Source organism: Nicotiana sylvestris, chromosome 6 (assembly GCF_000393655.2).
Source record: "Nicotiana sylvestris chromosome 6, ASM39365v2, whole genome shotgun sequence".
Classification (NCBI taxonomy): domain Eukaryota; kingdom Viridiplantae; phylum Streptophyta; class Magnoliopsida; order Solanales; family Solanaceae; genus Nicotiana; species Nicotiana sylvestris.
Window position 1 is genome coordinate 69871484 of NC_091062.1, and position 72089 is coordinate 69943572.

General features: G+C 38.6%; 3 protein-coding genes and 1 long non-coding RNA gene across 5 annotated transcripts; 2 read left to right on the forward strand and 2 right to left on the reverse strand.

The window, feature by feature from the left end:
- Positions 1-6226: 6226 nt before the first annotated feature.
- LOC138872095 (uncharacterized) lies at positions 6227-7206 on the forward strand. Its single transcript, XR_011400525.1, has 2 exons — positions 6227-6701; positions 6860-7206. It is a non-coding gene; the product is annotated as an uncharacterized lncRNA (long non-coding RNA).
- Positions 7207-26746: 19540 nt separating this feature from the next.
- LOC138870752 (uncharacterized) lies at positions 26747-27679 on the reverse strand. Its single transcript, XM_070148587.1, has 2 exons — positions 27307-27679; positions 26747-26988 (listed from the first exon to the last, which is right to left on the reverse strand). Exons 1-2 carry the CDS (start codon positions 27677-27679, stop codon positions 26747-26749), a joined length of 615 nt encoding a protein of 204 aa, XP_070004688.1.
- A 12679-nt stretch (positions 27680-40358) lies between these two features.
- LOC104248348 (uncharacterized protein At3g49140-like) lies at positions 40359-45815 on the forward strand. 2 transcript variants are annotated; one of them, XM_009804596.2, is made up of 10 exons: positions 40359-40560; positions 40645-40873; positions 41635-41737; positions 41853-41920; positions 42642-42833; positions 42916-43038; positions 43207-43548; positions 44332-44484; positions 45074-45169; positions 45502-45815. In XM_009804596.2, the coding sequence occupies exons 1-10, from the start codon at positions 40457-40459 to the stop codon at positions 45601-45603; spliced, it is 1512 nt and encodes a 503-aa protein (XP_009802898.1). In that variant the 5' UTR covers positions 40359-40456; the 3' UTR covers positions 45604-45815. The 2 variants fall into 2 exon arrangements, with proteins under 2 accessions (XP_009802898.1, XP_009802899.1); XM_009804597.2 differs by lacking the exon at positions 42642-42833.
- A 177-nt stretch (positions 45816-45992) lies between these two features.
- LOC104248349 (protein SAR DEFICIENT 4) lies at positions 45993-47262 on the reverse strand. The gene has a single exon (XM_009804598.2). It carries the CDS (start codon positions 47164-47166, stop codon positions 46189-46191), a length of 978 nt encoding a protein of 325 aa, XP_009802900.1. The 5' UTR covers positions 47167-47262; the 3' UTR covers positions 45993-46188.
- Between the last annotated feature and the right edge of the window lie 24827 nt (positions 47263-72089).

Genomic DNA, 72089 nt, shown 5'->3' on the forward strand with positions numbered 1-72089 from the left:
ATTAGCAACATCAATCTATTTTAGCAATATAACAAAATTGAACCCAAAATTAGGAGAACGATCATAATTCTAGCTCACTTGAGCATTCTATCAAACACTTTGTGTATATTAAGGTTTCATGACCTTTTTATGAAAGACTACACCATCCCGTACCCCGTTCTTTTCTATCTTTAACTCACAACCTCCCCACATACCTTTGGAACACATGCATGCAAGGTAATCACTCCCATCTCCATGAATTACCTTACTAATGGCCCATTCTAGTTAAATTTTGAAATTAAGAGTTTGGGTGATAGAATCTTACCTCTTAGGAAGAAGACCTAGGTGCCTCTCTTGATAATCTTCAAGGTTTTAAGCAAGAATTGAAGAGAAAATTTGATGAAGATCACTTTATCCCTCTAATACTCTCTTTCTCTCTCTAAAGATATCAGAGAATTAGCTCAAAATGGCCCCTTACATCTATTTTAATGAAGTTGGGTTGGGTTTTAAAACCCTAAAAATGAATCTTCGGAATGGGTTCCGCGATCGCATATGTGACCGCATAATGGTTATGTGGTCCGCGAAATAACCGCAAAAAGCGGCCCTAGGAACTGGGCTGGTCTGTTTCACTCTGCGGCCATTTTGCGGCCCACAGAACCTCCCTCCGCAAAAGTCCAAGGATGATTATGCGACAAAAGTGGTCGCATAATTGGCCGCGAAACTTACCTTAAAATTGGCCAAAAAGACTGCTTCACTATGCGGCCATTCTACGATCCGCAAAGTGATTATGCGGCCACATAATAGGCCGCAGAAATGCCTACATCTGCAAAAATATTTCCTTCAACTCCCCAGCGTACTGTTCAATCCAAAAATTCCGAACTGTCCGGGTTTTTTTTTAGGAAAAATTTTATGGGGCCTTACAATTTGTTTTGGTGTACTTCAATGATATCTTGATCTTTTCTAACACTTTAGAAGAGTATGTAGAACACCTAAAACAAGTTTTTAAAGTTTTAGAAAGCAAATTTTATTTGCTAATCTTAAAAAGTGTACTTTTTGTGTGGACCATGTGATTTTCTTCGATTTTGTAATTAGTTCTAAAGGATTTGAGGTTAATAAAGAGAAAATCTAAGCAATAAAAGAATGGGCTAAACCTGAGAGTGTAACCGAAGTTAGGAGTTTTCATAGACTTACTAGTTTTTATAGGAGGTTTGTGAGAGACTTTAGCACCATTGCTTCTCCTTTAACTGAAGTTATTAAAAAGGATAAAAAATTTACATGGGGAAAAGAACAAGATGATGATTTTAACTTGTTGAAAAAGAGTTATGTTCTGCTCTATTATTACAATTGCCTGATATTTTGAAACTGAATGTGATGCTTATGGTAAAGGAATAGGTGATGTTTTGATGCAAGATTCTAAACCTTTTGCCTACTTTAGTGAGAATTTGAGTGGAGATACATTAAACTATTCTACTTATGACAATGAGATATATGCTTTGGTAAGGGCTTTAGCCAAATGGCAACATTACTTGTGGCCAAGAGAGTTTGTCATTAAAACTGACCATGAATCCTTGAAATACTTGATGAGTCCAGGTAAGCTTAGTAGGAGACATGCTAAGTGAGTTGAATTCATTAAAACTTTTTATTATGTGATTTCTTACAAACAAGGGAAAGAGAATGTTGTTGCTAATGCACTTTCAAGAAGGTATGTCTTAGTTTCTACTCTGGCTTCTAAATTGATGGGTTTTGATCAAATCAAGGGGATTTTTGCTAAAGATACTGATTTTGGCAAGATTTTTGCAGATTATAAGTTGGGTCCTTTTGAGAGGTTTAATCTCCAAGATGGGTTTCTCTTTAAGGAAAATAAGTTTGGTATCCCTAATTGCTCTTTACGTGAAGTATTTGTAAGTGAAGCACATTGTGGAGGGCTTATGGGTCACTTTGGAGTCTCAAAGACACTAGACATACTTGTTGAAAATTTCTTTTGGCCTGGAATTAGAGAAGATGTTGAAAAAATGTGTGCACAATGTTTGAAATGTAAACAAGCTAAATCTAAAGTGTTACCACATGGTCTTTACACGCCATTACCTATTCCTACTACACTTTGGATTGATATTTCTATGGATTTTGTGTAAGGTTTCCTAGAACAAGGTATGTAAGGATAGTATTGTGGTAGATAGGTTCTCCAAAATGGCTCGTTTTATTCCTTGATTAAAGACTAATAATGCTTCACATGTTGCAGTTCTTTTTGTAAAAGAAGTTGTTAAATTGCATGGTATACCTAGAACCATTGTTTTCGCGCCCCGTTTTCTCGTGAAAAGTGGGCTTAGACATGTGACAAATCTTTTGAGGAAGGAATTAAAAGAGAAGAGTCACCACCTAACGATTTTAAGGTGCGTTAGGGCACCTATTTCAAATAACTCTGTTTGACTAGTCCATGTCACCAAAGATCGAGTAAGATCGGGTAAGGGCTCAAGTTACTTCTAAGAGAAGGTGTTAGGCACTCTTCGAGGTCCATAACTGTGGGTCCTAGCGGAATTTTTAACTATATGGATTATGTAATTAGGTTAGGTGATCAAATAAACAAAGGGAAATATAGGAGTCGAAGAGTCTTATCATAACAAGGATACAACTACATTGGTCTATATTAAATGACTAAGTGTAAATAACCAGTATATAAAGAAAAGGGGGGGCTAAGTTTTTTAGCCTAAAGGATCACCCCGTGCAACATAAATAATACTTCGCAACTCTGTTAAGGTAGGGGTTGCTCATATTATTCAGCGAGCGCAAGCTATCATCTCCTGCTACCCCATTACTATGTTGAAGTTGTTACCTAAAGGCACTCGAATTCAATTATAAATTGTATCATATGCGTGCACTACCCGTCCCCATACCTATGGTCCAGGAGGCTTGGGACCTACTATTTGGATGGTTCTAGACTTTACCTAGGTTTCTCAAAATGATAAAACTAAGCGACATTCAAAACATATAGAACTTCACATAAATACAATTAAAGGCCTGAGTTAGCCTCCACACATAAACAACAAATGCACGCGGGTAATTTAGGCAGTGCATAGTTTCAGAATCAAGACTTAGAGTCTTATAGGTATGGTTTCTAGGTGATTCAAAATTCCAGTATCGTATATGCATCGTTATTATTCTAAATGGCTTGGGCAAGGAGGAAGTAAATGGTTTACGGACTCAAGATTATTAGCACTAATTTTATAAATAGGCGTCTTGGGTGGGTGACACTGTCCTATGGGCATGATTTCTATACGATTCTGATTTCAAATGTCATACAAGCAGTGGCGGTTCCAAGTTAACTAATTTGCAGATTATAGGTTTTATAAAACCTATATACATGATTTCTAAGTTGTTTGTGCAACGGGCAGTGAAAGCTATTAGAAAACTTGGAATTACCAGCATTTGATTCTATAGACATGCTTTCTAAGAGAATAACAGTATTCTATAGATAAGATTTCTAATAGTTGGTATTTGAACTCGCGTTTATCATACTTATTCCTATAGGCATGCTATCTAGGTGGAAGTGTAATAAAATAACAGAAACAAGCGATTAATTAATCAGTTAAAACCCTATATTCATGGTATCTGGATGAGCATTAACAAAGATATGTATTATTGCATCCTATAGGCATGTTGTCTAATAGTGCACAACGATAAGCATGGAAACAGGTACAACACTTACTCAAACCAACATGCTTTGAATAGTGTACAGGTATTAGACAAGTTAAGTGAAGCATGTAATCTCCTATAGGCATGGTTCTATGTGTGTACAGAAATAAAGCACGTCAAACAAAGTAGCAAACAAAGCAAGTAGGTCCTATAGGAATGCTCCCGTTTATGCAAGCATTAGGATACCCCAACCTATTTTTACTAATCTTCCCATAGTTTGTTTAAAAATTATTACAGGCCTAAAGATAAAAGAAGAAACAAACTCAAATATTACAGAATCGAGATGACTACAGGCTCTACGAATAGAGCATACCCAAGAACAGATAACCCAGTATTGCTTGGGCCTTCAATAGGCTCGTTCTTCACACAACTAGCAGACCTAGAACCAATCTCAGCTCAAACATTGGAATGTATGTCCATTTGCACAACCCAAAGCCACTCATGGACTCATATCAAGCCCAACAGTTACAATATTGACCACTTAACCAAATAAGTAAATGGACCACACATGAAAATCAACTAAACTGACCTAAGGCAATACCTCATAGAGACATGATTGTGTGACATTTAACAGGATTCATACATATTGGCATTTTAGAAGCGAGAGTGACAGGGTTGATTAAGCAAAGAATAGGAAACTAGGAGAACCCACAGACATGATCTCCAACATGGTAAATGAAATATAGATTAAACCATTTAGCAGGTAATAGCATGCTAAAGATAAACATAATACAGGGGAGTTAACGGGACATGCCATTTGGGATTAATGAGGTAATCATACTAGACACATACAAGATGAACATGCTAAGTTTTTCCAAAGTGAGCTCAATATAGAGCATGATCCATAGTTAAAAAAGGATTTTGAACCTTGGATTCTAAGTTATGAAGGTCAAAAGGAGTCAGAGTCGGGAAAGGACAATTATACATAACAAACAAACAGTCAAATATCAATAGGGAGCCTAATCATGTTGAGTACAACATAAAGATGCCCAAGTTCAATGGTATTATGACATCAACTCCAGATTAACATGTCAAACAGACATTAGGACAATCCCAGTTGACCATATAGGAAGAATAGGTTGAATATATTGAGATTCCTCCTAGCAGTTTTAAGCAATCAGTGAGTACATGGTGATAGCAATATTTAGAGTTTACAAATAGCAAGAGACCTAGTTGGGATAGTATTAGCATATAGATTCCTCATGAATTGACTCTAAGCAGATAGTAGATTGTACATGAAGGACTCGACAGAAAGTAGTTCATTTAGACAAATTCTAGGCATGACTAGTTCCTCACAAGAATCTACATCATAGAACCAAAACAAGCAACGAGTATAAGTAACCAACTATACATAAACGTAATGATTAGAAACAATTCAGGTTGGACACACATAGTGGGCATGCATTAAGGCTAGCATATTAAGCTAAGCACTTAGACAATATTGTCACATGACTTGCAAAGAAATAACAACTTATACATAAAGGATTTAACATGAAGAGAGAAATTTTGAGCAAAAACATAGTTTCCTAAGGGGTTTTAGTACAAGAAATCAAAACAAGGTTCAACAACCATCAATTAGATTTCAATTACGAATCAGGCAGACATCATGAATCAACTTAGCTATTCACATTTGAGTTAAAATCAGGACTTGCATAGAATTGAAGCTAGTGGAATTACAGAGTAGTATTAAAATAAGCAGAATTGTATATAAAATGGCATAATAGCGAAATTAACTCAGAGAAATCCAAGTAACGCTAATGCACATAACATAAACACAAACAGAGAGAAGTAGAATTACGAGGGTATAGGGCACTAACCAATTGCAAACAAAGCGAATAAAGATGAGAAACTTAAAATCTCAGAAATAGCAGCAATTGTAGGAGAGTAATAAAAACCCCAAATCTTTAGTGCTTCAGAGTTCACAAGAGCCTCGAAATGGACCCCGAGCAGTGTTTGCACTAAAGGAAGGTGAACATAATACAGTGGCTTGGCTTTCAACTAGCCAAGAGCCCAATTTCAGAATAGAATAGAATAAGTGAAAGTGAGAGGATAGTTCTTGTGAGCACCTAATTTTTGCCATACATGAAAATAACTCCTAAAAATAAATCAAAAATGATTCTCAAGGGATTTTAGAAATTTTTTCTTTATTTAGTTGCATTTCATGTATTTTTAATATTTTAAAACCATAGAAAAATTATAAAAATGTCACGTTTTAATTTTATGTCATCTTAGGTCCAATTTGCATATAGGAATTAATTTTATTAAGAAATATCACAAAAAATGGTCATTTTTACATATTTAGCTTTTAATCTTTAGAAAGTAGTGTTTAATTTAGTTGTAAGTTAATTAGTTGTTTTAATAGATAAACAATTTTAATTTTTACAAATTAGATTGATTTAGGATTAATTTAGGATTTTATTAGATTTTAAAATCAAAGAAAAAGAAGAAAAAAAGATTTTGATTTACTCTTCCTACCCCAAAATTAATTAGCCCAAATTCACGACCCAAATCCCTTCAAGCCCAAAACATTGAGCTCATACTCAATTCCCATTTGACCAAACATAATTCTTACCCCGTAAGGAATAGCGCATTTTGGAGTAAAAGTGCTTCTCCTCCATTTCCATCAAAAACCAAGACAGACCTCTACCCAATGAAGTTTCAAAATTGAAACATTCCCAAAAATGAGTTATCTTCCCCAAGTTAAAATCTAGTAAATGAATCTCTATTTTCCAATTCCATTACCCACTGTATTTTCCAAAATTCCTAACATATAAAGAGAACAAGATCCAGCGACCCTAACAAAGCTCATTGTTCATGAAATTCTTCAAGATAAGGGAACAATTAAAAAATTTGAGAAGTGTTTGGACAGAAATCAAAAAAGAAGTTGAAGGTTTTGAGAATTCGAGGTGAAATTCCTGGTTCCGGTTCCACCATTCGATTTTTGTTGTTGTTTGTCGGTGGATTTCTGGGACTGAAGAAGTGTACATTTGCTTATTTTTCCATTGTCAATTAGAAGAATTTCAGTTTAGCAGGTTCATTTCTTTTATCTTACTCTCTATTTCAAATGAATTAAAGTTTGAATGGTTATTTTATTCATGTTCCTCTATGTTAGTCTATGTCTAAAATTAATTTTAACTTAATTTATTATCTGATTCTTTTTGTTTTTGTGCTTGGTGTTCGTTGTTGGCAGTGGCATCTTCAGAGAGATTAGGGAAAACTGTTTCTGTCCGGAATGAGGAAGATGAGAGAAAACCATGTAATAATCCTCTAAGCTAGCTGCCAATTAATAATTAGTTACGAATATTTATCCAACACATGCATCAACATATAAAGAAATTAATTATGTATTCTTGAAATTAGAGAAATAACCAAATAAACATTTTAAATCAATTTTGTAAAGACTATTAAAAGATCATATAATGTCTTGTTTCTGTATTCATGTTAGTATAATCAAAAAACAATATGATATTAGATCAAAGACAATATTTGATAACAAAGTGAAATGGGATTTTTGGTTTGTTTAATCTATTTTATATATGTTCTGCTTTGTTGCTTATATGTTCACTGTTGTTGCTATTTTATGGGGAAAGTCTTTTAAATCTTCGGTGCCTGGTAATTATTAGTTGTTGTCTGGAAAGTAATTGATTTTAGGCCATGGTTTCGATTGGTTTACTGCACCATCGGAAGCACTGTGCCGGTGCTACTTTGAGTCTGTTTCTTGGAGTTGCTTACAACTATGGAACCTTTGCTATATTTCTTACCTATTTGTTATAGATTGTTGTTGATTTCACTTCTGTTAGCTGCATTGCTAGTCACGTGCTGGCTTTGGCTCCTTAAAAGAAATACTTATGTTTGGCCTCATTGCTACAAGAAAAGACACAAGGTATAAGTCAAAAAATCAGAAGTAAGATTTAGATTAATTTCGTTTAAGTAACAAAGTGGGTTTGGGTGCTAAAGTGAGCATGGATAGTATGTTTATTTATTTTCTTCCTTGTATTTAATTTTTTTTAATAATTTTTTTTTACTGCTAGTATTTTTTAGGCACGTATTAATAAATAAATCATCGTGATTACATACACGTACGCGTGACATAGTTACGATACCAAAAAAATATATAAATCGAGGTATGTGTTCGCGCAACTTCAGTCAAACTTTCTTAATAATTAATAAAGCGTGATTAATTGTGGACACGTACGCGTGACATGATTCTTGATGCACCAAACGAAATGGGTACACGTATGCGTGACTCGTTTTAGGATAATTTTTTTAATTAAAAGCGGGTAAAAGATAAATGCATATAGGTCCTAAAAATGAGTAGTTAAACAATTCAAGCCAAGTAATAATCACTAACCGACCGTGCTAGAACCACGGAACCCGGGAATGTCTAGCACCTTCTCCCGGGTTAACAGAATTCTTTATCTAGAATTTCTGATTTGCAGACTTTTAAAATAAAGTCGAAACTTCCTCGATTTGGGATTTAAAATAAACCGGTGACTTGGGACACCAATTAAACTATTCCAAGTGGCGACTCTGATAAATTAAATAATCTCATTTCGATTTATGTCACTTTAATTGAAAAAACTCCTTTATACCCTCGGGGGTAAAAAGGAGGTGTGACAGCTCTGGCGACTCTGCTGGAGAGAAGAACCCAGAAGTTCCGGTTCAGGGTTCAAGAATTCGAGCTTGTTAATGTGATTTTTATTTGGCTCCGCTTTGATATTACTTGAACTGTATTTAGATGTCTTCTTACGCCTCCCTTCTGAGTCTTCTAAAAAAACAGTGCTCACGTTTGCGTGGCCCACTTTTTTGTTAGAGTTATACCAAATAGAACGGGGCTGGGCAAGTAACAAGGCAGGGCAGACTTTAGTCCTATCGATACGTTGCCCCCTCCTCGACTCGAGTTTGTCCGCTCGGGTAAGCCAGGTCAAGAACATAAACCCCATGTTTTAAACCTAGAGTAACGCAATCTCATGCCGGATTCCTAGTAGGAACGATTATTTGCATCGCGTGCATTTGACCTTGGGGACTCAACACAGGGGTTGAGTCTGTCTAGGACAGGTGTACCCGAAAATAAAGACCATCCTGATGCATCCAATGTGCTATGTGAATATTTATTTGTTTCGGCTTCCATGTTGACTGGCTAGGGAAAGGAAATAAAGAGAAAAACCAAGAGTGAGCTAGGATAGAGAATTTACCCGATTTTTTAAAATTCCGGTATTTGAAAAATGCCTCGAAACTCTGCCAAAATGTTTGAAAAAAAGAAGGAAAAAGTGTTTAAAAAAAAAAGAGTGAGTCAAATATCATGTTTTTTCCAATTATTGACCAAACTATGCAGGTCTGATTCTCACCGGATGTGGGATATGTAGGTAACCCACATAAGGTTCGGCCTCATTTTTTTCAAAATAATAAAATTGAATAAAGTGTAGTTTAGGTCTTTGGTCAAAAGAATAAGCCGACCCAGCTTCGGTTGTATTTTAAGTCGTTCTTGCCGGAATAGCCTTAAATTACTATTCAATTTTCGGAAGGCTATTGTCGGAAAGAACGGGCAAGTCTATCTAAAAGGTATCTTTTCCAATAAAATACTTACCCCCAGCCTCAAATTTTGTTTGGAATTGCGAAGGGGCCACATTTGCAAAAACGACCATTTTTGCTAAAATAGAAATAAAAGGGGTCTTTTTCCGTTGATTTTCTTAGAAATTGAAAAACTTGTTTTGCAAAAAGAGTCCACCAGAGTCAAACCTAACTTCAACCCTCCGCAGTTACAAATGGATACTGTCCAGAACCCGTCACAAATGAATAATGTCAAGGACCCCTCACAAATGAATACTGTCTAGGACCCATTATAGAACCAGTCACAATCTGTCATAGAATGGGCTCAGTTGCAGCTTCGCATGTGGTGGAATGATTTAGATAAATATAGCCAGGATTGGGTGCAAAAGTAGTTGGGTTCCCTTATAGACATCATGAGCATCAAACCCCGGGAAGATTTGATCAAAGCCTTGGTAACCTTTTGGGATCCTACCCATAACGTGTTCCGTTTCTCCGATTTCGAGCTCACCCCTACTCTGGAGGAAATGGTCGGATGCATTAACTTTGGCCAAGACTTGAGGAAGCAACAACTCATATTCCCAAGGGCTCCCTCTGTGCACAAATTCTTTGATCTTGTGAATATTAGTAAACAAATGAAGAAGGCCCATGTAAGCAAAGGATGTTGTTCTTTCTACTTCTTATACTTCAGGTTCGGGCATTTAGCTGGTTTTGAAACTCATGAAAAAGGGTTAAACAACAAACAACATAAGAGCACCTGGCAAATTCATCGTCGGTTCGATTTTATCGTGGCATTTTTGGGGATCATGATCTTTCCAAATGCATAAGGGACAAAAGACACTCGCGTGGCCAGAATTGCACAACTCCTTACTACCAAGGAAGATCACACACTTGTTCTGTTAGTGCTAGCAGACATTTATCGAACATTGACATTGTGTAAAACCGGGGCTCAATTCTTCGAGGGTTGCAACATTCTTCTTTAAATATGGTTGATCGAGCATCTCCGCCATCACCCCAAGTTCATGAGTCACGAAGCGGACGGGAACAACTTCATAAAGAGTCATGAGGAGAGGCTAAACAAAACTCCAGAAGGTTTTGATGCTTGGGTTTCCCACTTACGGACTTTAAAGGCAAGTCAAATTGAATGGACTCTAGGGTGGCTTCCGGTAACAGAAGTCATATACATGACAGCTTCAAAAGGCTACTTGATGATGATGGGCCTGAGGAGTATCCAACCATATGCACCGCAGAGAGTTCTAAGGCAACTGGGAAGGTATCAGGTGGTACCCGAGGATGTAGATTTGAGGACCCAAGTCATTGAGCTTCACCCAGAGGAAACACTGCCTGAGGCTTTAGTCCAACGGGATTGGAATGGTTGCCGATATCTGAAAAGTGACACCCAGGTGTCGGATCTTGCGAGAGGGGAAGTGGATCCGAATTATGCTATGTAGTTTGAAAAAAGGTTTTGTGCAAATGATGAGCCAGAGCCCGAGCTCGAGCCGGAAAGGCCCGCCAAGAGACCTCATGTTCAAGCTTTTGATGATAAAATTCAGGAAAGGTTGGCTTGGGGAGAGAAGGAGAAAAAATATCAAGCCACCATTCACGTTTTGCAAGAAGAATTGAGAAACGTCGTATTCAATAACGATCTATAGGCACAAGAAGATGAAGGTGAAAGAAGAAGGTTGGTCCAAGAAAATGAAGCTCTCCGGGCCCATGTTCGAAAAATGAGAATAGCAGCTGAGGAACCATGCAGAAGCAGAAAAGATGAAAGGCTTATTTACAACTTTACGCAGAAAGTACGTGACTTTGAGGATGATTTGCAAAAGAGTGAGTCTGAGCTAGTAAAAGTACGAACAAAGTTGGCCAAAAATGCAGAAGATCAAGCAACTTTCGTTCGACAATTAAAGGAAAGATATGATAGAGGGGTCATGGGTTGGAAAAAGAAGCTTAATAGCCTTGAGGGCGAAATGACTAAACAAGCCAAGAGCTTCAAGGCTGAGAGGGAACATTGCTATGCTTTAATGGCACAGCTAGAGAGGGACTTACAACATTTGCAAGAACAGAATCATATGATCACCCGAGTTTTGGAGGCTAGATCTCAGTAGATTGGGAAAGGGCATCATCAGGGAAAGGGTTAGAAGAAGCGTCGACTACATTGTAATGAAGTGCAACGAGTACGAGGACATGACCAGGTTCATGTTCTTCGCCACGGTCATGATCTTTGTTCTCCAGATAATGGATGATCTCTATCACATCCAGGATGACATGGGGCACAGGCCCGCAACAAGACCAGTTGGTGTTCCTAGAGCAGGATTAGAGGCATTGATGTATTCCTGATTGTTTTCTCTTTTTTCGAGTCTGTATTTTCAATCCTAAAGTCTATTTCGAGTCTGTTTTAGTTTCCAATTCTCAAGTATGTAGGATCGAGTCTTTGTAATAGAGGAAAATTAGAAGTCTTGTTTTAATGAAATTTGAAAAAAAAGCCAAAAATATTTTATTTATTTTGCATTTATTCCTTGAACTATGTGATGATTTGATTCACGCAGTGTCGTGATACATAGGTAATCCTCATCGAATCCGGTCATGATTTTTAAAATAAAAGAGAAAATGTGGAAAAGAGAAAACGAAAAGAAAAAACAAACAGAAAAGAGAGAAAACGAGGAAAAGAGAATGAGAACGAAAAGGGAAATAAGAATGCAAAAGAAAGCAAGAGAGAAGATCGGGGAGATAAACAAAAGTCGGGATGAGGCATGCAATCGTTGCAAAACATGTAGAAACACATTTAACTGTATAGGTGCATCACACCCCCAATGTGAAATTCTCTATGTGTTAATTGCTTCAAACTAACCGGTTTGTTGTCTACTATTGAGTATCCGGTTCTGTTTTTAAGGTGGTTGGTTTGTGGTAACCTGGCTTCATACCCATACTTTACAAGATCTAAGGGCAGTGTAGAAATGTCGTCAGAAGGTCATCCACCAACAATTCCCATCCCAGAAGATAGCCCACTATCGGTTATCCCAACCTCAGAGTCAGCGGCAGCTGATGAGAATAGGGCACTATGTCTCCGCGTGCTTGGAATGTGGTATGCCTAGTCCAATGGTAGAGAGCCGCCAAGTGCCATACCCAGTTTCACCGAGTTACTTCCCAGAGCAAGTGGAAAATACCCGAATACCCCACTTGGATACCCCACCATCTCAGCTCACTTCACCGGAACACCTTCTGAGGTTCGCACCAGGTGGTTTCGGGAGTGGCCTCCAATATATTTACCACACCACCAACCTCGGCTATGGTACAACCCACTTTGCCCAGGCCAAGCTTTGATCCATCATCCTTCACTTTCCAAGTACCATCTTTTCCACCAGAACCTACTCATTTCACCACCAATTTTGTACCCTCAACAACCCCGGTACGAGTTTATCGCGGGACAGGAGAAGACTACAAAGAACCCCGAGCAAGAGGAAATTACTCGGAAAATGAGGAGTATGGAATAGAGCCTTAAGAATATACAAGGCTTAAGCGGACAAAAGAGTGTATCCTACGCTGATCTATGTATGTTCCCACATGTGCATTTGCCCCTGGGTTTCAAGACCCTAAAGTTTGAAAAGTATGACGGGCACGGGGATCTAGTAACCTACCTCAAGAGATATTGCAATCAATTAAGAGGGGTAGGCGGAAAAGAAGAGCTCCTAATGGCTTATTTCAGAGAGAGTCTAGTTGGCATTACATTTGAGTGGTACATGGATCAGGACATGTATCGTTGGCACATTTGGGATGATCTGGCTTGAGATTTTGTCAAGCCGTTTTAGTATAACATAGACATAGCTCCTGACAGGAATTCTCTGTCGAATCTCAAGAAGAAGTCATCAAAAAGTTTTCGAGAATATGTTAAATGGCGCGAACAAGCGGCCAGGGTCAAGCCCCCGATGGATGAAACAGAAATGGCTAGTGTTTTTTTACAAGCCCGAGAGGCTGACTACTTTTAGAATATGATGACCGCAATGGGAAAACCATTTGCTGAGGCCATCAAGATTGGTGAGATGGTCGAGAATGGTGTGAAACAGGGCGCATATTGAGCCAATATGCTATAAGAGCTACATCCCAAGCAATTCAAAGCGGGTCCGGAGGTGTAGCGAACAGAAAAAAGAAAGAAAAGGTGGCAATGACAGTCTCAAGTCTGATAAACGCTCGTCCACCCAGAGGTTACTTCCCTCCAAGCACCCTACAACATTATTATCCTCATCAGGATGTGGCCTATGCTATGGCTTCTCAGCCGTATGTAGTAATTAACGCTCAGCCATACGTTCGGACACAACAACAGTTTAACCAAAACCGAGCTCAATTTCCTAGAAATAGCCCTCCTCACCAAGCTTATAATAATCCTCTACCTCCACAAAATAACTTCTCCTACAATGCCCGTTCCCGGGAGCCACCCAGGAGAACAAAATTCACGCCTATTGGTGAATCATACTCTAGCCTTTTCCCTAAACTGGTCCAAATGGGTTTGTTGAAACCCGTACCCCAAACCAGGCAAAACCTAGAGTCGCCCTCCTATCGAGCCGGTACTCTATGTGCTTACCATTCGGGAGCAGAAGGGCATGACACTAAAGACTGTTGGACTCTCAAAAGGGCAATCAAAAACTTAATAGAGCAAAAAAGGTAGTGCTGAAAGATGAAGAAATCCCCAACGTGACAAATAACCCATTGTCGGCCCACAACAACGGGCCAGTTATCGGGATCATTTGTGAAGATAAAGAGTTTGACCCAGCTCTAAAAGCCATCATTGCCATAGCCGATGTGGAAAAGAAGCCAAAGGCCGCCACAACAAAAGATAAGGGGGATAAGAAGAGTAACTCCACTCCTCGAAGTGAAGAAAAGACTGTGGAAAACAAAACAAGGGCAGTACCCCCTAAAGACGCCATTCTTTATGTTCCCTGAGCTCACAGGAAAAAACAATTGGTGTTAAGTCCTCCTAATAGGTTCGAGTTGAACAAGGGACCGAAGATGTATATGCCCAAAGGGACCTATGTGGCATGAGGACCAGTAATTCCACCCAGTTTGAGCGAGCCCGTGATCATTAGCCATGCACCACAAAAGCCTATGAAAGACCCCACTGCAGTCCCCTGGAACTACAACAGAGCAATTGTGACATACAAGGGGAAGGAAATCATAGGGGAAGTAAATAAAACCAACTCATCTAGGAAATACCTCATTCTGGAGGAAGTGAACAATGCCATGCACAAGCACTTCCCGCTCAAAAAGCCAGTTAGTGCCGAAGAAGCAGAGGAGTTCTTCCGAAAAATGAAAACTGTGGACTACGAGATAATTGACCAACTCCGAAAGTCTCCTGCTCATGTCTCACTTTTGTCTCTGCTGATAAGCTCAACTGAGCATCAGAAAGTGTTGATAAAGACCCTCAATGAGGCTTATGTTCCGATTGAAACCACTATCGAACAACTGGAAAGGATGGCAGAAAAAAATTTCGCAGTCAATCAGATTTCCTTTAGCAAGAATGATTTGCCCCCGGAAGGGGTCGCCCACAACAAAGCCCTCCACTTGATAGTTAAATGTGAGGGATATTATGTGAAAAAAGTCATGGTGCATGGTGGATCGGGGGTTGAAATATGCCCTCTCTCAACTTTGCAAAGAATGGAGAATGGGACTGAGAGAATCAGGCCCAACAATGTCTGTGTGCGTGCCTTTGATGTCATCAAGAGAGACACCATAGGTGAGATCGATTTGATTTTGACTATTGGTCATGTGGATTTTGAGGTGACCTTTCAGGTCCTAAATATGGACAATTCTTATAATTTCCTCTTGGGAAGGCCTTGGATTCATATGGCAGGGGTCGTACCTTCCACTCTCCACCAGATGGTGAAATTTGAATATGAAGATCAGGAGATTGTAATCCACGGAGAGGACGAGCAGTATATTTACCGAGACTTGTAAGTCCCTTGTCTCGAAGCTATGGAAGGTAGCGAACATATAGTCTATCAAGCTTTCGAGGTTCTGGTCGTAGATCAATGTAAGGAGGGAAGCCCGTGTCCTCAGCCCTCTCTGTCAAATGTGTCCATCATGGTCGCTACTAAAATGATCAAGCATGGTTATAAGCCTGGGAAGGGACTCAAGGCATCATTGCAAGGTATCACAGAACCTATCACTTTACCTGCCGGCGAGAAGTTCTTCGGTGCGGGTTTTCACGCCACAAAAACTGATGTGACATGGGCAAATGAACAAAAGAGCAATGGTTGGGTTCTACCTCAGCCAGTCCCACATTTATACAAAACATTCGTCAAGCCCAAGTACGCAGAAGAAGAAGATGATGATGAAGCCTTCACGACCGAGGAAATTGAGGAAATATGTGGAGCTATGAGGCAGAGTTGTATGAAACACACATGGTCCAGCCGGGAGAAGGCTCGAGCACTGCTGAGGTGCAATTCATGGGGCCCGATGCCAAGCTGCAAAATTGGAAGGCTACTTCATTCCCCGTCAGGCGGGAATCCCGGTAGTCCAGTCTTGCCACCTTTTCTACATCACGAGTTATTCCAGGGTGTAACTCAGATGTTTCTTTTAGTTTACTGTCTTTAAATTCCAATTTAAACCCTATTATATTCAAAATTCAATGAAATGAAATCAATATTTCATCGTTCATAAATCTCTCTTTATTCTTTCTGATTTTTATTACTTTTCTTATTTCTTCTTTCAGTTCTAATAATACAGCTTTAAATAACATGACATGCTTGTGGGCTTCATGCCTAGATCCTAAAACGTTGTCAGACTTTGAAATAATGAATCAAGAATTAGATTGCAGCTGAAGAAAATTGGTTATAGATAGTCTATACATTGCAAAAAGAGTACTGCCAAAAGAGTGCGTTGTACTTGGGACACATCGAAGGAAATATCCCTCAAATAATTGTCAATGCTTATGCAGCCAAAAGGTGCTATGTTGATCCTCTATATAATATTAATATTCTCTGGTTGGGATGACGAAGGCTTTCATTCTCACTAAACAAACACCATTAACCCTTTTGTAAACCATTTGAGCCAGTTACTCTTCTTTGATTACCCTCTTTGGAACCTGAAAGTACTATTGAAGAAAAAATTGAATTGAAATTGGAACATTAAAAAAATGAAAGGAGAAAAAAATGAAAAGAGAAGAAAAAGAAAGATACAAAGAAAGGGGGAGAAGAAAAGACAAAGAAAATGAAAAAAAAAGGAAAAGGAAAGGAAAAAGAAAGAGAAAACAAAACAAAACAAAAAAAAAAAAAAGTTCCATGAACTACGTTCGACTTGATTCCGAAAGGATATGTAGGTAGCCTCTCTGGGGTTCAGTCACGCCAAAATAAAAATCTAAATTCCCCCAAAAGTGAAACTGGGGCAAATGTTATAATGGTTCGGCGATGACTTCGCCCTAAAGGTTCCAAAGTTGTAACTCAATCCCAAATCCTTTTTACCCCAAAACCCTGTTCAAGTCCTTCTGATCAATCGACAAAGAGGTTCAAAATGGAAGGATAGAGTTACTTGGATCTGATACAACAAAATGAGAGAAATAAAATAAGAGAGTCTTATTGGTGAAAACCCACATAGGCACCATAAGGCGATGGTAAGCAGAGAAATGAAATGAGAGAGTCTTATTGGTGAAAACCCACACAGACACCGTGAGGTGATAGTAAGCACAGAAATTGAAATGAGAGAGTTTTGTTAGTGAGAACTCGCAAAGAGAACTATAAGGCGATGGTGAGAAGAAAAATGAGAGAGGTCAGCTCGTGAAAACCCGCAAAGGGCGTCCCTGATCAAAAAGAGGATCCTCACAACCATCGGCATCAACAGAGTCCTAGCAAAGTTCTCAGTTTTAAGGCAAAGTTGTGATGAATTTCTGAGAGTTGGACGATTTACACAGATTCGGCATCCAGTCCAAAATGCATGTCATGTTCATTGAAGTCCGCATGCACTCCGAATAAGTCCTTCTTTCTTCTCCCCGAAAGTGATACCTCTCATTTAAATTCATTATCCTGTCCATTGTTTATTTTTCTTTGAATTCTTTTCAGTCTAACTCAATTCCGTAACTAAGACAAAGAAGGGATGGCAAGATTGATTAACAGGGCTTTCGTTTGACACGAGTTAATGTGCAAAAAAGCACCCAGCCTCAGCAGGTGCATCAAGTCGATCTCGACTGGCCATGATGGCCGATGCTTCAGAGTCAAAATTATTGAAAAGGAAAGAAATCCAAAGTCAAGTGCCCATAAAGGCAAAATAAGATGAAAAGGCCAAATCCCCACACGGGTGAACCAGTATGTGAAATTTTGGAAAGTTAAGATCTCTGGGTTTAGAAGAGAGATCAATCTCTAGAAAGCCAGCGAGCAATAAAGGTTTTCATCGAAAGAGTTGGGTCGAGATCAAACAATCAAGGCCACAAAACCAACCACAGTTTCAAACTAACAATTGTTCTTTGTTTGAAAAATATGAAACAGGTGCAATCCAAAGCAACCTTGCAAGAAGCAGGTGCAACCAAAAGAAACTGCGCAAGGGCTAGAAACAGTTTTGCAACAATAATCAATCCAAAAAGGAAGTCTCTTCCAAATTCTTTCCTAAATTCTTACTCATTTTTTCTTAAATAAAATTTAAAAAGAAAAAAGAAAAAAAGAGAGAAGAAGAAAATTCAAAAACATGGTAGCCTAGGGTCCCCAATCTCTAGTTACGTTTTTCCAACATAGGGTCTCCACTCCCTAGTTGATTTTATTTTAGACATAGAGTCTCCACTCCCTAGTTGAAGTTATTTTAGACATAGGGTCCCCACTCCCTAGTCTGCTTTTCCAACATAGGGTCTCCACTCCCTAGTTATTTTTATTTTAGACATAGGGTCTCCACTCCCTAATCTGCTTTTCCAGCATATGGTCTCCACTCCCTAGTATGCTTTTCCAACATAGGGTCTCCACTCTCTAGTCTGCTTTTCCAACATAGGGTCTCCACTCCCTAGTTGATTTTATTTTAGGCATAGGGTCTCCATTCCCTAGTCTGCTTTTCCAACATAGGGTCTCTACTCTCTAGTTGAAGTTATTTTAGACATAGGGTCTCCACTCCCTAGTCGCTTTTCCAACATAGGGTCTCCACTCCCTACTTTATTTTGTTTTAGACATAGGATCTCCACTCCCTAGTCGCCTTTCCAACATAGGATCTCCACTCCCTAGCTGATTTATTTTAGACATAGGGTCTCCACTCCCTAATCTGCTTTTCCAGCATATGGTCTCTACTCCCTAGTTGATTTTATTTTAGACATAGGGTATCCACTCCCTAGTCGCTTTTCCAACATAGGGTCTCCACTCCCTAGTTGAAGTTATTTTAGACATAGGATCTCCACTCCCTAGTCGTTTTTCCAACATAGGGTCTCCACTACCTAGTTGAAGTTATTTTAGGCATAGGGTCTCCACTCCCTAGTCTGCTTTTCTAATATAGGGTCTCTACTCCCTAGTTGATTTTATTTTAGGCATAGGGTCTCCACTCCCTAGTTGATTTTATTTTAGTCATAGGGTCTCCACTCCCTAGTTTTCTTTTCCAACATAAGGTCTCCATTCCCTAGTTGAAGTTATTTTAGACTTAGAGTCTCCACTCCCTAGTCACTTTTCCAACATAGGGTCTCCACTCCCTAGTTGATTTTAGTTTAGATATAGGGTCTCCACTCCCTAGTCTCTTTTCCAACATAGGGTCTCCACTCCCTAGTTGATTTTATTATAAATAGAGGGCTCCACTCCCTAATCTCTTTTTCCCAAGGATACACAATCCTGATTTTATTACTTTCAATAAAGAAATATTTTAGATTTTTGTTATAAATAACTCACGAAATTTTCCTAGTAAAAACTGGGGCATAAAATTTCGTCCATTTGTTGCTTTGATGCATGAACAGGTTTTCACCGTGAATCACAGGGTTTGAGATGACCAAAAGAAGAAGTCTCAACCCTAATAAAAGAAAGGAAGAACAAGAAGAGATGTTGAACTCTAAGTGCAGAAGCGGAGAAAAGATGCAAACTGCCCAAGATATGATTGAGGTCACAAGCTTTGCATGTCCCGCCTTGATCCGAACAGTTGAAGAAAAATGAACCAGCATTCGCAGCTAACGAGCATCAAGATTTAGATCGGAGTCTGCAGGAAGAACCAGCCAAGACTCAAGATCAAGCTTTAGAAGATTTATAGATAGGAATCTTGTAACTCGTAGCTGATAGGTTTAGTTAGTCTTTTTCATTTTGATTTTGATATAATAACAGAACCGTGGACTGGAGCCTCGACGGAACCTCGACTCTCGAACTCATCACTCTATCATCCTTCAAAAACTACACTGACCTGATTCTTTTATAGTCAAGGATATGTAAGCAACCTCCGAAGCAAGGTTCGGTTAAACGTTTTTAAAATGCTTCCAAATGGAGTTTCAAACGGGCAAAAAATTACTCGTAATTGCTCACTTTATCTTTTCTCAAAAACTCTTCATGTTTTCGAGCAAAGAGGGGCAGCTATAAACACCTAATTTTTGCCCTACATGAAAATAACTCCTAAAAATAAATCAAAAATGATTCTTAAGGGATTTTAGAAGTTTTTTCTTTATTTAGTTGCATTTCATGCATTTTTAATATTTTAAAATCATATAAAAATCATAAAAAATGTCACATTTTAATTTTATGTCATCTTATGTCCAATTTGAATGTAGGAATTAATTATATTAAGAGAAATCACAAAAAATGGTCATTTTTACATATTTAGCTTTTAGTCTTTAGAAAGTAGTGTTTTTATTTAGTTTTAAGTTAATTAGTTATTTTAATAGATAAACAATTTTAATTTTTACAAATTAGATTGATTTAGGATTTTATTAGATTTTAATCAAAGAAAAAGAAAAATAAAATAAAAAGATTTTGATTTAGTCTTCCTACCCCAAAGTTAATTAGCCCAAATTCACGACCCAAATCCCTTCAAGCCCAAAATAATGAGCACATACTCATTCTCCATTTGACCTAACTTAATTCCTACCCCTATAAAATAATCTTTTAACTCTTAAAATCAAATAGGACACTAAGAGCTAGACAACAAGGGAACGGCGCATTTTGGAGTAAAAGAGCTTCTCCTCCATTTCCATCAAAAACCAAGACAGACCTCTGCCCAAGGAAGTTTCAAATTGAAACATTCCCAAAAATGAGTTATCTTCCCCAAGTTAAAATCTAGTAAATGAATCCCTATTTTCCAATTCCATTACCCACTGTATTTTCCAAAATTCCTAACATATAAAGAGAACAAGATCCAGCGACCCTTACAAAGCTCATTGTTCATGAAATTCTTCAAGATAAGGGAACAATTAAAAAAATTGAGAAGTGTTTGGACAGAAATCAAAAAAGAAGTCGAAGGTTTTGAGAATTCGAGGTGAAATTCCTGGTTCCGGTTCCACCATACGATTTTTGTTGTTGTTTGTCGGTGGATTTCTGGGACCAAAGAAGTGTACATTTGCTTATTTTTCCATTGTCAATTAGAAGAATTTCAGTTTAGCAGGTTCATTTCTTTTATCTTTCTCTCTATTTCAAATGAATTAAATTTTGAATGGTTATTTTATTCATGTTCCTCTGTGTTAATCTATGTCTAAAATGAATTTTAACTTAATTTGTTGTCTGATTCTTTTTGCTTTTGTGCTTGGTGTTCGTTGTTGGCAGTGGCATCTTCAGAGAGATTAGGGAAAACTGTTTCTGTCCAGAATGAGGAAGATGAGAGAAAACCATGTAAAATACTATATTTTCTGCCTTCTTGCCTTTGAAATCCTCTAAGCTAGCTGCCAATTAATAATTAGTTACGAATATTTATCCAACACATGCATCAACGTATAAAGAAATTAATTGTGTATTCTTGAAGTTAGAGGAATAGCCAAATAAATATTTAAACTCAATTTTGTAAAGACTATTAAAAGATCATATAATGTCATGTTTCTGTATTCATGTTAGTATAATCAAAAGACAATATGATATTAGATCAAAGACAATATTTGATAACAAAGTGAAATGGGGTTTTTGGTTTGTTTAATCTATTTTATATATGTTCTGCTTTGTTGCTTATATGTTCACTGTTGTTGCTATTTTATGGGGAAAGTCTTTTAAATCTTCGGTGCCTGGTAATTATTAGTTGTTGTCTGGAAAGTAATTGATTTAAGGTCATGGTTTCGATTGGTTTACTGCACCATCGGAAGCACTGTGCCGGTGCTACTTTGAGTCTGTTTTTTGGAGTTGCTTACAACTACGGAACCTTTGTTATATTTCTTACCCATTTGTTATAGATTGTTGTTGATTTCACTTCTGTTAGCTGCATTGCTAGTCCCGGGCTGGCTTTGGCTCCTTAAAAGAAATACTTGTGTTTGGCCTCATTGCTACAAGAAAAGACACAAGGTATCAGTCAAAAAACAGAAGTAAGATTTAGATTAATTTCGTTTAAGTAACAAAGTGGGTTTGGGTGCTAAAGTGAGAGCATGGATAGTATGTTTATTTATTTTCTTCCTTGTATTTAAATTTTTTTTTAATTATCTTTTTTTACTGCTAGTATTCTTTAGGCATGTATTAAAAAATAAGTTATCGTGATTACATACACGTACGCGTGACATAGTTACGATACCAAAAAATATATATATCGAGGTATGTGTTTGCGCAACTTCAGTCAAACTTTCTTAATAATTAATAAAACATGATTAATCGTGTACACGTACGCATGACATGATTCGTGATGTGCCAAACAAAATGGGTATACATACGCATGACTCATTTTAGGATAATTTCTTAATTAAAAGTGGGGTAAAAAATAAATGCATATAGGTCCTAAAAATGAGTAGTTAAACAATTCAAGCCAAGTAATAATCACTAAGCGACCGTGCTAGAACCACGGAACCCTAGAATGCCTAACACCTTCTCCCGGATTAACAGAATTCCTTATCTAGAATTTCTGGTTCGCAGACTTTTAAAATAAAGTCAAAACTTCCTCGATTTGGGATTTTAAATAAACTGGTGACTTGGGCCACCAATTAAACTATTCCAAGTGGCGACTCTGATAAATTAAATAATCCCATTTCGATTTATGTCACTTTAATTGGAAAAACTCCTATATACCCACGGGGAGTAAAAAGGAGGTGTGACAGTTCTTAAGGTGATTCAGGTCTCCCAAAGGGGAAATTGAGAAGAGGTTTATATAGCATTGAGTCAAGCAAGTAAACAAGGAAAGAAATCAAGTAAACACGAACAAAAAGAGTAAAATATCGCATGCAATCAGTAAAGTAATTGGAAAGGAAAAAAATCAAACTCTAAACCCTAGTTAGGGTTTAATACTCAAAAATCGACCAACTGGTATGAAGAATCAAGCCTTTCATCATGTATATGGACGAGATATTGTCCAAACCTCCAAGATTGAGGTTGATTCCAGTCCGATATAGATATGTTGTTTGCAAAAATTAGGCAAATACCTAAGTAATATCACAAACGTAGATGTGGTAAGCAAATAATAGTGGAATCCCATTATCAACGGGATCAGGAGGGGGAATTAAGGGAGAGACAGCTAGGGTTCTTCAGAAGAGAGAAGGGGAGAGTTAAGGGGATTTAGGTCGGTTGTTATGTGGGAAATGAGGTAGGGTTTTCAGGTTTGTTTAGTTAAAAGGGCTTGGGTGAGCGAGAGTCGTTGATCTTGAGAGACCAACGGCAAGGATTTAAAATATGAAAGGGGCGGGTCATTTAAAACGGGTACCGACCGGGTTAATTAAAGGAGTTGTTTGTTTTGGGTTGTGGGATTGGGCTTAACTAGAGGTGTTGGACGTTTGGCCCATTAAATTGGTCTAGAATTGGCTCCAAATTGGGCTACAAATTAAATATACAAAAAATATATTTATAAAAAGTAATTAACAAATAGTAAAAGTATTATTTATGTAGTAAGATGCTTTAAAATAATAGTTTGATATTATAAAAATATAAAAATGCTATTTGGGCATCAATAATGTAATAAAATATAATTATGCACAACATATAGGCTATTACTATAAAATTATGTAAAATAGCTTCGAAATACAAATATAATTATATAAAATAAATTAAAATATTATAAAATATATATGTTGATGCAAATAATAAATTTGGATGATTATGTCCTCACAAAATAATTTAAAGGGGTAATTAATACATATTTAAATAATTTAAATGCAAGAAAATTAATTTTAAAGCTTTAAAATTATAAAAAATCATAGAAAATTCTTACATGACTCCTGTAAATTAGGTAATAATGCAAGTAATGATATTTTGAAAGTATATAGGGTATTTATAAAATATGAGGTTAAAATTGGGTATCAATAGCTGTCCCTCTTTACCCGGAAATAATGAAAGAGTTGTCGGGTAAAGAAAATAACGACCAATTTTGTCCGAAGTGAGTGAGGAATGAAGTTTTGAAAAAAAAATCCCAAACCGTGGTTCTTGAGTTGCCTACATATCCCTAGTGTTACGGAAATCAGGCCGTGCATAGTTCTAGATCAAACAGCAAACGAAACCAATGTAGTTGTTATAAAAGTGGTCGTGTGTTTTGAAAAAGGATCTTTTGAGTAGGATAGTGTCATGAGTAACAGATAACTTCAGGTGGGGTTATGAATGCAAATTGAACGTTACGAATGTACAAGGTAGTCATTTGGACGGTTATACAACAAAATGTAATCAAATGCTGATCATCGGTTATGTTTGAGGTAGTCAAAGGATATGGATGTTGTGAATGGAAACCAGAGCGAGAATTGCTCCTATTTGTAGAACGGTTACCTCCCGAGTTACCTGTAAAACATAAAACACGATGCACACAAATATACGAGGTTATTGCAAAAATTTAAACATGATGCAAATTCCCTTTGGACCATGAGAGTTGTCTTTGAACCATGAGGATGATGTCCGTAGACTATGACGTCCTGGGAAATGAAGCGTATCATAAGGGATTCACAGGCCATGGAATGGTTTCCTCGGGCCATGAAGACGGTGCCTCCAAACTATGATGTCTTTGAATAATGGTATGCAATTTTGAGAGATCCTCAAGCCATGACATGGTGTCATCAGGCTATGAGGATGGTGCCTTTGGACTATGATGTCTTTGGACAATGTGGAGATGTTTCAACCCATTAAATGCAAGTATGTGGTAATATCGATCATTTGATAAAGGAACATGTGATGCTTTGTCATATGCGAGAACGAGACGAGACAAGGCTTAGTCTCGTATGGAATGAGGGCAATATTTAGCCTTATGCAATATGGAGGAAGTGTTTAGCCTCATGCAAGGAATGGAGACAATGCATAGTCTCATGTAAAGAAAGGCAGTGCATAGCCTTATGTAATAGTGGAGGCAGTGCTTAGCCTCATGCAAGGTGAGGGTAGTGTTTAGCATTATGCAATATGGAGGCAGTGCTTAGCCTCATGCGAGGAATGGAGACAATGCTTAGTCTTATATAAAGAAAGGCAATGTTTAGTCTTATGAAATAGTGGAGGCAGTGCTTAGCCTCATGCAATGTGAGGGTAGTGTTTAGCCTTATGCAATATGGAGGAAGTGCTTAGCCTCATGTGAGGAATGGAGATAATGCTTAGTCTCATGTAAGGAAAAGCAATGCTTAGCCTTATGCAATAGTGGAGGCAGTGCTTAGCCTCATGCAAGGTGAGGGCAGTGTTTAGCCTTATGCAATATGGAGGCAGTGCTTAGCCTCATGTGAGGAATGGAGATAATGCTTAGTCTCATGCAAGGAAAGGCAATGTTTAGCCTTATGCAATGATGTGGGCAGTGCTTAGCCCTATATAAGAGGAGCAATGATTAAATGCGAGAGGGAAAAGTATTTCTTATCTTGATGCGTTTTGCGACTTCTAACGGTGTAAAGGTAGTGATCCTGTTGCATATATATATTTGCGGACGTTCTCGTTATGTCCATCATGCCTACATCCAAAGAATAATTGTGAGTTTCGGAAAGGGGGAAGGTTGGTTCGTGCTCCCGATTCCTTGCTTTGCCCTTGATCTTGTCTTGAGGTCCTATTTGAGTCTCCCCGAGTAGCGTCTGGCTACTGTAGAAAAATAAAAAACTTCGAAAAACATGCATTTGTCATAAATCGTTTATACAAAAAATTAGTTGTTTGAAATATGTGATAATGCCTGAGAGTAAATAATTTTAAGACACGCTTTTGAGACATTGCAACCTCCTTAACTCGAAATTTCAAGGATCCTCCTCAAAATTCTATCGTAGTTTAAATGTGTACTTCTAGCGATGCATTCCTTGGTGATTCTAAACATGATGAGATCGGACAAACTCGAGATCTTGCCCCAGTTTCTTACCATAGGGGAATGAAGATTTTATTATGATGTGACCGAACCCACAGGGCTGCCTACGTATCCCCTCTTAAACGGGAATCAGGTCAAGCATAGTTTAGTTATATTAAATAGAAAGTACAAGCATAGTATCTCTTGACTGCGTACGGCCAAATCTCTCTATCCATTTCTGCAAGTATAAGTGCTCCTCTTGTTAATACTTGGTGAACCATGTAAAGGACTTGCCAGTTGGGTGAAAATTTTTCCTTTGCTTCATTCTGATGTGGGAAGATTCGTGTCAATACCAATTGCCCCGGTGTAAATTGCTTTGGCCTAACCTTTTTATTGAAAGTTCTTACCATTCTATTCTAGTAGAGTTGACCGTGAACAACACACTGCGTTCATTCTTTTACCATCAATGAGAGCTAGTTGTTCATATCGGTTCCGTATCCATTCCACATCGCTGAGCTCGACGTCTTGTATGATCCTTAAGGAAGGAATTTCCACTTCACTCGGGATAACAGCCTCGGTACCATAGACCAGTAGGTAGGGGTTTCCTTAGTGGATGTGCGAATAGTGTTGCGATACCCGAGCAAAGCAAATAGTAGCTTTTCGTGCCACTACTTGCAGTTGTCCACCATTTTCCTTAATATCTTCTTGATGGTCTTGTTGGAGACTTCTATGGCTCCATTCATTTGTGGCGTGTATGATGTAGAGTTCCGATGCTTGATCTTGAATGTTTCACACATAGCTTTCATCAAGTCACTGTTGATATTGGAGGCATTATCAGTAATGATTGACTCAGGTACTCCAAATCGACGAACAATGCGGTCCCGAACAAACTTTACTACGACCTTCTTAGTTATAGCCTTATAGGATGCGGCTTCAACCATTTTGTGAAGTAGTCTATAGCCACCAAAATGAACCTATGTCCGTTTGAAGCTACAGGTTCGATTGGTCCGATGACATCCATTCCCCAAGTAGAGAAAGGCCAGGGCAAACTCGTTGCATTGAGTTCGTTGGGCGGCACTCGTATCATATTAGCATGTATCTGTCATTGGTGACATATTTGAACATATTTGATACAGTCTCTCTCCATAGTCATCTAGAAATACCCTGCTCTTAATATCTTCTTGGCCAAAACGAAACCATTCATGTGAGGTCCGCAAGTTCCAGCATGTATTTTTTCGAGCAATCTAGATGCCTCCTTGGCATCAACATATCACAACAATCCCAATTCAGGAGTCCTTCTATACAGAATCCCTCCACTTTGAAAGAAATGGTTGGCCAATCTTCGAAGCGTGTGCTTCTGAGTGTGTGTAGTGTTCTCTGGATATTCTCCCTTTTTCAAGTATTCCTTGATGTCGTGGAACCATGGATTTCCATCAAACTCTTCTTCAGCATGAGCACAATAAGCTGGCTGCTTATGAATTCCTATTGGGATAAGATCTATGAAATTCTTGTCTGGATATTGTATCATGGAAGACAGGGTGGCTAATGCATCCGCAAACCCATTCTAAATCCTTGGAACATGTTTGAACTCTATCTTTGTGAACTTCTTGATCAACTCTTGTACACAATGCAAGTATGGAAATATTTTGGTGTTCTTAGTAGCCTATTCTCCTAGAACCTGGTGCACTAATAGATCAGAATCTCTAAATACCAGCAACTCCTAAATGTTCATGTCGATGGCCAACCTGAGTCCCAAGATGCAGGCCTCGTATTCTGTCATATTGTTGGGATATGTGAACCTTAGTTTTGTGGATACCGGATAATATTGACCGGTTTCTAATTCCAAGATAGCTCCAATTCCCACTCCCTTGAAGTTTGTCACTTCGTCGAAGAACATCCTCCAACCGTCGTATGCTTCGGTAATATCTTCTCCTACAAATGATACATCTTCGTCAGGAAAATACGTCTTCAGTGGTTCATATTCTCCGTTTATGGGATTTTCTACCAAGTGATCAGACAATGCTTGCCCTTTGACTGCCTTCTGAGTTACATAGATGATGTCGAACTCACTCAGCAATATCTGCCACTTTGCTAACTTACCACAGACATGGGTTTCTGAAAGATGTATTTTAGCGGATCCATCCTTGATATGAGATATGTAGTGTACGCACAGAAATATCGTCTCAACTTCTGGGCTATCCATGTCAAAACACAGCAGGTGCATTCCAACAAAGAGTATCGGGCCTCGTAAGGCGTGAACTTCTTGCTCAAATAATATATTGATTACTCCTTCCTTCCAGTTTCATCTTGTTGTCCTAGAACGCAGCAAAAAGGCCCTATCCAACACAGGCAGATAAAGCAGCAGAGGCCTTCCTGGTTCTGGCTAGGACCAATACGGGCGATTTAGATAAATACTCCTTAATTTTGCCAAAGGCTTTCTGTATTCTTCAGTCCAACTTGTTGCAACATCTTTCCTCTGCATTTTGAAGATTGGATCACATATCACCGTCAATTGTGCTATAAAACGGCTGATATAATTGAGGCGTGTCAGAAAACTCATCACATCTTTCATATTCTTTGGCGCTGGAAAGTCCTGGATAGCTTTGATTTTTTGATGGGTCTAGCTCAATACCTTGGTGGATAATGATGAAACTTGACAATTTTCCAGTAGGGACTCCAAAGGCACATTTTGCAGGGTTCAACTTCAAGTTGTATTTTCGAAGTCGATCAAAAAATTTCTTCAAGTCTGCTATATGGTCCGAACTCCTTTTAGATTTAATGATAACATCATCCATGTACACCTCTATTTCCTTGGGTATCATGTCATGGGAGATAGTCATCATGGACCTCATGTAGGTGGCCCCGGCATTCTTCAAACCAAACAGCATCATTTTCTAATAATATATTCCCCATTGTGTGATAAAGGCAGTCTTTTTGGCATCCTCTTCATCCATCCAAATCTGATGGTATCCTGCAAAGAAATCCACAAAGGATTGGAGTTCATGCTTGGCACAATTGTTATCAATATAGGTATGTTAGGAAGCAGGAAATCATCCTTAAGACTCGCTTTGTTCAGATCTCGGTAATCAACACATACTCTAACTTTCCTATCTTTCTTTGGAACCGGCACAATGTTGGCTAACCAGGTGGGGTATTCGACCACTTGGAGAACTTTGGCTTTGATTTGTTTGGTGACCTCCTTTTTTATCTTCAAACTCATATCTGGCTTGAACTTTCTGAGCTTCTACTTAACAGGTGGACACATGGGATTGGTGGGTAGCTTGTAAGCTACTATGGATGTGCTTAACCTAGTCATATCGTCGTATGACCTTGCGAAGATATCCTCATACTCCTTTAGGAACCTGATACACTCTTCTTTTTATGGAGGTGATAGATGAATGCTTATACGAGTTTCCTTGACTGTTTCGGAATCCCCTAAGTTAACGGCCTCAATTTCCACCAAATTAGACTTCGGTTTGTCTTCAAAATTCTCTACTTCTTTTACAATTTCCTCAGGTATTACATCATCTTCCAGATCTTCCGAATCAGTATCCTTATATTGCGTTGTCTCATTACATGTCACAGTCGTAGGTTCATCAGGATATGTAATAATTATGCTGGAAAAAATGAAGAAAGATAACAGTAAATATGAAAAGCAATAATGTATTAATAAAACTTTAAAATGTCTACAAGTACGACTAGATGGCTCAAGTAATTATTTCAAAACAAAATACCATAAATGTCTTAAATTCTCAAAACAGTTTGAAAATAAGCCTTGTTAATTTGCTAGGCTACCCAGGAACTCGGCGAGCCCAGGATTATGCAGCAGTCCAATTCTTGAGAACAGCTCCCTCTTCCATTGACTGAATGGTAAGGTCTTCCTCCTCCTCCTCCTTAACAATTGCACTGTATTCCATGTCTTCTTCATCTAGAAACAATTTTCTCATACCAGCGAAAATCTCAGCTTCATCAGATCCCCACATTATGTCAGCCTGATGGAATGTTTGATGCAGAGGTGGTATGGGTTCGCAGATAATAAATGCACGTAATGGTGGTGTCCAGTCCTGATGTTCTTGCACGGTATATTCATACCCGAGTCCAAAGGTCATGCCATGATACTATGGTTGCATGGGTTTGGTGATCCTCTAAAACTTTTTACCAAGACCCTTGTCTGGTTCATATCCTGTCCACAACACTATGCTTTCTATCTTGCTTCTCCATCATCGATCATTTTCAATTGCGTTAAACCTCTCAATGCAATGATATGTTTCTCCGCCCAACTTCTTCCTGTTTTTAATGACTGGAACAGTTTGATTGGTATAGATGGGATTGCTTCCATCTCCATGAATGATCACCTCCTGATGATTCCACTCGAACTTCATAGCCAGGTGCAGAGTAGAAGTCACTGCCCCAGCTGCATATATTCATGGTCGTCCCAACAATAGGTTGTAAGTAGCCGATATATCTAGCACTTGGAACTAAACATCAAACCAAGTCGGACCTATCTATAGATCAAGGTTGATTTCTCTGATAGTGGCTCTCAGAGATCCATCGAATGCCTTCACATTCATGCTTCCCATTCATATCCTGTGCATGCCCTTACCTGATCTTTTCAGAATGGTCAATGGACATATGTTCAGACTTGAACCTCCATCTATCAGGACCTGGCAATAAACTTGTCCTCAAATTGCACCGTGATACGCAACTCCTTGTTGTGACTCAACCCTTCTGGTGGTAACTCATCTTCATGGAAAGTAATTTTATGACTCTTCAGTACCTGTTCGACCATGTTAGCTATCTCTCTACTAGTGATGCTGACAGGTACATAAGCTTCACTTAACACCTTCATCAAATTATTCTTGTGTGCGCATGAGTTTTGCAATAGTGATAAGATGGATATCTGAGCATGGGTCTTGTTCACATGTTCAACAACAGAGTATTCCCTTGCTTGTATCTTCCTCCAAAGATCGTCAGTGCCAGTCTCAACAATAGGCAACTTAGGTGCAGCTTCTTTGCTTATTCCTCCCAGATTCTCAGGTGTGTAAACTCTGCCAATTCTAGTCATACCTTGCACGGTATCTGTTTCTTCCATTTTGGCTTTCCCCTTTCTTCCACAACATAATACCACAGGACGGTATTAGACTTGTAAGATGGTATGAGAGCTACTATTACAGTGAAGGGTGTAGCTACCTTAACTTCAAATGGTGCCTGGGTTTGTACCATAACTGGCGTGAGGGTGACTGGAGATGTTTTAGGAGCGTCTCCCTCTCGAATGAGTCCGATGGACCCTTCCTGATCCCATTACTCATCAGTTTCTATCATGTTTACTCCCTCACCTCTGTGATCTAGGAGAGGGTTATTGCGGACATTCGGTGCAACTTTCTTTGCTTGTATAATTAGTGTCGATCAATGTCTAAATCTTGTGTTTCAATGTGCGGCATTCCTCAATGGTATGACCCTTTATGCCTGAACTATAAGCACATGTCTTGTTGGGGTTGATGCATTGGTAAAGATTTTCCACAACAACAGTAATAGGGGTGATGTGACTAGCAGCCTTTAGTCTCTCATACAGTAATTGGGGTGTATTGTCTAAGAGGTCTGCGGTCGAAATTTGGACGTGTCTTTGGGTAGTTTTGGCAGGCGAGTAGAGGTGAATCGTAATATGTAGGTTAAGTGTTGTAGGTATGGTAGGTGGTGATAGGGTATTTGTATTTTAGGGATGAGGGTTGATATGTGGGTGGAGGTGTTTGGTATGTGAGGAGAGACTTTGGGCCCTAGGCTACCATCACGACACTCACTTCTTTATTCTTCGAAATACCTCCTGATTGCAAGGCTTTATTTGTGTCTTGCAGCAACTCAAAACTATTCACCATCCCACTTTTGATTCCTTCTTCTATTATCTCTCCAACTTGATGATATTTGAGAACTTGTGATTCTTTATAACTATCAATCTTTCATAATTCTGTGGATCTTGAGCTCTAACAAAAAACTTGTTCATTGGTTCTTCTTCGAGTGCTGGCCTTACCTTTGCGGCCTCTGATCTCCAATGAGTAGCATACTCACGAAAGCTTTCTGTCAGCTTTTTCTTGAGGTTTTAAATGTAGATAACGTCTGGCACATTTCTGTGTTGAACTTGAATCTGTCCATGAAGTCTGATACCATACTTACCCAATTTCCTATTTTTTTGGGTTTTGACTGATATACCAAGACAAGGCGTCTCTTGTAAGACTTCACATGAACAGCTTCATACAAATTTGTTCATTCTTACCTACTCCTACAAGCTTGTCGCAATATGTTCTTAGATGCACCTTCGGATCACTAGTGCCATCGAACATTTCGAACTTTGAAGGCTTGTAACCCTTTGGCAGTTCCACACTGGCTGAATGGACAGATCTTCGTAATTAAGACCTTCAACGCCTTTCCTACCTTCAACACTTTGGACTCTCCCTATGAGTTTCTTGAGTTCCTCCACCATAATTCTAATGAGCAGGCCCTTCTCAGTCGGTTCAGGTATATATAGGGTTTGTTGTGGATTATGGGCAATGTTTCAGCATATATCGGATTTCTCTAATGAGTTCCTGGAACTTGGGTATATGAATGATCATTGGTCGAGTTTTGGGGATCGGGAGTAGGTTGTGGTGCATTTTAGGGAGTGTGATAAGTAGTGGTTTGCGGGTATTGAGTTGGATGATGGTGGTGGTGTTGAGGGGTTTGCACTGGTGGTGGGTTAAGGTTATAGGGTGGTGCGGGATTATGATACTTGTGTTGTGCGGGAGGATTCGGAGCTATAGGTGGCGGATTCTGATTTTGTGTGTTTTGTGGTGGTGTTTGGTTAAGGGTAGTCAGGTTTTACTGGTTGATGTCGGGAACATTGAGAGTAAGGGAAAGGTTGGCCAGATTTCAGACCTACTCAAGCTCGCCCTGTAGTTCCAAGATTTTCTTCTCCAAATGTAAGACCAACTCATTCTACCCCGTAATGCTTCTACCATCTAAAGTTTCAACACTTTCCGCCACGGTAGCATTATCTTTCTGGATACCACTTAAAAAATCATCCATTTCCTCTTTGCCCTTGCTTTTGCTTTTCGCGTCTCTAGGTGGAGGATCTCTGGATCTAGTGTGGTATGCTGATGATTCCAGTATTCACAAACCAACCTTTGGAAATGGGAATAAATAAATAAATAAAAACAAAAAGGTAACCAAGTTAGTAAGGTGAAATAAAAGATTGTTTGTAGTATTTAAACATGTTTCACAAAAACAATTCGCGACCTAATTTGGGGACCTCATTGTGCCTGAGGTAGGACTAAGCGACACATAGACTCGGAGAAAATTGATGCCAACATTTGCTTCATTTCATTAATGCGAAAAATAAGCCAAAACAAACTTTCACTGAATCAACAATAATAATAAAGTCACTAATGGCATTAGGCCTTATTACATCGAAATATAGAAAGCAGTAAAGAACATCATCTCCTAATCAACTTGGTCCCTGACGGACCTTCTCCATGATTGGCCCTCTTAACCCCATCAATCATTTTTCCCAGATCGCGCATGTCCAGCAATAAGTAAGCCTTTTCCAGCTTCCTTCATTCATCATTGTCCATGCCTGACAATCCCAAAGTCTCATTCTCATCTTCCCTTTTAGCTCCATCAACCCTTGCTCCAAGTATTCTAATCTCTTTGTTGACTTAGTGGCAATTTCTTTTCTTTCCCTTATCGCCTCCATGTTTACTTTGTGCTACTCTAGATGCTTAACTTCTGAGTCGAACACCCTTTTGTGTAGCCTTTTGTACTTCACATGTGCCTCGGCCACTTCATCTATGATCCTATCCTTCAGATTGACTCCTGGTTTAACGTCCCCAGCTACGTCGTCTTCCATCCATGATAGATAGTAGTACATATGGCCGGTGTAATACCTATCTGGCTCAATAGTTTCTCCTTCTACAATGATTTTTTGGTTCCAAATGTGTTGCGCTTCGAACTTGAATGGGATGACATCTCCCTTGAAATCTACCTTGTATTGGAAACCCGAGGTATGACATGTTTTCTTCCAGCTTGCCTCATTACCCTTATGGGAGCGTAAGGATAGATGCCTCGCAGCCCGATAAGTACCAAATAATTAGTCCTCCTTGACCTAATGATGAACTCACTACTAGGAAACCATTCAAACATCCAATGCACCTGCTCGTATGTCAAATTACTGAAGAAACGCACCCAACCTACAATATTTCTAGGCTTTGCAAACCTATCTAGACAAAACGTCATTTTCTTTTGGTGATGGTTGGCTATGTAGTCATTCAGTGGCCTTTGCAGAAGATGTTGACGGTACTCACCCCTCTGGAAGTGTTCCAACAGCCAGATTTGTAGCAATAGATTGCAACCCTCAAAGTGGCTGAACCCATGCTTGTACCGATCTAGAGCACGGTACATCTTAGCTAAGATCATTGGATGATAATATAAGTTTGTCCTTCGATGCCATCCATTAAGGTCCTGGCGACCATGGCTAAGCGAGAATGAATCCTTCCTCCTTATCAACAACCCCAAGAAGAAAACAATGAAAACATAAACCCGGTGATGCACCCATCCCAAAGAAGTAATGGCTAGTTCATCATGATGAAGACGATATAATTTGCTATGCCCATAATGCTCGTAAAGAAACTTAAAAGGGATGTATGATTTCTTTAGACAGAGCAGTTCATCATTTTTCTTAAAACCCAATATTTTCAGAAAACTGCGGGGAGTACGATTTTCTGGCACTAGTAGTCCCGGACTATCCCATGGTTATTTGGAGAAACCCCCTAGTTCTTCCAAGAGAGGAGTCATTTCTATGTTGCCAAATCAGAATACAATTCTTTTCTCATCCCAAAACATGGTAGCGGTCTCGATCAGTTCCCTATTTAGCCGAATGTTCATCAAAGACGGCAAGTCACCAAGTACTCTCCTCACATGATTTTTATCACAAGGTGCAAGTTCTTTCTATCAATCAAGTAGCAAATGCGGGATATTTTGGACTATATCGAACCTAGGGATTTTGTGCTTCATTTTCTGCAAACAAATAAGAGTTAGCCTTTTTCCCCCTCTAGATTCGACTACTTACGCAATGATGATCGACATGGTTGCACATTTTTTCCAAGTAATGCACATAATATGATAGTTTCATTTAGGATTATAGAAATCCCGTCGAACTTTGGACAAGGTTTATCTAAGCGGGTTGTTATGTCAATAACGCTTCAACCTGTACTAGGTTTAGCATGATGCATGTATATTTCAAATTGGAGTGGGGTTTCTAGAAAGGTCTAGACTGGTACTCCCAATGGACAACTTGGGAGGGAAAGGCACGGGATCATCGACTGTACCGATGATCGACTATTCTACCGCAAATAAGCCTTTCCGCTTTAAAAGGGTGATTTCAGAAAAGCGCAGACACTCATTAAGCGCCACTATGTTGATAATTGGCACAAGTGGAATATGATGTGGGGCATGCTTTATGCACAAATAATAACGCGTTACCAAGTATTTGCATGCAAAAGTAGTAAATAACATAGTAAAGGTGAACATGAAAAGAAGAGAAAAGAAAAGAAAGACAAAAAGAGAAGTCAATTTAGCTCATGAAAAAATGTGCGAGAACGTAATGAAGCATGTAGGGAAATAGGGATGGGAGAATAATAATATAGCAATCTTAGACAAGTTGAAGGAAATGGAGAGAGGTCATACATGTCATAGCAAATAAGGAGAATAATAGAAGGGATGTACATGACATAGCAATTTAAACAAATATAAGAAAATAAGGAAGGGATGTGCATGTCACAACAGTTTAACAAATATAGAAAAACAAGGAAAATAATCCACATAAGTCAAATTCGTTATGGTAAGAGCCTAAGTATCCCTAGCAGAGTTGTCATACTGTCGCGCTCCATTTTCTCGCGAAAAGCGGGCTTGTCTGACAACTCTTTTAAGGAAGGTATTAAAATAGAAGAGTCGTCACCTAATGATTTTAAGGTGTGTTAGGGAACCTATTTGGAATAACTCTATTTGACTAGTCCATGTCACCAAAGATTGGGTAAGGGATCAAGTTACTTTGAAGAGAAGGTGCTAGGCACTCTTTGAGGTCCTCAACTATAGGTCCCAGCTAGATTTTGAACTATGTGGATTATGTAATTAGGTTTGGTGATCAAATAAACAAAGGGAAATATAGGAGTCCAAGAGTCTTATCATAACATATGAGAATTGGTACATGTCCTTAATGATTACATGCGAGGTGCTGGAGAGAGTTGGTAAGGTGGCCTACAGACTTGGTTTGCCACCTAGCTTGTCGGGGGTTTATATGGTGTTTCATATTTCCATACTTCGAAATTACTATGAGGATTCATCACATGTGTTAGATTTTAGATTGGTATAGTTAGATAATGATTTGACTTATGTTAAGGAGCCGATGGCCATTTTTGATAGGTAGGTTCTAAAAATGAGATTGAAGAATATTGCATTGGTAAAGGTTAAGTGGAGAGGTCAACCAAAGGAGATGACTTGGGAGACTAAGCATGATATTCAGAGCAGATATCCTCAACTTTTGATATCTCAAGTATGATTCTAAACTTGTTCGAGGACGAACATTTGTTTAAGGGGAGAATGTAATGACCCAACCAGTCGCTTTGTATATTTCAGCCATGTTCCCTATTTGATGCTCCCCGTAAGCGTATTTTGTTGTTAAGTGACTCGCGGGGATGGTTGATTTTGACCTAGGTTTGGCTTTTTACGTAAACGACATCAGAATAATCTTTTGATGGTTCAATAGGTTCTTATGGTGAATTGGACTTAGATGTATGTCTGAATTTAGATTCGGAGTTTCCTAGGTTGATTTGGCTCTTTTTGGCAAAAGTTAGAAATTTGAAGTTTTGGAAGGTTCATAGGTTTAATCGGGAGTTGACTTTGAGGTTATTGGGTTTGGATTGTTATTCCGGGAGATTGAATAGGTTCGTTATATCATTTGGAACTTGTCTGCAAAATTTGGAGTCATTCCGATTTGGTTAGATATGGTTCGACGTGAATTTTGGAAGCTAGAAATTGATTAGTTCATTAGGCTTGAATTGAGATGCGGTTTGTAGTTTTGATGTTATTTTGTGTGATTTGAGACCTCGAGTAGGTTCGTGTTATGTTTAGGATTGGTTGGTATAGTTGGGCGGGGTACTAGGGGGCATTAGGTGGGTTTTGTTTGGGCTTCAGATCATTTAAGGTTGAATTGCCTGATCAGGTCTGGTGTTTTTGCACCTGCGAGATTTGGTCCACAGGTGCGATTCTGTAGAAGCAGACCTGGGGTGACAGATGCGAGCTTGGATAGGATCAGGGATTTTTGTAGAAGCGGCAGCCCTTATGTAGGTGCACACATGCAAGAGCACTACGTGGAGCGCAGAAGTGGCTCCGCAGAAGCGAGTGTGCTTCGCAGGAGTGGAGGGTCGGAGGAGTTAGTGAACTCGCAGATGCAAGCCACTTTCCATAGGAGCTGGCTCACATAAGTGGGCTTTTTGTTCGCAAAAGTGGAATCACTGGGCAGAGTATATTTTTCGAGGATTTAGCTTATTTTATCATATTTTGAGATTGGGAGCTCGAATTGGGGCGATTTTGACCACTTGAATTGGGGTAAGTGTTCTTGACTCGGATTTGACTTTATTTTATGATTCCATCTTTGGTTTTGACTTTTGGTTGATGAAATCTATGCGAGAAAATGGGAATTTTGTGAGTAAATTTTAGAGAGTAATTATTTAGGACTTGAACTCCAATTTGAAGTCGGATTTGTATGAAACTTGTATACTTGGACGTGTATATGAATGGGTGGTCGAAATTTGTGACTTTTGTCGAGTTTCGGGAGGCGGGCTCGGGTTGACTTTTTGATATTTTATAAAGATTGAAGATTTTTTTACTTGGAACCGATTTCTATACCCGTATTTTATGTTATTGAGTTGTTTTGCTAGACTTGACCCGTTCGGAGGCCGATTCAAGAGGCAAGGGCTTTATAGAGTATTGATTTGCCTTGTTTGAGGTAAGTAGCTTGCCTAATCTTGTGTGAGGGAATAACCATTAGGCTTGTACCATGTTTATTCTCTGATATTGTGATGCGATGTAAATGCGAGGTGAAAAGCACACATGTGGGTGCTATATTTGAAAAATGACCGGATTAGACTTTAGATCTTTAGTATGTCATGATTTGATTGTGTACTTTTTTGATACCTGTATAATTCATTGTATGTCTATGCGAGCTTACCGTTTTCATGTTAGAGATCATGTTTAGGATTTTTATTTCCTAAATTGGCCAAGTTAGGCATTTATGGGATCATTGCTAAATTGATTTAGTTGTAGTCATGGTTTATATGTTGAACCCCCATCCACATTTATTTATTTTCATGTTCGTGTGCCCTTATGTTGATAAATTGTGAGTGTATGTCTTTGATGATGATTTGACAAGTTGCCTTATTGTAATTATGGCACTCGTGGAAATGTTGGGCGAATTGTTTGGGTGTTGGCACGAGGTTGTTGTCGTGCGATTGTGATTTATATTGTTATTATTGTCGGGTGCGATAGGGGCAGATATTGCTATTGTGTCGGGTGCAGAGCGATAAGGGTGGCTATTTCTATTATGTCGGGTACGGTGCGATAATGGCGGATATTGCTATTGTGTATGGTGCAAAGTGATAAGGGCAAATATTCCAATTGTGACACAAATATAGGTACGAGGTGTGATATGGTTGTCTTTCTATTTGATGACTTGTTGTCAAAACTGACCCCTTTACTTGCATTGAATTGTTATCAAATGTTCTTGTTACACCCTTGTACTTTCATTGTTGGAATGCGTCTTAAGTGAATCAGTATAAGCCGGAGAGTTTAAGGACCCTTACAAAGACAATGATGAGTTAACACATTGTTACAGAAGCATCGTGAGGATTGGAGGATAAACAAATCCTTTATAACCCCTACTTTTGGGGGTAAAAATAGGAATGATTAATATTCTAAGAAGGTCTTATTTTGAGGTAATTAAATCATATAATATTCGTATGTTTGAAATCAAACAAGTTGTAAAACAAAGTCGACAAAAGTTGTCACAAAATACATTTATAATTTTATTGAAATTTGGATCTAACGTCACTAAGTTTTTCTCTCAAAATACTTGGAGTTACGAGGTGATACCCACCAAATTGAAGATCTACGAGTCTAGTTTCTAATACATTAAATCGTCGATACGACACCGGAGTAGAGAGATATTTATAATTTTGTGATACTGCACAAGCAACTCCCTATGGGACCCACGTAGGTGGTGGTCGACCTACTTCATTTTTTAAAAGATTTGGACAAACATTCTTGCTCATTTTCTACCCAACTTCATCCTTACACTCATCTTAACCCTCCTAAATAGATTTCAAAGGTTCAAGGGTGATTCCAAAGTAATTACACTATATTTCAATATCAAAAGTTAGATATGGTGAGGAACAATACCTCTATGATGTTGTGATGATGTTCAGGGTTGTTGTGAGCTAACAACAGCCTGGATTAAAGCTTGTGAGTCCTCTATAAGGTAATTAACTTCGTCCTCATACTCCCAAAAACCCTCCCAAGCAGCTCATAAGTGATTAAGAGTGAACCTTGATGATTTAACCTAAGATTAACCTTGAAGATTAGCTCAAGTGAAAATTAGCACTTCTATGGTGTTGTATTTCCATTAAGGGTTGTTGTAAACTAAGTATAGCTTGGATTTCGGCTTGAAGCTACTGTAGGAGGTAAGTATATTGTGATATTGCTTGTTCTTAAGGTTATCTTGATGTTAATTGAGTTAAATTGATGGATTAGACATGAATTAGTAAATATAGTTGCTAATTGACGATAGTTGGAGTTGTGGACTGTTTTCTTTGTGATAAATATATGGTACAAGGCTGGAATCATTGATGAATGACTTTATTATCATGTTAAGGATATTGTTAAGTTAAAGTAATAATCCTATAAGGGGTGATATGGGGTATGCGGATTCCAATTCGAATTTGTCGCTCGTTAGAGTAACCTGCTCTAGACCTTGGAGTCCATTTTCTATATACATACCCGATGGGTAGGTCGGAACCCTGTCCCAACCATGATACAGTTTTGTTATCCTTAGAGGCTTGTAGACGAGTGTTGTATATGTTGTATGTCAGTATTGTGGCCTTGCTAGCCTTGTGTACATGTTCAATTTGATATTGCTGGTTGTAGACGTTCATGGCAGCCTCGTCGGCCAGCACAATTATGTACATGAGCTTTTGAGTATGTTTACCCCTCAGATGAGATAGACATTATTTTTAGATGATTCAGAATATGATCTTGTCGGCCTTGATTGGTATTGTCAGCTTGTAGGTAGGCCTCGTCGACCTAAGTTGAGGGTTACCTCTCCAGAGTTTACAATTACAGAGTGCTACGCTCGAGCCGAGTATGGCACCGGGTGCCGGTCACGCCTCCCAAGGTTTGGGGCGTGACAGTTCTAAACGAGATTGTGATATTATTTTCCGTTATACATTCTGTTGTCAGTTATTGATATATTGCACATGTTATTTGACTAGTAAGTATCATATGACTCGAATCTCGTCACTATTTCACCGAGATTAGTCTTGATACTTACTGGAAATCGATTATTATGTAATCATACTGCACTTTTGCACCCAAAATAACATACAAGACCATCAAGGCAAACAATGATCCACGCTAAGTAGATAGATGGTAACCGGCTAATGACTTCGGCAAACTCGAACAAAAATAAAGGAAACATCTGTAGGGACGTAGAGAGGAGAGCAGGGAATCTTTATCGCATATAACGAGTAAAGAAAGACGTAAAAGGTTTTGAGAAGCCTTAAACGGATAAAAGAGAGCCACACGGCCCAATCATCACATACATCCAGATATTAGGAGAATAGTCTCATTAAGAACTCCAGCACTTCTCTGCTTTGATTTCATTTCAATTGGGGAAATTTGAAGAATGCTAACGGTAGAACATGCCGCTGCCACCGTCCGTTTCTCCGCTGTGAACTTCGACGCCACCTCCCGCCGTTTATCTCATTCCGTCAGATTCTTCATACCTCGGTACAGCTACTTCTTCCTTGCAGCTGCAGCACAGTGTTATCAATTAACTAAAGGCCTCAATTGATTTGAGAGTTTTGTTTGCAGGGATAAATTTGGAAGATTGGCGGACAATTGTGCTGGTGGTGGAAGAAGAACGTGCAAGGACAAAAATGGAGGAATTAAAGCAACTGCAAAGGATCATTTTAGCTCCGGTTCGGAGCCAGTAAAACAGAGTACATCATATCATCCGTCTGAGGACATTGGGGAGTTGGAACTAATGGAGAATGAGGATGCTCAACTCAAGCCAGCTGAATGTTCTAGGACAATTATTGAGGTTAACTGTTTTCTGCAAAACATACTTATTTATGCAACACATTGTTTTTGATGATAACACGTTATTTCCTCTAATTTAACAAATTTAAGAAGAATTCTACGACTTATCTCTGAAGAGGGAAAGATATTTTGGGTCCATTAAGCAACTTGATTGTAATATAGAGATGTACACACTTAGAAGATATACAAAACTTTTGATACTTTTTATTTGTATGGATTTATGTTATATATATACTAACATTTTAATGAACTTTTTACACCATCAGTTGCATACTATTTATTCTAGGTTATAAATCAAATCTTATTATATAAAGTTACCTGTAATTACTTTTTAATGACCTGATTGTTTAAAATATTTTTTACAACATCAGTGCATAGAACTTAAAACTCTATTTGTATTTGCATAATATTGGCATGGAGTAATGTGGCCAGTGAGGATTCATATAGTCGATCCCAACTTGTTTGGAACTGAGGTGGAGTTGTTGTTATTGTATGAGCATATGCAAATAATACCCTTTGACATATAGAATTTACTGCTGACTCTGCAAAATGCTTTCCTGCCTTGTGCTTTTAGTCAATGTAGCTTTCAAGGATCTATTTGTCGTCTGAAATGGACCCTTGCTAAATTCTAAATGACAGGGCATTGTCCACAGGTTTTCAGTTGCTTTCTGATATTCTTGAGCAAAATATAATCTAGGCTGGTGATCATTATGGCTGGTTGTCTATGGTTAGCTGATATTTCCTTAATCACTTGATGTTTAGGTAAATAGCAAAGCGACACTCATGTTTTCAAGTGCAGTCAGTGATGTAATGCATGCGAACATTTTCTGGCCAGATTTGCCTTATACAACTGATGAACTCGGAAGTAAGATTCCCAGTTCTTTTTATTAGCATGTTTTGCTCAAGCTAATATTTTCTTCTTTGTGGTTAGTGGCTTATCTACAACCCTCGAAGGTTTATGTGCTTTCCCTTTTTATCAGATGTCTACTTTCAAGTAAAGAACGACGAAGATGTTCTGAAAAATCCAACAGAAGAAGAAACTGTTGTGGTAAGGAACAATTGAACTAAGAAGTTCAGTTAGTTTTCATTGTTAGGCGCTTCTGTGTTTCTCCAAACAATGTATTATTTTGCTTTTCCTTGTTCTTCAGCAAGTAACTTTGATATAGTAGCCACTACTGGATTCAAATGATTGTGCTTCATTTTGAGATAACCGTTTGCGGATCACTTAGCTACTTTCCTTTTTGTTGATGTTGATTAAGCATTTATTGTTTCCTAATCATGTCATGGTCATTTTCCCTCATTTTGATAAATAAGAAAACAGGAATCATGATAACAACTCATGGTCTTCAATAGCCCAGATGTAATGTTTCACAAGCTTATCCATCATAAGAGACAAATTTTCAATATAGTATTATCTTGATTATGACTTTTATGATCATCTTCCTGTGGAAAGATTCTTGTGTTGCATTGGGTTATAAGCTGGAGCATTTCTCCTACCACTCTATTGTGAAATCCAATTATCTTTTAAAAGCTCTTTCTTTCTGAGAGATATGGTAGAAGAGCTTAAAAAAATGTGAGGAACCTCTGCTATCATCAATCCACATATTTCTGCTTTCCATTAATTCTATGGAGATATACTAATGAAAAGTTAAACCTTATAAAAAAAACTAATGAAAAATAAAATAAAAAGAGCTCACAGATGGCAACTTCCACATTAGAAAACTACTTGGTTTTCTCTGAAGGCTTACTTAATTTCCAATAAAATGCAGCAAGTAATTATTGGCTTAGATACATCCGAAATGTTGAGTGAGATGAAGTCATCAGGTCAATCTGAAACTGATTACCACATAGATGAATTTGATGACGAGGGTGTCGATATAGATGATTTAGAGGACATTGATGAAGACGACGATGATGATGATAATGAGGATGATGATGATAATGATAATGATGATGAATCGGTATTACTCATTTTAAATGGCTTACTTTTCAAATATGACTGCTGTTCTATCTGTCATTGTCAGTTTATAAACTTGTTCACAGGATTGGGTTTCCATTCTTGATGATGAAGAAGATCAGAATGGGGATCCTGACTTGGGGGATTGGGCTACGTTAGAGACAATGCGTTCCTCTCATCCAATAGACTTTGCCAAAGCAATTACTGAGGTAAATGTCCTCCTGATAAATTGTATGCAACGAAGTTAAAAGTGTGAAAACTATCAATTTGACTTCCTCATGTTACATTTAGTTCTCTATATGTGTTACATATAGCTTTTTTATCTGCCATGGAGATTAAATCAAACATTTAATTTTGTGGTCTAATTTGCTGCTCAGGTTGTGACAGATGATCCTATAGATTTTATGGATCAGCCTCCAGCAGGTCTTGTTATCCAGGGCCTTCTAAGGCCAGCATTCCCTGAAGAGCACGCTTCCATTCCAAAGCAGATATCTGAACATAAATCAAATGATGCTGGTATAGACCAAATAGAAAAAGTTGCAGAATATAAGCAAAACTGTAGTGTTCAAGTCAATGGCCACAAACATGAAAGTGGATCTTCGCAAGATGGCCCAAGTTGTCCAGAGGAATTGGAGAAGGACGAAACCCTTGGAAATGGAACTTCATTTTACAAGCTAGAGATGATTAAAATTCAGTTAATTTCTTCACATGGGCATCAAGTAAGTTTTGTAGGTTTATGAGGTTCCACCTTGAATTTGTTGGTCAGCATTACAATACTTTCCTTGCCTCAATCTGCATCTGTGGACTGCAATTATGTAACTATTGTGAATCATTTGTGTCATCCTAGTGCTTATCGTCATTAAGTACGGGAAGTTGGACTTGATAATCTCAGAAGGGTTACAGTCGGTGGCACAGGGGGCAGCTATAAGTGTGTGACACCTTATTTGTTAAGTCGAAAAAGAAAAATATTACGAGAAAAGAGCATACTATTATTTTGAACAAGTAGAAAAAGGGTACTCTTCTCATTTGTCCCTTTTCTATAAGGGGAAAAGTTCTGTCCTGAAATTGCTGCAGTTGTTACATGCAAAGATGAAAGCTAGTTTGGAATAGACAGCAGAAACAGTCTTCCTGTTTTATGTCATGATAGATTTTGGATGACATGGTTATAGCTCTCTTAGATTTGGCTACCAAGCTGAACCCTGGGGACAAGTTCCATGGGATGCTTTTCCGTCAGTGCTAATCAAGTAATCAACTATTATACATGAATACAGTGACTCATTAGTCATTATCATCCATATTGTTTGTATTTCGCAAATGAGTGCTATATGTCATGCATGTATCTCACACTAGAATGTTCTTGATGTTTTAGAATGTGTAGGTGCATACGATCTATTTTCTTAATCTATCAAAAAGCTTAACAATTTTTGCAATTGTGAGATTCCTGTGAATCTACCCTCAATACTCAGCTTAATCAATTTTATGTCTTCTAATGGTGGGCACAGATCTTAGTGGAGTTAGATGATTTTAGTCAAGCTAAACCTGATGCAATAGCGCATTCAGCTGCCAACATTATATCGCGGCTTAAAGCTGTAGGAGAAAACACCACACAGGCTCTCAGATCTCTCTGTTGGAGATGCAAGGGAATTCAAGTGGAGGTATGACCAATCTTAGTTCCCTGGATATTTTCTAGATGATTAGATTTTGTTTTTCTTCCCTTCTCTTCAGAAATATGATGCTTTAGAATCCATCGAGTGGTTTGCCCTTTTAACAGCCAAATAAAGTGATATAAAAGCAAACGCAACTCTTCCTCCCCTTCTTTCCCCAAACCTCCTTTCCTTGGAATGAGATTGACTTGCATATGCAGGTATTTCCAAATATTGGAGCCATTTTTTAAAAATGGTAGACAACTGATCGATTTTGTTACTTTCCTACATCATTGAAATGGAAACTAGTCTGCTGCTTTTGTGTGCCCCCAGCACGTACTTGATGCTATTATTGTGAATAAAATACTCTCTCTTACACGTGCGAGCAGACACACAATGTAGCCATCATTTAACTGCTTGTTTTCTGATGTTTTATTGTTTATTCATTTGTTGTTATTTTTCTAATACGAGAACATATCCTTCTTGCGGTCTGTTTGATGCATTAACATGGAACTGTAAGACTTGAACCACATCACTGTTTAGGGTGATGTCCCTGTCCCACTGGCTACTTCATCTTACTTCTTTTTGCCATGTATGACAGGAAGTGGCTCTGATTGGTGTAGACAGCCTTGGTTTTGACCTGAGAGTTTGCTCTGGAGCACAAGTTCAGACACTGCGGTTTTCCTTTAAAAAGCAGGTATGATATTTATAATACTTGTGTTTTGATTTTGAGATTCAAACTTCATTTCCAGTTTTGCTGCATATCTGCTGAGCTCAAATGAACTGTTGTCAATGTGGATTACCATATCTTTGATACATACCTGACATGCAGGCTTAGTTTACGTGTAAAACCAGAATGAATATTTATTATCGAGATCGAATGGAGAGAAGTGCTTCTGCTTATTAATCATATTTGCTATTTTAGACCACAAGCTTTTGGTTTTTGAGAATCACTTTGTGCTACTTCCAAGTTCCAAAACAGTAACTATTTCATTTTCCTGTAAAAGTAATAGAACATTCTATTTGCAGGCCTCCTCGGAGTATAGTGCTGAAAGACAATTAAATGATCTGCTGTATCCAAGGTTCCACCCTAAGTTACAGAAGCAAGAAACTCACCAAGCTGAATCATGAAAAATTTAGACTACAAAAAGTCTACAGTATCTATAGATTTTGTTGTAGTTTTGGCTCAAAACTGTATACAGAATGTAAAGACTCTTTGTTCCATCCCATCATATTATTTATTCGGTGGAGGTCATAACTATCTCCCTTTACTGTTCTTGTGACCTCCATAGTCCCATTATAATGCAATTTTGGTTAATATATCTTTTGAATAAATTTCTGTCTGTGCTAGACTTTGCAAGGTGCTTTCCATAACCAGTTGGGCCAAGTGTTTTATCATCTTAGAGCAATTAGCTACATCTGATTTTGCTGATGCAGCTCCTTCCATGTCATGATGTTTTATCAGGAAGCATGCACAGTCAATAGTATTTTAAGTTAAATATTGGACCCACACAACATTATCATATCACAAACTTCAACAAGAAGTATATAAGAACCACGGTGTCCAGGTAAAAACCTGTCCAAAGATCACATCTTTTGATATGTCTTGATAAACATTAAACCGCATGGCTATGTTATTGAAACCTAGAATAAACACTTCATAGAAAATAAATCCTTGTCTTCTCTTATTATGAAAACAGAATTAAGTAACTCTCACTAACAACTTTTCGTATAAGTCTCATATGCCAGTTGAGCAGTGAGAAGATCAACAACAGCAGAACCAACAGATTTAAACACAGTAATCTCCTCAGCAGTTGTTCTGCCGTTCTTTTCTCCCTTGATCAATTCCAACAAGTTCCCAGCAATCTCATCCCTTGTAATAACCCCTCTCTCAAATGCACCTACTAATTCCCCTGCCTCTACCAACGCAGCCTCGTTATCAACAAACACTTTCCCCCTCTTCAACGCTTCATCATCGCACTCTCTCATCGAATGCTTAAATGATCCAACCAAATCCAAATGCGCCCCTTCTTTAAGCTTCTCCCCCTTCACCAATGGCGTCTCCGAATTCGTTGCACAACTCACTATATCTCCCAACTCCACAACTTCCTCAAGACACCCATTACTCTCAAAACTCACCCCTTCAAATCCACCTTCACTTTGCAATTTTTCAATCACCCATTTTGCCTTTTCAGCAGTTCTGTTCCATACTATCACTTTCTTCAAATTTGGCCTAACTGTTAGATGTGCCTTGATCAAGTGTGGTGCTAAAGTACCAGCACCAATCATCAAAAGGGTTTCAGAATCGTGTCTTGATAAGAAGTTAGAAGCTAAAGCTGAGATGCAAGCAGTTCGGTAGACAGTGAGTTCAGTGGCATCCATAGTAGCTAAGGTTTGTCCAGTGATGGAATTGAAAAGAACATAACTTGCGTGAACCCCAGGTAAATTTTGGGTGGAATTGTTGGGGTGATAAGTGACTAGCTTGACACCAATATAGGGAAGTGAAGGGGAACAAGACCAAGAAGGCATAAGGAGGAGAGAAGTGGAAGGGCTTGTTTGGTGGGCATGGCGAAGAGGGGATTGAGTGGTGGAAGTTAAGGTAGGGAGGGAAAATTGAAGGTGGTCGATGAGGGATTTGTGAGAAAGGAGGGTATGGAGAGTGGCGGAGGAGATGAAGACCGGTGGTGGTGTCATGGTGGTGGGTACAGTGGATTGGGATTTTCGTGTTTCTTTTTGGTGGCAATGGAATTGTGTATTTCAGGAGAAATGGACGACGACTCGGTAGTTGGGTACTTGGGTTCCTTGATAATTCTTTATTGGAATTTTTGTATATTTATACACTATTGGAAACTTTATTACATTTTCTACTCAAGTTTCAATTTAATTACCTTCTATATATAAATTTATCAATTATATACACTTTAGAAATTAAATGAGTATCCCTTTATATTAGGAATTTATTATTTCTCATCCGTATTCTCTCTCCCTCCTACCCTCTCTCTCTCTCCGTCTCTCTCTCTCCTGCTCTCTCTTCGTCTTTCTATCTCTCAATTCCTAATTCCAATAATGTAAGCAAAGGAAAGGAGAGTAGCAATCCCACCATTGAAAAACTTTGAAGTTTTGAATTGGATTTTTAAAAACATTATTTGTTTGAATTGAGTGTTGTTGCAAACAATTGGGAATTCTCTCTACGTCTCTCTGTCTCTCAATCCCTAATTCCAGTATTGTAAAGCAAAAGAAAAGAAAGCAGCAATTCCACCATTGACAGCCATTAAAAAGCTTTGAAGCTTTGAATTCGAATTTGGGTTTTCAAAAACCATTATTTGTTCGGATTGGGTGTTATTGCAAACAATTGGGAATATGGTTTGGAGTTTACATCTCAATTTTTTAGGATGTTTTGGTAAAGATTAGACTTGATTTTGGCTGAATTTCATATTGAAACTCGTGGCATACATTATACTTACGAAATTGTAGAAAAATTGTATTTTGTTGTTTATATATATTTTTTTATTTAACTAATTATATGAAAGTTGAACAATATTGTATAAAAATTGTATTTAAGTTGTATGATATTGTAGTTATATATAACTGAGTAGAAATAATGTATGAAAATTGTAGATAAGTTGTATAATATATAATTAGTTATATGAATTTTGTTTTTACTATGTATAAATCAGATACAAAATATCCAAAAGAAATATTGTATAAAATTTGGATAAAAATTGTATTTAAGTAGTATGATATTGATTTTTATATAACTAGGTAGAAATAATGTATGAAAGTTGTAGATAAGTTGTATAATATATAATTATTATGTTTTTTTAAGTAAATCCACTAGGCGATGTACCTAGGACTAGTTTTATTAATAATAAAAATAAAAAACAACATAGGATGAGTACAAATAAGGGGGACAATAGCACTAGTAGTGTTGCCTCTATGCCTTGGCTATATAATCACTCTTCTGCGCCTCACATTGTCTTATGATGGCAGCCTCATGTACAAGATCATGGTGTAGTTGCCGGCAAAGTTTCACGAGTATTGATACCCAATTTTTTCTTATATATTTTTAATACGTATATATACTTTCAAAATAGTATATATGCATATATAAGCATGCATAAGCATTTTTTATAATTTTTCTATAATTTTAAAGGCTTCAAATTGATTTATTTCTTCCCCTTTTATTTATAAAATTTTCAATAATTATCCTTCAAATTATTTTTGTGGTGATTTAGTCATCTAAATTTTATATTATGCCAAAATATTGTTTAAATATTTTTAGTGCATTTTTTATAATTGAATTTACATTTTTAAGTTAATTTGCATATATTTGCAATACTAGCCCTATTAGTGCATAATTACGTTATTAATACATAAAATAGTCTTTTATATTTTTAAAATGTTAAACAACTATTTTTAATCATTTTAGTAAATGAAATATTTTTTGGAAATCCTTTTATTATTTTTTATAAATTGTATAGTACTGAAAATGGCTATTTAAAATCTAACCTACTTTTATTTTAATTTTAGCCCAAACCCAAAGCCAAAATCAGCCCAATTTTTAAACCAAAATCTACCCAGGCCCAATGCCCACCTACCCAACCCAAATACTCGGCCAAATCCTGGCCGTTGATCATTTTGATCAACGGTCCAGGTTTCCCCTTTCCTTAATTAAACCACCCTATACACCAAAACCCTAATTCATTTCCCATCTTATATCGCCATCATTTAATACTCTCTGCTCTCAAACGCTCTCACCCTAACCTTAATTCCCAATCTCACTGACCCCCATCTATGGCTATCTCCGGTGACCTCTCAACACCTCTCAGGGCTCCAATGGCTTCTCTCATGTCATTTTTGCCATCTCTAAGGCCCTCAAGGGACCAGGGCTATGTCGACTTGTATCTAGGGTTCATTTCTCGCCTATTCCAGGCCATTCCAGTGTGATTTTGAGTGAGATCGTCCTATATTAGCCACGATCTATGGGTTTCTAAACAGGTTTCTTCATCTCTGCATGGTTCTCTTCGAAACCCCTAATTTCTTTTCTAAAAAACCTCCTAGATCTGTACAAATCTAAGGTGATTTGAGTTTGTTTCCTTTGAGTTTTACAACGGCCTTGAGATTCTTTACAAGAATCATATGATTTCAAGTGATTTTTCATCTTTTCCGAAAACTAGGGTTTCCGGAATTTCTTTTTAAAATTTGTTTGATGATTCTTTGTTTTCAAACTTTTGCTTATCATACATTTTTGACTGATTTTATGAACCTGCTACAACCCTAGCCCGTTTGTACTGAAAACCCTAATTTTTTGGGATTCTTCGTTTGGTTTCTAGATATTGGTATATTTGATTGTGTTCTTGTCTTGGATTCTTGTGACTTCTCGTGATTTTCTTGCCTTGATATGCTTCTACTGAATTTTCCTAGTTCGACCTTTCACTGATATTATGTACTTGTGTTCACACTGACTATTCATGCAAGACTTGTATACTTCTCCTTGAATCAGTGTTGTTTAACTTTTGTTTTGTTAAAATTATGTATCGATTCCTGACTATTCATGCTCTACCTCATTTTATATGTTAAGCATGATGATTCTTCTATGAATTTCTCTTTGACTGAACCATTGATTATTCTGAATCCCTTAATCCCTGGTTTAATTTGAACACTTTCCTTTAAATGTTTGATTCTTACTTCTTTGCTCAATTTGATTGAATTTGCCTACCTTAATTATTTTTCCCTGCCTTGTTTATATTCCGCTGATTATTACTGATTTGTTTTCTTAATTAAACTATTGTGCATATACCCCTAATTACCTATTCTATACCTAAACTTTACTTTATTCTTTTCCTTAAATACTTAATATGTTTTACCGTTGATTGAACTGTCCTTTGATTAGGGAAAGATCTTGCTGATTTACGTGTGACTTCCCTGATTTACTACTTAATTGATTTTTTACCTTATGTGTCAAGCTTCCGATTACTATATAAACCCCCTTCTTACTTCAAGTTAAAAGGACAACGAACACTAGTTCATATACACTATTATACTTCCTACTCTCTTCTGTTCCTTGCAATTTTTATTAGTTCAGCCGGCTATAAGCCAAGGCTGGCTACTGGCATTATCTCTACTCTGTATTCTATATACTCCCCTTAACTGGTATGTTCTAATTCAATTCACATTCCAAGCTATGTGTTTACTTTGTTCCTACAGTTTATCAATTTTGATTTCCAGTTTTATGAGCTATTCTACTTAGTATGCAATCAGCATGCCTGAATTACTGTATCACAAAGCATGTTTTAAGCTTATGGTTTCATACTGTTTAGCATGACCAAACCCTGCTTGTTCTAAAATCTTGAATGTTTTCATGAAATGTTGGCTGGTACAATTTGTTCTAATGTAGTTCTATTTGCGTCTTAAACCAATGTGTTCTCAACTTAACTTTGCAACTACCATCTATGTATTTGATTGCCATCACTAAGGTGTATGCTAGGTGTTCCCCCTACCTCTTTCCCTTGTGTGATCTCTGTTCTGAAGTTGTATGTTCTCTGACATGCTTTCTGACTATTTTAAATGTCTTCTTAAACTATTCCTACTCTAACTCAGTTCTGACTTTCATAAAAGTTCTTTCTGCTACCAAGACCTTCTTTCTTTGTTTACCAAACTCTTTCAAAGTCATTATGCACTCTCACATTACTCCTAGAATTTTAGGTTTTGCCCCTCTGGCATGTGTACTGCCTTAAGATCCTTGAGATCTCTCTGAACTCTAGCATGTCAGAACTGGCCCTTCCACACTGCACCTAAATCAATTATTTGTTTGGGAAAAAGTCTAGGTGTGAGCACTGCCCGGGGTCCTTGAGATCCTTAGTGTACTCTGACACACCTAGACATGATACTATCTATAGACTTTGACATTTGAGGCTATTGGAGGCTTGGGAAGTCATTTGGGCCTGCTTCAGGCTACCTATAGTTAATTTCTTCTTTTTCTTTATTTATGTAATTCATTCATCTGGTCTGTAATAATTATTTGTAAACAACATTGGGGTGATTAGTGGAAAAGGGGTGGGTAGTTACATATTTGTTGGGTAACTCGGGTAGATACCATGCCTATAGGATTGTGTTAATGCATTTGCTATGTTTGCTTCACCATACTAGAAACCATGCCTATAGGATTTAAATGGTTTCAATAATAGAAATCACGTCTATAGAGTTAAAATCAACTTTATAATTAAAAATCATGCATATAGGATCTAAATTTATAATTAGAAATCATGCCTATAGAATCTAAATGGCTTTATAATTAGAAATCATGCCTATATAATGTAAAGAGATTAAGTTCAGTTTCTGTTACAACAGGTATTTACATTTGTTTCACTAGAAATCATGCCTATATGTTCCAAAATCAAATCTTAACAATTAGATACCATGCATATAGGAATTAAAATCAGTTTAGTTAAACAAATCAGTCTAATTCATGTTAATTCATTGTGAATTGGCTTAATCAATTGTCCGCTTCTTTAAACGAGTTTTCAAATACTGCCTTAATTTACTATCACTAGAAAGCATGTCTATAGGATCTCAAGTATCCGTTTAAAATTGTTCACTGTTTTACTGCATCAATATAAATACTATGCTCTTAGGCCATCACTGTTCTGCGTTTAGGCAAGCCTATAGGGCGATTTAAATTTCGCAACTCTGAAACTATGCTTTGTTATTTAAAACTGTCCATATTTAACAGGTCTAAATCAGTAGGCAAGCTAAATGATCTTTTAAACTTTGTCCTAAGTCAATACTGTATAATCCCTGCTCACCTAGATATCATGTTCTAGGATTTTCTCTTAAATACCTGATTGTTGTTCGAAGACGTGCATTTACTTGTTCTATTTGTGGAGGTGACTGTGAGCCTATAATCTGTTCTCTTTAAATACAGTCCTACTTGTTCTTGATTGACGCCTAGACTTTCATCCTTTAAAACCTTAGGAATGTATACAAATGTCCAAAAGTAGAGGTCCTAAAATATCTCTGGGGCCACAAGGAAGGGACGGGTAGTGCAGGACATTTTCAAGGTTGCTAGAACGCTTCAGGCTATGACCAAGGGGAGGGACTTGGGCAGAAAAGGATATGATGACTACGCGCTAATGTCACGTGTAGCCCCTCATTGGGGAGTGTTTACCGGGCATTGTGTAGGGTGATCCTGCAGGCTAACCAACCTAGGACCCCTCTTTCCCAATTCCCAATGTTTAAACCTTACTCTTTATATGCAACTTGTTCAAATTCTTTGAGTCATACAATGTCCAAAACATGCCCTTATTTGCAAGTATGTGTTTAACTATTTATTTGATAAAGTACTAATTCATAAGTATAAGTTCGGTCGGAACCCACCGTTGTGGACTGAGAGGGGTGCCTAACACCTTCCACTCAAGGTTATTTCGAGCCCTTACCCTAAATATCTGGTAATGCAAACTAGTCTAAGAGTTAATTACTCTAGGTGCCCTAACGCACCATAATTTGTTAGGTTGTGATTGTTCAAAAAACCCAAATTCCCAAAAGGAAATGAGTTATTACCCCCATGAATGTCGAAACCCGTACTTCCCTCTCTCTCTCTCTTCGAAAGAAAGGAAAAAGGGGGCGCGACAGCATGGCGACTCTGTTGGGGATACCTTTAGGCTCTTACAGTAACGTACTTATCTTTTGTGAATTAGTCCAAGCATGTTTTATCCCGCACCTTTTCCCCTTATTTAGATTTAATTGTCTATTTTCTTTTAAGCATTTATGATTCTTTTATTTCCGAAACTGACTTGTCTCTTTGTTTTCCTTTTCCATAACTATATTTCAATTATTTAAATATTGTATTTATTTTTCCTACATGCAAATACTTGACTACATGTTATTTATTGCTGCATATATCATGCTCCACATCATATTCCACTCGTGCGTATTAAATCTTATAGTAACGCTTGATGAGCGGTTACGCTCTTCCTATTTATTACCCTTAAATTCGGAAAGGCTTATTCGCGGTAAAACCAGTCGATCAGCGGTGCAGTCGACGGTTCTGTGCATTTCCCCCTCAAGTTATCCTCTTGAGGGTACCAGTCTAAACCCTCATAGTAACCTTATTCTGATCAAATTGTGCATGCATCATGGTCAAACCTAGTAGGATCAATTATGTTGTCCACATAGTGATCCTTTAAGATGAACCTTATCCAAAGTCTACCGGGGTTTCCATAATCCCAACGGACACAACCATGTTCTGTGCATTAATTTGGAGAACTAAATACCAATATGCTAATCATGAATGTATAGATAGTCGAGTTTGGTGGGGGAGAAAGGCCTAACCCTTTTTGTTTTGCAGAAAATGAGGCACGAGGTCCCCAGATTCGGTATGGTTAGCAACATTCCACCATTGCTGCTGGATTGGTAGGAGGACCTTTCTTCAAGTGACAAGAAACATGTAAGAAAGTACCTGGGTAACTTGCCTTCCCTGTTAGACATTGAGCCAAATAACAAGTTGATCGAGGTTGCCACTTTGTTCTGGGACAGTGAGAGGTATGTGTTCCATTTCAGCGACATAGCAATGACACCACTTCTAGAAGAAATTGGAGGGCTTGCGGGATTGACTTGGGATAGACCCGGGTTATTGTTACCGGAGAATCGTACTGGTAAATGGTTCTTAAAGATGATGGGGTTGAAGAAGAATCTGACTTGGTATGCTTGAAGGAATCTTACATACCCTTCGAATATCTGTATGAGAGGTATGGCCATAGCAAGTCCTACCGTACCTACCATGATGAGATCTCTCTCACTTCTCTAGGCTACATCCACCGCAGAGTGTTCATGTTCATTGTATGTTTCTTAGGCCTAATAGTATTCCTAATGAAAAGGGAAAGAATCCACACTAGGTTGGCCATGGTCGCCAAGATTTTGATGGAAAGGATCGATGGACAGACATACACTATAGTCCCAATGATCATAGCCGACATCTACAGGGCTCTGGAGCGCTGTCAAAGAGGGGTCAATCATTTCGAGGGTTGTAACTTGTTGCTGCAGTTGTGGTTGTTAGAACATTTTCAAAAGGGTCACTATCGCCAAGAATTTCTGCGAAGGGCTTGGAACGACCATATTGCCTTCCATCACCCCAAGCGGATGACGTATATTCCAGACAGGTTTGCTCAGCCAGAAAGTGCCAAAGAATGGATAGAGTACTTCGACAATCTGACCGAGGAATAGGTACAATGGATGTTTGAATGGTTCCCAATAGATGAATTCATCATCAGATCCGGGGACGCTCCACACTTAGTGCTGATTGGGTTGAGAAGGATATACCCTTATGTCCATATCCCAGTTATGAGGCAAGCAGGTAGGAAACAGGTTGTACCAAGGGTTTCCAAGATGAATCATTTCAAGGCAGACTTTCGAGACGACGACATCCCTTACAAGTGTCAAGCTCAACACATGTGGCACTGCAAAATCATTGTGGAAAAGAACATTGTTAAGCCAGACAGGTATCAGGCAGGGTGTGAGCCTCTCTACCCAGCATGGTTGGAGGACAATCTAAAAGGAATGGTGATGCCAGGAGCCGGTCGAGGGAATAGGATCATAGATGAAGAAGTTGAAGCTCAAGTCAAATATAAACAGGTTGCGCAACAGGGTCCATGACTCTGAGAATGAGCACCCGGAAATACATGAGAGGAATGTGAGGTTGATCGAAGAATGGAAAGAAATGGCAGTCACTTCCAATAGGAAACTGGAATATCTGGAGCGAGGAATAGTGGAGCTGGAAGGCAAAGTCATAAAGAGGATCGAGGATTGCCAGAATGCTGAAGGAGCTGCGGGAGGACATCTGGCCAGAGCCTACTTGTTGCTGGATCTGCGCGAGCTGGGGGACCTGTATGATGGAGTTAGGAAGATCGAATCTGGGGAAGGTCCTTCTGGGACCAAATAGGCTAGATTTATTTGCTTTCCTAAAATGTAATAAGGCCAAGTGCCAATAGTGACTTATTTTTCTATTATCTTAGTGTCGTTTTGGGATTCGTCTATTTTTATACTATGAAATGAAGCATTTATTGGCATCTAAAGTTCTCCAAATCTATTCATCGCTAGGCCTACCTAGGGCGCAACGAAGCTCCCAAATTAAGACACGACTTTACATTTTCGCAATATGTGTTTAAATACTGCAAATATTTCAGAATCCTCAATGACTTGTTACCTTTTTTTTGTTTTTCCTTATTTTGATTATTCTCATCCGCTTAGGTTGGTTCACTCATATTGGCCTCATCATCGTATCATACCAGATCTAGAGGCCCTCCACCTCCTCCTCCTCCAAGCAATACGAAAGACAAAGGAAAAGCAAAAATGGACAACTTGAGTGGTATCCGAAAGGAAAATGTTGAGAATGCAGAAACTTCAAATGGTCATTGTACTCCGGCCCCAAATGATCTAGTCTTGAGACTAGAACAAAAGGTATTGGAATTGCAAGGAGAACTTGAGCAGGTCCACAACTTGGCAAACTTGTCACTCACCCTAAATGTCCCCGACATCCACCAACAAAATACAAAGAACCCAGCACCCCCCCCCAAACACACAAAACCAACACCCACAAAATCCTCCTACACCGAATCAATACGCAACTCCACCCCAAAATCTCAATCTATTGCCAATACCAACTCCGCCACAACATCACCACCAACCAATTCAATATCCACCAACTACCACTTACCATACTCCCCAAAACACACCACAACCCATTCCCGATCCCCAAAACTCCACCAATGACCATCATTACACCCAAGTCCCTGGCATCCATCAAAACAACCCTATATACGTAGAAACCGTACCTTACTCTATCCAACCAATCTCTTATACACCGGAATCCTCCGAAAAGGACCTGCTCATTAAAAACATGGTTGAAGAACTCAAGAAGTTGACAAGCTGAGTTCAAGGTGTCGAAGGCGGCAAAGGAATAGAAGGGTTGAACTATGAAGAACTATGCATACAACCAGACGTAGAACTGCTAGAGGGATACAAACCTCCCAAGTTTGAGATGTTTAATGACACAGGTGATCCCAGGGTTCATCTGAGAACCTATTGCGACAAACTTGTCGGGGTCGGGAAAGACTAAAAGATCCGAATGAAACTCTTTATGAGAAGTCTTACTGGGGATGCTTTGTCTTGGTACATCAGCCAAGATCCCAAGAAATGGTCCAATTGGGTAGGTATGGCGTCAGATTTCATGGACCGGTTCAGGTTCAATACAGAAAATACACCAGATATTTTCTACATTCAGAATCTTAAGAAGAAACCTACTAAGACTTTTCTGAGTATGCTACTCGTTGGAGGTCGGAAGTGGCCAAGGTCAGGCCATCTTTGGATGAGGAACATGTGAACAAGTTCTTCATCAGAGCATAGGACCCACAATATTATTAAAGGTTGATGGTTATCGAAAATCATAAATTCTCTGATATCATCAAACTTGGAGAAAGAATCGAAGAAGGAATCAAGAACGGGATGGTAACGAATTTTGAGGCACTACAAGCCACAAATAAAGCACTACAATCAGGCGACATATCAAAGAAGAGAGATATTGGGGCAGTAATGGTGGTCCAGGGCCTGAAATCTCCACTCACATATCAAACACCTCCACCAACATATCAAACGCCTCCAACCACATACAAAGCACCACCGCCCACATATCAACCCTCATCTCCCAGATATTCCCAACCAGCCACTGTCTATCACACCTATTACTCCCAACCATCCTTTTTCCAGTCACCACTAACTCGCCAAAACTTTCCAAGACCAAGATCCAATTTTGACTGCAAGCCAACCAAACAATACATTGCCATTGCTGAACCCATCGACCAATCGTATGAAAGATTGAAAGTCGCTGGTTATGTCACCCCCATTCCTGTTGTGGCATTAGAAAACCCATCCCAATGGGTCAATCCAAACAAAACTGTGCGTACCATTCTTGTATGAAGGGGAACACCACTGATGAGTGCCGAAAATTGAAGGATAAGATCCAGACGCTAATCGACAACAAGGTCATACAGGCCAAGAAAGCCGCACCTAATGTTCGCAACAATCCCCTCCCTGATCATAGAGGCGGTGGGGTGCATGTGATAGAGACAAACGAAGAATGGGACCCCGAGGGGTCGATTGGGCTTATTCAAGAAGGCGATGACTTTAAGGTTGCAGTCACGCTTACTCCTATTGTGGTACAAACTCAGTCACCAATCGAGGTCGAGCTAGCTGCACCGGTTCCATTTGAGGTAGAGGTAGCTCCACCTGCGGCCACCCCCGCTCCATTTGAAGTAAAAGTGAGCACACCTTTCACTGTGACAGTATCAACCACACCTCCATTCAACTCACAAGCAATACCCTGGGATTACGTTGCTGAGGCTTGGCAAAAAGGGAAGGCCAAGGTAGAAGAATCTGACGCTGCACAAGGAATGGCTAGGACTGGAAGAGTCTATACACCTGAACACTTGGGAGGATCGAGTAAGGATGCCACTACCAGGCAGCCTGTCATTGAGACAGGGACAGATGACCCGTGGAGGAAAGTACAAGTAAAGGAGTATTCTGTCGTTGATCATTTGAACAAAACTCCAGTTCAGATATCTATTCTATCAGTATTGCAAAACTCAGAGGCACATAAGAACGCTTTAATGAAAGTGCTGAATGAGGCTTATGTACCCAATAACATCACTGGTGGAGAAATGGCCAATATGGTGGGACAAGTACTAGAAAGTCATAAAATCATCTTCCATGAAGATGAGCTGCCACCTGAGGGATTGAATCACAATCGAGCATTGCATATTACAGTGCAATTTGAAGACAAATTCATTGCCAATGTCTTGGTTGATAGAGGTTCAAGCCTCAATATTTGTCCATTGGACATTCTGAAAAGGTTGGACAAAGGTTTTAATGAAATACAGGTAGGAAGCATGAACGTGAAAGCTTTCGATGGGTCTCAAAGGGCCACCATCAGGGAGATCAACCTTTGTTTGCAGATGGGGCCAACTTGGTTCGATGTCGAGTTTTAGGTGCTCGACATACCAGCCTCATATAATCTTCTGTTGGGCCGACCATAGATCCATGCCGTCGGAGTCGTGCCTTCTACATTACATCAAGCTGTGAAATTCGAATGGAATCATCATGAGGTGATCATTCAAGGAGATGGAAGTAACCCCATTTACACTAGTCAAACCATCCCAGCTATTGGGCATAGAAGAATGCTAGGAGGGGAAAAATATCATCACATTGAACGAGTCAATAAGTCGAGAAAGATAAATGGTGGAGCAGTAAAATAGAAATTATATTGGCATGGTCTGGGTATGAGCCCGTCAAAGGGCTGGGAAAGAATCTCCAGGGCATCACTAAACCGATACGGCTGAAAAATCATGGTACCACCTTTGGGCTCGGATATCAGTACACCTGGCAAGAATACAATGATTGGTCGCCTCCATGGCGCGGACCATATTACCCTCTAGAGCAACCAGTGCCATGCCTAGAACAAGCTTTTCACCAAGTTGATACGGTATGGGGGAATGCAGAAGAGGAAGCACTCGCTAGGTTGAAGAATTTGTTCTTGGAAGATGAAGACATGGACTGCAGTTCCATAATTGAGGAGCAGGAGGAAGAAGGCCTCACTATTCAGACCGTAAAGAAGGGAGCTGTTCTCAGGAACTGGACCGCCACACCAGCCCGAGCCCGCCGAGTCCCTAGGTAGCTTGGCAGATTTTACTTCTATAGCCATTCTAGGCATTTAAGATTTCCAGTAATTTTGATTTACTTGTTTCAAAATAAATGCTCGATTCATCAAGCTATACTTGTCTAAATGATTTTTTGGTTTTAATCAAATGCATTTGCTCTTTATTATTCATTACTATTTCTACACTTTTTCTTTCTATAGCATTATTATTACTTTTCCTGATAAACTAGTGACTGTGACATATAATGAGGCAACACAACATGAGAATAGTGATTCAGATGAAGAAGATGAGATACCCGAGGAAGTTGTCAGGGAGGTTGAAAATTTTGAGAATAAGCCTAAGTCCAATCTGGACGAAACCGAAGTAGTAAATTTGGGAGACATCGAGATCGTCAAGGAGACTCGCATCAGCATTTACTTGTCACTGACAGAGAAGGAAGAGTACATTCGTTTCCTAAAGGAGTATGAGGATATTTTTGCGCGGTCATATGATGACATGACCGGTTTGAGCACGTCCATAGTGGCTCACAAGTTGCCTACTAACCCCATGTGTCCGCCAGTGAAGCAGAAACTCAGAAAGTTCAAACCAGATATGAGCTTGAAAATCAAGGAGGAAGTCACCAAGTAGATCAAAGCCAAAGTTCTCAGGGTAGTTGAGTACCCAACCTGGTTAGCTAACATTGTGCTAGTTCCGAAGAAGGATAGGAAGGTCAGAGTATGTGTTGACTACCGGGATTTAAACAGAGCAAGTCCCAAGGATGACTTCCCACTATCAAACATACATATTTTGATCGACAATTGCGCCAAGCATGAACTCCAATCCTTTGTAGATTCCTTCACGGGTTATCATCAATTTGGATGGATGAAGAAGAAGCGGAGAAAACAGCTTTCATTACACCTTGAGGGGTATACTACTACAAGATAATGCCATTTGGTCTAAAGAATGTTGGGGCTACTTACATGAGAGCTATGAAAACTATCTTTCATGATATGATACACAAAGAAATAGAGGTGTATGTGGACGACGTCATTATCAAATCTAAGAAGGCTGTAGATCACATAGCGGACTTGAGAAGGTTCTTCGACAGGCTAAGGAGGTACAATTTGAAACTGAATCCCGAAAAGTGTGCATTCGGGGTTCCCACAGGAAAATTATTGGGACTCATCGTCAGTCGTCGAGGGATCAAGCTGGATCCGTCTAAAGTCAAGGCTATTCAGGAGTTACCACCACCTAAGAGCAAAAAGGACGTAATGAGCTTCCTAGGACGTCTCAACTACATCAGTTGATTCATAGCACAGTCCACAGTCATATGTGAACCCATCTTCAAAATTCTGAGGAGAGATGCTGAAATAAGCTGGACAGAGAATCGTCAGAGGGCCTTCGACAAAATCAAAGAGTACTTGTCCACACCACTAGTTCTGGTCCTGATAAAGCCAGGACGACCTTTGCTACTCTATCTATTTGTATTAGATGGAGCCTTCGGATGTGTTTTGGGACAACATGATGAGACAGGAAGAAATGAGCAAGCCATATACTACCTGAGTAAGAAGTTCACACCTTACGAAGTACGGTACTCTCTGCTAGAAAGCACTTACTGTGCTTTGACCTGGACGGCCCAGAAGTTAAGGCATTACTTCTCTGCCTATACCACATACCTCATATCCAGGATGGACCCTCTGAAGTACATATTTCAAAAACCCATGCTGACTGGGAAGATAGCCAAATGGAAGATACTGTTGAGTGAATTTGACATCGTCTATGTAACTCAAAAGGTGGTCAAAGGACAAGCATTGGTAGATTATCTTGATGAAAATCCGGTGGGAGGAGAATACGAACCCTTGAAAACATATTTTCCTGATAAAAAAGTATCATTCGTAAGAGAAGACATTACCAAAGCATACGATGATCGGAGGATGTTCTTTAACGGAACTGCAAATTTCAAAGGAGTAGGCATTAGAGCAGTTTTGGTATCAAAAACGGGTCAACATTATCCGGTATCTGCTAAACTCAAATTTCCCTACACCAACAACATGGCAGAGTATGAAGCCTGCATACTAGGGCTTAACATAGCAATCGACATGAACATTCGGGATCTACTAGTGATCGGTGATTCAGAATTACTTGTGCACCAGGTACAAGGAGAGTGGGCCACCAAGAATTCCAAGATATTGCCATATCTGCACCATGTGCAGGAATTGAGAAAGAGGTTCACAAAGATAGAATTCCAACATGTGCCCAGAGTTCAGAATGAGTTTGCCGATGCATTGGCCACCTTGTCATCTATGATACAACATCCAGATAAGAATTATATTGATCCCATTCCGGTGAGGATCCATAATTAGCCGGCATATTGTGCTCATGTTGAAGAAGAAACAGATGGAAAGCCTTGGTTCCATGACATCAAGGAGTATTTGTCAAAGGGAGAATAACCAGAGCATGCAAACCACACTAAAAAATGCACACTCCGGAGATTGTCCAATCACTTCTTCCATAGTGGAGGAAATTTGTATAGAAGAACTCCCAATTTGGGATTGCTAAGATGTGTCTACGCAAAGGAAGCTTATAAGCTACTTGAGGATATACATGTCGGGACCTGTGGCCCGCACATGAATGGTTTCGTCTTGGCTAAGAAGATACTTAGGGTCGGATACTTTTGGATGAATATGGAGACAGATTGCATCCAGTATGTCCGCAAATGCTTTCAATGTCAGGTGCATGCCGATATGATAAAAGTGCCGCCAAACGAACTCAATGCAACAAGCTCTTCTTGGTCATTCGCCGCTTGGGGAATGGATGTTATTGGTCCGATTGAGCCCACTACTTCAAACGGACATTGTAGTCATTGATTACTTCACAAAATGGGTGGAAGCTGCATCTTACAAAGCTGTGACCAAGAAAGTCATCGCAGATTTTGCCAAAGATCGTATTGTCTGCCAATTTGGAGTTCTCGAGTCCATTGTTACTAATAATGCTGCCAACCTCAACAGTGATCTAATAAAAGCCATGTGCGAAACTTTCAAAATCAAGCACAAGAATTCCACAGCCTACAGACCTCAGATGAATGGAGCCGTAGAAGCTGCCAATAAAAACATCAAAAAGATACTAAGAAAGATGGTAGAAAACCACAAACAATGGCACGAGAAGCTACCTTTTTGCTTTATTAGGATACTGCACTACGGTTTGCACATCAACCGGGGCAACTCCCTACATGTTGGTTTATGGTACCGAGGCTGTCATCCCAATCGAGGTAGAGATCCCTTCTTTAAGAATCATACAAGAAGCTGAACTCAACGATGCAGAGTGGATAAGGAGTCGCTATGAACAATTTGCCCTTATCGACAGAAAGAATATGAACGCACTGTGTCACGACCAAATTTATCAGAATAGAATGTCTAGAGCTTTCAACAAAAGGGTCAAACTAAGGCAATTTGCACCAGGTCAGTTGGTGCTAAAGAAGATCTTCCCACATCAAGATGAAGCCAAAGGGAAATTCTCTCCCAACTGGAAAGGTCCTTACATGGTTCACAGGGTGCTGACAGGAGGAGCACCCATACTCGCAGATATGGATGTAGAAATCTGGACAAAACCAATCAATATATAAGCAGTCAAGAGATATTATGCTTAGATTATTTACATTTCCTCATCTGATGTAGTTGAACTACGCTTGACCTGATTCCCGTTTAAGAGGGGATACGTAGGCAGCCTTATGGGTTCGGTCATATCATAATAAAATTTTCATTTTTTCCAAGATAAGAAACTGGGGTAAAATTTTGAGGAAGACCCTTAAAATTCCGGAGCAAGTCCAACCAATGTCATCATGCCAGAAAGTCAGAAATTGGTTAAGAAACTGGGGCAGAATTTTGAGAAGGATTCTCAAAATTCCGAAGAAAGTTCAGCAACACCCATTATCCACAAACGGTCAAAAAATCATCCACCAAATTGGGGAAGAATTTTGAGGAGGACCCTCAAAATTCCAATATAAGAGGACTGCAATGCCTTTGAGATATGTTACAGTCACTGGTTCATCTAAAATTACTTAATATATCAATATGTTTCTAAAATGACTCTATTTTTATCAATGATTGCATATTTTTCGAAAACTTTATTTCTGTAACAGTCAGGTGTTACCCAGGGAAACTCGAAAAGGCCTCCAGAACAGAGCAAAACAAGGTCGGCAGACGAAGTCACGAACCAACCTCCCCCACAAAACTCACAATTTTCTTTGAACGCAGGCACATCTAACGTATCGATAACATCCGCAAATATATGCACAAAGCAAAATTCACTATCAATCCAGGTCATCAGACACCGAATATATCTCCAGCTAAGACATACACTACTCATATTTCCTACTTGCTCTTTGCATGAGGCTAATCCTGCATCCATATTTGCACGAGGCTAATCCTTGCCTCCCTATTTGCATAAGGCTAATCCTTGCCTCTCCATTTGCATGAGGCTAATCCTTGCCTCCCTATTTGCATAAGGCTAATCCTTGCCTCCATACCTATATGAGGCTAATCCCTACCTCCATATCTGTATGAGGCTATTCCTTGCCTCCCTATTTGCATGAGACTAATCCTTGCCTCCCTATTTGTATGAGACTAATCCTTGCCTCCATACCTACATGAGGCTAATCCCTACATCCATATTTGCACGAGGCTAATCCCTGCCTCCCTATTTGCATGAGGCTAATCCTTGCCTCCCCATTTACATGAGGCTAATCCTTGCCTCTCTGTTTGCATGAGGCTAATCCTTGCCTCCATACCTGCATGAGGCTAATCCCTGTCTCTATATTTGCATGAGGTTAATCCTTGCCTCCATATTTGCATAAGGTTAATCCCTGCCTCCCTATTTGCATGAGGCTAATCCTTGCTTGCATGAGGCTAATCCTTGCCTCCATACTTACATAGGGTTAATCCTTGCCTCCTTATTTGCATGAGGCAAATCCTTGCCTCCGCACTTGCATGAGGTTAATCCCTGCCTCCATATTTGCATGAGACTAATCCCTACCTCCATATTTGCATGAGGCTACTCCCTACCTCCCTATTTGCATGAGGCTAATCCTTGCCTCCATATTTGCATGAAGTTAATCCTTACCTCCATATCTACATGGGGTTAATCCTTGCCTCCATATCTGCATGAGGCTAATCTCTGCCTCTCTGTTTGCATGAGGCTAATCTCTTCCTCCCTACTTGCATGAGGCTAATCCTTGCCTCCATATTTGCATGAGGATAATCCCTGCCTCCATATCTGCATGAAGTTAATCCCTGCCTCCATCTGCATGGGACTCAGCACTGTCCCTCTTTGCACAAATATAGCTCTATTTCTAGTACTATTTATTTGCTTTTCAATCGGGCTAAGCTCTGCCCTCCATTTCACTAAGCCTTGTCTTGTTAACATCATGTTATTGCATATCATGGGCTGAAATCTATCCAAAGGCATCATAGTCTAAAAAGGCATCATCCTCATAACCGGAAGACACCATGCCATGACTTGAGGATCCCTCAAATTTGCATATCATTATTCAAAGGCGTCATCGTTCGAAGGCACCATCTTCATGGCTCGAAAACATCATTTCATGGCCTGCGAATCCCTCACTAAACAATTCATGGCCCACGACGTCATGGTCCAAGGACATTATCTTTAACTGTCCAAAGACAACCTTCATGGTCCAAAGGGAATCTGCATCATGTTTAAATTTTCGCACAAATACATGTTTGTAGTATTTTTTTTATCTGCAGGTAACCAGTAAGCAACCGCTATCCTAGCAGGAGCGACCTCGCTCCAGTTCCTTCAACTGTCTCAAACATCAACCACTCACTATAGCCACTTTTGCATCTCGTGTTCGTTTTTGCAATGACTTCATCGGTATATTCCGCCAATGAATCTAGAACTACACATGGCTTGACTCTTGCAAAACCGGGGATATATAGGATACTCGAAAATCGGAGTCCGGACTCTATTTTTCAAATCTTCCCGCCCGGTCAAAATTGGTCATCATTTCTTTACCCAAAAACTCTTTCATCATTCTCGGGTAAAGAGGGGCAGTTGTTGATACACAATTTTTCCCTATATATTTTTAATACGTATATATACTTTCAAAATAGCATATATGCATATATATAAGCATGCATAAGCATTTTTTATAATTTTTCTATAATTTAAAGGCTTCAAATTGATTTATTTCTTCCCTTTTTATTTATAAAATTTCCAATAATTATCCTTCAAATTATTTTGTGGTGATTTAGTCATCTAAAGTTTATATTTTGCAAAATATTATTTAAATATTTTTAGTGCATTTTTTATAATTGAATTTACATTTTAAAGTTAATTTGCATATATTTGTAATACTAGCCCTATTAGTGCATAATTACATTATTAATACATAAAATAGTATTTTATATTTTTAAAATATTAAACAACTATTTTTAATCATTTTAGTACATGAAATATTTTTTGGGAATCATTTTATTATTTTTTTATAAATTGTATAGTACTAAAAATGGATATTTAAAATCTAGCCTAATTTTATTTCAATTTTAGCCAAAACCTAACCCCAAAATTAGCCCAATTTTTAAACCTAAATCTACCCAGGCCCAATACACACCTGCCCAACCCAAATACCCGGCCAAATCCTGGCCGTTGATCATTTTGATCAACGGTAGGTTTCCTCTTTCCTTAATTAAACCACCCTATACCCCAAAACCCTAATTCATTTTCCACCTTATACCGCCGTTATCTAATCCTCTCTGCTCTCAAACTCTCTCACCCTAACCCTAATCCCCAATCTCACTGACCCCTATCTATGGCTATCTCCGGTGACCTCTCACCACCTCTCAAGGTTCCAATGGCCTCTATCATGTCATTCTTGCCATATCTAAGGCCCTCAAGGGACCAGGGCTATGTCGACTTGCATCTAGGATTTATCTCTCGCCTGTTCCAGGCCATTCCGGTGTGATTTTGAGTGAGATCGTCCTATATTAGCCACGATCTGTGGGTTTCTAAACAGGTTTCTTCATCTCTGTATGGTTCTCTTCGAAACCCCTAATTTCTTTTCTAAAAACCTCCTAGATCTGTACAGATCTAAGGTGATTTGAGTTTGTTTCTTGTGAGTTTTACAACGACCTTGAGATTTTTTACAAGAATCATATGATTTCAAGTGATTTTTCATCTTTTCCTAAAACTAGGGTTTTCGGATTTTTTTTTTAAAATTTGTTGGATGATTCTTTGTGTTTAAACTTCTGCTTCTCATACGTTTTTGACTGATTTTATGAACCTGCTACAACCCTAGCCCGTTTGTACTGAAAACCCTAATTTGGGTTTCTTCATTTGGTTTCTAGATATTGGTATATCTGATTCTGTTCTTATCTTGAGTTCTTGTGACTTGTCGTGATTTTCTTGTCCTAATATGCTTCTACTGAATTTTCCTAGTTCGACCTTTCACTGATATTATGTACTTGTGTTCACACTGACCATTCATGCAACACTTGTATATTTCTCCTTGAATCAGTGTTGTTTAACTTTTGTTTTGTTAAAATTATGTATCGATTCCTAACTATTCATGCTCTACCTCATTTTATATGCTAAGCATGATGATTCTTCCATGACTTTCTCTTTGACTGAACCCTTGATTATTCTGAATCCCTGGTTTAATTTGAACACTTTCCTTTAAACGTTTGATTCTTACTTCTTTGCTCAATTTGATTGACTTGCATGCCGTAATTGTTTTTCCCTGCCTTGTTTATATTCCGCTGATTATTACTGATTTGTTTCCTTAATTAAACTACTGTGCATTTACCCCTAATTATCTATTATATACCTAAAATTTACTTTATTCTTTTCCTTAAATACTTAGTATGTTTTACTGTTGATTGAACTGTCTCTTGATTAAGGGAAGATCTTGCTAATTTACATGTGACTTCCCTGATTAACTACTTAATTGATTTCTTACCTTATGTGTCAAGCTTCCGATTACTATATAACCCCCCCCCCCCTTACTTCAAGTTAAAAGGACAACGAACACTAGTTCATTTACACTATTATACTCTCTACTCTCTTCTGTTCCTTGCAATTTTTATTAGTTCAACTGGCTGTAAGCCAAGACTGGCTACTGGCATTATATCTACTCTGTATTCTGTATACTCCCCTTAACTAGTATGTTCTGATTCAATTCACATTCCAAGCTATGTGTTTACTTTGTTCCTGCAATTTATCAATTTTGATTTCCAGTTTTATGAGCTATTCTACTTAGTGTGCAATCAGCATGCCTAGATTACTATATCACAAAGCATGTTTTAAGCTTATGTTTCCATACTGTTTAGCATGACTAAACCCTACTTGTTCTAAAATCTTGAATGTTTTCATAAAATGTTTGTCTGGTATAGTTTGGTCTAATGTAATTCTGTTTGCGTCTTAAACCAATATGTTCTCAACTTAACTTTACAACTACCATCTATGTATTTGATTGCCATCACTAAGGTGTATGCTAGGTGTTCCCCCAACCTCTTTCCCTTGTGTGATGTCTGTTCTGAAGCTGTATGTTCTCTGACCTACTTTTTGACTATTTTAAATGTCTTCTTAAACTATTCCTACTCTAACTCAGTTCTGACTTTCATAAAAGTTCTTTCTGCTATCAAGACCTTCTTTCTCTATTTACCAAACTCTTTCAAAGTCAATATGCACTCTCACATTACTCCTAGAATATTAGGTTTTGCCCCTCTGGCATGTGTACTGCCTTGAGATCCTTGAGATCTCTCTGAACTCTGGCATGTCAGAGCTGGCCCTTCCACACTGCACCTAAATCAGTTATTTGTTTGAGAAAAAGTCTAGGTGTGAGCACTGCCCGAGGTCCTTGAGATCCTTAGTGAACTCTGACATACCTAGACATGATACTGTCTATGGACTTTGGCATTTGAGGCTATTGGAGGCTTGGGAAGTCATTTAGGCCTGCTTCAGGCTCCCTATTGTTAATTTCTTCTTTTTCTTTATTTATGTAATTCATGCAGCTGGCCTGTAATAATTATTTGTAAACAACATTGGGGTGATTAGTAGAAAAGGGGTGGGTTGTTACATATCTGTTGGGTAACTCGGGTAGATACCATGCCTATAGAATTGTGTTAATGCATTTGCTATGTTTGCTTTACCATACTAGAAACCATGCCTATAGGATTTAAATGGTTTCAATAATAGAAATCATGTCTATAGGGTTAAAATCAACTTTCTAATTAAAAATCATGCCTATAGGATCTAAATGGCTTTATAATTAAAAATCATGCCTATAGGATCTAAATGGCTTTATAATTAGATATCATGCCTATAGAATGTAAAGTGACTAAGTTCAGTTTCTGTTACAACATGTATTTACATTTGTTTCACTAGAAATCATGCCTATAAGTTCCAAAATCAGCTCTTAACAATTAAATACCATGCCTATAGGAATTAAAATCACTTCTAGTAGAAATCCTGCCTATAGAGCTTAAAATCAGTTTAGTTAAACAAATCAGTCTAATTCATGTTAGTTCATTCTGAATTGGCTTAATCAACTGTCCGCTTTTTTAAACGAGTTTTCAAATACTGCTTTAATTTACTATCAGTAGAAAGCATGTCTATAGGATCTCAAGTATCCGTTTAAAACTGTTCACTGTTTTACTGCATCAATGTAGATACCATGCTCTTAGGACATCATTGTTCTGCGTTTAGGCAAGCCTATAGAGCGATTTAAATTCCGCAACTCTGAAACTGTGCTTTGTTATTTAAAACTGTCCAGATTTAACAGGTCTAAATTAGTAGGCAAGCTAAATAGGAGTGCCTAACACCTTCCGCACAAGGTTATTTCGAGCCCTTACCCTAAATCTCTGGTAATGCAAACTAGTCTAAGAGTTAATTACTCTAGGTGCCCTAACGCACCATAATTCGTTAGGTGGCGACTCTTCAAAAAACCCAAATTCCCAAAAAGAAATGAGTTATTACCCCCATAAATATCAAAACCCGAACTTCCCTCTCTCTCTCTCCGAAAGAAAGGAAAAAGGGGGCGCGACAACAAGGGCATATAATCTCATAGCCATTGGATATCTTTCCAAAGGCATAGGACTAGAGCAACACAGACTTGGCTAAACCTTACCTTACTAATCCTATCGAGACATAAAAAAGTCTCACCTACTAGCATGCATGTAAAAAGTAAAAACTAGAAAGGACTTAATATTCTATGATCATCACAGAGTTTATAACATATTCTGTGATGATATTACAAATAATTATGCTTAAGAAGTGATAAAATAAAACAATGTAAAAGATTGAGTCTTGCCCCTCATTTTTGAACCTTGTGCACTCTTCAAATTGTATCTCCTTGGCTTCTTCTTCAAACCTCTTCAATATTTATGAAAAATGCATCATTTCCTTTTGGAGTGATTGGACCTCGTTGAAGCGGTTGAGGCAGCCACTTTTTGCTTTGCGACTCTCATTGGAGGTTTCCTAATAACAACCTCTTGTGTTACCTTGCCGTCCCAGCTATGTTGTCTCTCGTGAGCCTTCTTCTTGTTTTTGGTGGATCCACTTCTCATATGTCTAGGTGTAAGATCTCCCTCCCTAGCTACATTTTTGAAGGAAGCATCAAGTAGTTCTTCCTTTTCCCCTTCTTCATATAAATCAAGCCCCATATCAATACCAAAAGCTTCAGTAGCATCCAATCCAGGAACTAAATCCCCTTGCTCATGCCTCGGATTATCCAGCGCTCTCATTGTATCTATATCATGAGAAACAAGAGCATGGAGGATATTGGTGGGTGTCAAAATGTATTTTGCAGCCATTGCACTTGAACTTCCAGTAGCATCAACGTTGTGCATAGATGACAAACCTGCTGCGCTTAGTGCTCGTTGCTGCCCAGATTTTGCTACCTCTTTGTCAGCTTGTATTGTCAAACTAACGCCCTCCAAAGCTGCTACAATTTGCTACTGCTTGGATGGTACAAAAGCAGGAGCATTTGGACTTAATCCTCTCCTCCTTGGCCCGCTATCTGTGGAATTAGAAACTTGCTCGCTTTGCACCTTTGCTGCCTCGTCCTTTGATGGAGGAGTTGCTGAAAATTGACCTGCCTCATCGTCACTATCATCCTGGATGCTATATGCATAATCTTCTTCCTCCGCTTCAACTTGCTCAGCCCAAGTCTTGCGTTTAACAACAATTGCACTCGTCGCACCTTGTTGATCCTTAGAGCCACTTAACTCATTTGTGGATGCTTGAGAGATTGAGGCCATAGCTGTGTTTGCTTGTTGATTGTTTCCTGTTGACAGTAGCTGCTGTCCAGAGTCCTCCGCATGCTCACCATGAAACTCCATCGTTTGGGAAGGGACCTCAATGACTGAAGTGTTCAGTGCGACTAAAGGTGCCGTAACCTTTGGAGTTGCGTTCATCAACATAGCTGCCTGAGCATCCATTACCATTTTGGCTAGTTCAGGATTGGAAAAATGTAATGTTGGTGTAGTTGCAGTAGATTCATCAATAGCTACTGCCTGTTGTTCACCAACAGGAACCATATCCGTTATTACAGCAACTTGTCCACCTGTATTCTTCGAGAGATGTTGTTGTTTTTCGCTGCCTGGAGGCTTTTTTGATGCTGCATCTCGATTACCATGCTGTACAGTCGTCCCCTCTTCATTCAAAATAGGCTCATTCATTAGAGCATCAAAAGAGTTGGAAACCCTAATGTTCTTTGATGCATTACTCTGATTATTATTCACTGGAGTATTGACCTTCCTTGTGTTAGGGATATAGTAGATATGCCCTAGATCCAATCTCATATTTGATGATTTGAACATATTTTTGTGAAAGTTATTTGATATAAAAATATGGCATTTGATATTCTTTTATCATTATTATTAATTGTTTGACTAATTTGATAAGGTCCTTGATTAAATTTTGAGACTTGATATTGTGATGGAGATCATGATAATGAGAGTGAAGTTTCTTATAATTTAATCTAAATTTGTTCTTGATCATAGGATTATTAATTTTGACATTAATAATCCGGTTAGATCAATTTTATGTGATCGTCTTTATTGGATAATGACTAGTTGATCTCATTAACTAAATCACATAGATAGATGATGCATATAGAGATATGATTATTGAACTGACTCATTGGATAATTCCTAATAGTTAGAATTACCATAAACTATCAATAGGATATTCTCTTGAAGAATGTGATGTAAGAGTTTCCTTTGACCTGAGATCGTCATAGTAATTGACAAGTTATTTATTGTGCTTTAATACCAGACACCTATGGCCCTAGGGCGATAGTTCAAAGGATATTGGGTACGATTAAATACTTGTAGAATTAGTGATTGATCAAGACGGAATCTGTCAACTCTTGGTAATGAGTTTAAGCTCCATGTTGTTATGAATTATAAACGACCAAACTAAGACCTTGGCCAGGGCAATTGAATGAAAGAAGAAATGAGTTTCTTAGGTCATTTAGTGGTCGATTATATTTGACATGAACATATAGTTGGTCGCCTATTAGGATTTGACAGTTGAACCATATCCTAGGGTGATCCAGAGCTATAAGGACAGAAGGAATTACTACATTATTCTTCTACGGGTTCTTAAGAGTAAATTGTATACTTCATGTTATCCGGTCGTTAAGGAGTGTTGCTAGACGCCACCCTTGATTAATATATTGATGTGATCAATTTGCTACCGGCTTAGTATTGAACGTATGGGGTCGCACACTAACGAGTGTTCTGATCTTTGCTAAAGGATTAATTATTTTGTTATTTGATAATTAAATTATAGAATTTAATTAGTCAAATAAATAAATTATTAGTCCAAATAAAATATTATTATACTCTTTGCTATCACAGAGGATATAATTAATATTGTGAACAAATTGAAATTTTCTATTTGGAATAGAAATTG

Excerpts from the sequence above, each read along its gene's own strand:
- LOC138870752 (XM_070148587.1), bottom strand. The coding sequence starts at position 27,679 with ATGGATAGCCCAGAAGTTGAGACGATATTTCTGTGCGTACACTACATA. Across the intron at positions 26,989-27,306 it reads TATCTTGGAATTAGAAACCG|ACAAGAATTTCATAGATCTT; the intron begins GTCAATATTATC and ends TACAATATCCAG.
- LOC104248348 (XM_009804596.2), top strand. The coding sequence starts at position 40,457 with ATGCTAACGGTAGAACATGCCGCTGCCACCGTCCGTTTCTCCGCTGTG. Across the intron at positions 42,834-42,915 it reads ATGATAATGATGATGAATCG|GATTGGGTTTCCATTCTTGA; the intron begins GTATTACTCATT and ends ACTTGTTCACAG. Across the intron at positions 44,485-45,073 it reads GCAAGGGAATTCAAGTGGAG|GAAGTGGCTCTGATTGGTGT; the intron begins GTATGACCAATC and ends CATGTATGACAG.
- LOC104248349 (XM_009804598.2), bottom strand. The coding sequence starts at position 47,166 with ATGACACCACCACCGGTCTTCATCTCCTCCGCCACTCTCCATACCCTC.